Here is a 72,089-nt window from a genome sequence, read left to right on the forward strand (position 1 = left end):
CTAGAGAAAATGTTCGTGAACTCCTGAACCCCTCATTAGGTAATTACCATATGCAAGTTTGTATGGAGAGCACACATGAACTTTTGTATCCTAAGCTTTTCAAGAGAAGGTACAATGACTTTTGTTTAATAGGCCTGGGGTTAAGGAGTTAAGAGTATGTACCTGGATGAAATCCTGGCTCCACTGCTTATGAAGTAGATGACCTTGGACAAGGTGGCTAACTTCTTGGATTATCAGTTTTCTCCTCTGCAAAATGGGATTATTATAGTATGTATCCAGAAACTAGTACTGAGGATGAAATGAGTTAATATTTATAAAGCACAAGGAACAGTGACTCGCACATAGTGAGTGTCATATCAGTGTTTGCTAAAGAAAAATCCATGTGAGTAAAACAATAGAAGTTTGCTTAAGAAAAGTCTACTCAATTAATTCATGTCCTATTGCCTTTGAAAGCAGTAGTTGAAGCCTTAAGACTCTGGGTGTCTACGATTATTAGCTACTCTCTTGTCTACCTCTGCTTCTACCTGTAGAGTTGTTTGCTTATCAAGACTTGGTTGTACTTATTCCCAGATACATTTATGTCAGAATGTTTTGCTTTTTTAATTAAATAATTGAATCTTATGAGTACACCTATGAAATATACATTCAAAAAGAGAGGTTTTTCATGTGAGAATTCAGTTAAAGACTTTGGAGGAACTTGATGAATAGAGGCCATTTAAATAATGCTTTTGGTTTCAGTGTTTATGAAGCAACTGAACAGAATTAGGAAAAATTATAAAAATCTGGAAAGAGTTTATGCAGAAAACTGTTTTTCAAATGTCCTTAAATTCTGGCTCTACTTAATAGAAACTGAAACTGGAAATTGTAAACGATGCATTGTGGGTACGATTTGTGCAAGAAAGACAACACAGGATTCCAAGGCAATGATCCAGACTCAATAGCAAAGCTTGACCCTACAGCAAAAGTTTGGTGAATTCTTGTGGACTTATATGTTTTAAGCTAAGAGAAAACATATTTATTCATTATAGATCATTTTTTGGTGACTTCCCAAACAAAATTTTCAATGCCAGGTGAGAGAATTTCTAACACAATTAAAACTGTTGGGTTTTAGATCAAAAGAGGGAAACAGTTAAAAACAAAACCAAAACACCACAGTCTCAAAGTGATATTACTTGGGCCAGGCCAAGTCACTAAGCAAGGGCTTAATACCCAACCTAACTGCAGTTTCAACCTCCTCCAGAAATGTAAATCTTAACCTGCCAATCAGGAATTTTCTGATAAGCACCAAAGAGGTAATCTGTCACTTGGGCCTTTTCCATTTCCCAAAGTAATATGTGGTCATTTTCATAATAAGAACACCTGACTTTCAGCCTAAGGGAAAGTTCCCTTGCCTGGAGCAATCCTTTCTTTTCTTTTGCTGATAACTTTTTTCCCCACCCTCCTTCCTATAAAAACCTTATATTTTGTACAACTCCTTGGAGCACCTCTCTAGATGGTGTGCTGCCTGATTTATATATTGTTTAATAGAGACAATTAGATTAAAACAAACAAAAAAAGAACTATTGGGTTTTAGAATACCTAGCCTAGGTTTTAGTCCAGGCTCTACTACTTACTGGCAGTGGGACCTGGGGAAAATAATTTGCTTAACTTTTTTAGGAGTCAGTTTCCCCATCTCCAACACTGGAACATCAAAGTGTCCATGAGGTTTTCGGGAGGATTCAGTGCATGGAAAGTACTCAGTACCATGCACAGCGCGTGGTAGATGTTGAACACTATTATTATTATGCTTGCCTGCATTCCATTCATCACCTAACTTGCACATGCATAATTGTTACAGAATAAATGTTTAGGGGCGCCTGGGTGGCTCAGTTGGTTAAGTGTCTTAATTTTGGCTCAGGTCATGATCCCAGGGTCATGGGATTGAGCACCGCATCTGGCTTTTCTGCACATCAATCGACCTGCTTAAGATTCTCTCTCCCTCTTCTTCTGCCCCTCTCCCATGCACACATACTCTCTCTCTTTCTTAAAAAAAAAAAAGGAGGGGCGCCTGGGTGGCTCAGTCGGTTAAGCCTCCGACTTCAACTCAGGTCACGATCTCGCGGTCTGTGAGTTCGAGCCCGGCGTCGGGCTCTGGGCTGAAGGCTCAGAGCCTGGAGCTGCTTCTGATTCTGTGTCTCCCTCTCTCTGACCCTCCCCCGTTCATGCTCTGTCTCTCTCTGTCTCAAAAATAAATAAACGCTAAAAAATTAAAAAAAAAAAGGAATAAATGTTTATTACTTTTTGATGAGGATTACGCCTTTAAAAAAATAATTATTGAGCATCCAATTTGTCAAACACTAAAATGTGATTCTGAGAACACAGGCACAAATTAAGATATAGCTCTCTGCCCCCTTCAGAAGCTTTTCATCAGGCAGAAGTTAGGTTAGACATTGCAATGAACCTAACCGTTATTGATCTTGTTGTACAGACAAACACTAAGTAAAACCGTTTTTGATATTGATGATGATGGGTAAGACTCTAACTGTTAGTTTTGGGCAAATAGTCATTCAACAAACATTTATCAGGCTATCCCCTAGAGGAGGAAAATGGGGTCATGTTGAGTGATAAAAACATATAAAGTGATAACTATATAGAAATGAAATATGTTATGGGGGAATAAAAGAAGGGAGAGAATAATAGCAAATTCATGTAAAGATGCATCATGTTTCTAAACGCTTCTACCTACTTTAGTTATACATAAACCTAAAGTGTCTGCTCAGAAAATCAGACATGATGTCAAGTAGGATAAGCCCTTACAAGTTGATGAAACTATATATTGTGGATATGAGTGTGGATTTCAAGTAAGACCAAGATTGGAATCTTAACCTTGCTGCTTATTAGTTGTTTGACATGGGGAACATTACTAAACCTATTTAAGTTTCAATTTTCTCATCGGCAAAACAGAGGGAAGACAGCTACCCCCAAGGATAGTTGTGAAGATTCCATGAGAAAATACACCCAAGTTGTCCAGAGAAGTTCCTGGCACAGTAACATTTCAGAAGGCAGCCGGTATTGTGACAGGTAAGAATGAACACTATGCTCAGGCTGTGTGCCACAATGCCAACAAGCGTCCTTCAGACCACAGGCAGCAAAACGCTTCTTGAGAATCCTTGACATAGACTTACAAGGAGCCTGTGGCTTGGCTTGGTGCTATGCTCCTCTGTTGACCCACTGAGTCAACCTCCTGTAGGGCAACTGTTCTTATATCTGCTCTACTTTTTAGCCAAAGCACGTCTATACACTCAGTCAAACACCTCAACCCTGTATTTCTAAAGAAAGGCTTTTTATGCTTTTGTTTCTTTGTTTGCTTGATTCGTTCTATTTGGGGGATGCAGTGCGATTCCTGATACATGCATGAGTGCAAGTTGCTTTAGATTTCATGTCTATCCTTCCATGAGACATGCACACTCTTACACAGACCATTTCCTAACATAGTCAGTTCCTCTGAGCACCTCTTAAATAATTATCCACAATATTTGATGAATATTAAAAGTTTTTGAGTTTGAATTCTTTCTCTGTGGATTATAATATATTCCAGCACCAACTCTAGGTATCTTGTTCTACCAATGGAGATGTCTACTAAATGTTTGTTGATTGATTTATTTCGCTGAGTGATTGAACCCTAAGGTCTTATAGTGTCCTTATGCACAGCTGTGTAAACTCTATGGAATGAAACTGAAGCTTGTCACATTCCAGGAGTAATAAGGAATGAGTTAGCCAAGTACCTCCTCTCTGACATGTCATCCATCAAAAAGCCTCAACATCTTGCTGACATAAAAGCAGCTTTAGGAGAAAAAGAATATTCTGGGGAAAAAAATCAAAATCACTTCCTCAAAGGATTAAAAGAATAATAGTAAAAATACCAAAATGTATGTGTCTATTAATAAGGGGAAGTGAGATAGAGGAGATACTTTCAAGTTGCAAATGAAAGTTGAACACGATTTCGCGAAGCTCCCATTGTTTCAGCTTCACCAGTGTAAAATTCTAAATCAACATGCTATGAGGCTGATGCACTTAAATTAGATCCCTAGATATGCTCCTGAGTTTAACAAGCAACCTCATGCCTTCAGACAGATGCTCTGGGAGAAGGAGGACTTCCTCCACAGCAGCTAGTGCATGGCTTTAACTGCCTCGGCACAACAGACTCAGAACCAGAGACAAACTGAAAAACATATCTCGTCATAATTAATCTCTGTGCAAATGTGCCCCCCAAAAAATGGTTTTGAAAAGATTACCTTCCATGTAGGGTTCTCAGAAAATCAGTTGGTTTTCATTTCTGACTTGGAGATGATTAGTTAGATACATTGATTGAATGACTTTCCCTGCCCCTCCCCATCCTAAGCACTTTCCAATTTGGGTCCAAACTTGTTCCTTGAACTTCTGTATGACAGAAAGAAGCAGAAATGGCAATATATTTGCTCTCTTGCGTAAGTCCAATAAAAGCAAGATGAAGTAACAGAAGAAGGAACACACCCTAAACTCATTGTGGGGCTTGCTATTTCCTGCAAAGGTATTTCCATGGGTTTCCCAAAGGATTCCTGTCTTCTCTGTACAATTTTTTAGCTTTTGACGGCTTCCTTTAATTAGCGTCCAGCCAACTCCTTCACACTGCTTTGCCTCTTATCTAGAGGGAAAAATTAACTTGCAAAAGAAAGGAAAGGGAGACAAGATAGAAAGGCTATGCCCCAAATGCCACATTTTCACAGAAGCTGTTTGGAGCCAGGAAAAAAAAAAAAACAAAACAAAACAAAAAACCCTGTTAACATCAATGAAGAGAAAAACCCCATTCCTTATGATTGTCAAGGAGTTTGGCCTTGCTTTATAAAGATCACATCCTGGATGATTTTGACTTGGAATGTAACATCAAGGAAGAATATACTTTTCCGTTTAGAAAGCACTCCTTCTCTTACGCTCTGGAACTCAGCTCAGCGTAAAGGAAGAAGGTGACATTCTGGACTGCAATTCATACTCTGGAGCCTATATTCTCCACTCATCTTACAAGCATTTAATTCACAGTGAACTCGAAGCCTGTGACATTTAGAGAGGCACAGAGAGTTCTTTCCCAAGTTTATCCATTCCTACCTCTTTGTCCTGTAGTCCTTGAGGAAGCAGTGCTGAGCACCAGGCATTTTACCTCAGTAATTCAAAGACAAGTGGGAAAATATTCCAGCTCTAAAACTGAGGTTTAAAGATTTACACTTCTCTTCTGCAGATGCTGACTGAAGTAAGTGAGTACACAACTGGAATGAAGATTATTCTTCCTTCAAACACACACAAATGCACAAATGGAGTGGAACACCTGTTCCATATCCTCATTGCCCTCTGAATTTCTGGCTTTCTTATGTGCTCTCTTCCTATTTCCTATGGCTTCCTTCCATTGTCCTCCTTTTGTGCATTACTTTACAGACTCTTATTTGAGTGAGCTTGATGAATGAGGCATTCTACCACCATCTAGCTGACAGCTCCCACATGTTGTACCTAAAGAGACTATTGTCGTGAGAATAAAGTAGAAATATGCTCAAGCATCATTGTGTTTTGCATGGAAATTCCCATACATGTCTTTACTATTTTGAGGATAATTAACTATTACAAGATAATTTAAACAATAGAAAAATGACAGTTCTGGTTTCAGATATATGGTCTTATTATATCCCAAAGTATACGCACATACTTTACAACATATGTCTCGATTTGGGGTTCGGAAGTTGTTTGCCATGCTCGGAGCTCCTATTTTTCCTATGATGATGTTCAGACATACTGTTTACAAACTTAAACCCTCATACACTTAGCATGCGTTTTCATTTGAGCTGTGTGAACCAGGAAAGAACATGAATGATCTGATTAGTATCTAGTCCTCCCTCTGCATTTGACATCGCTCTACCTGCAGTTCCCATGCCTCTGCATCCCACGTTTCAAAGACTTCTCCTCCAGCCAATTCAAAAACTTCATAAATACTAATGCTAAATAAGGCACTATTTTTGAAATATGGCTTTAGGACACAGCTCTACTATTACAAGTTAGATGACACTGACTTGCTGTTTAACCTGCTGAGCCTTGGGCACATCTGCAAAATGAAGGTGTTGTGATACATGATCACACAGGAGCAGTCCAACCCTACCAGGTACTTCTCGTATAGGGTCTGCTGGTCACAGTGGTCTGTTCCCACGTCCTTTGCACAAGAGTTTGATATATTTTTTTAAAGTTTTAAAAGTTTTGAAAGTTTTAAAGTTTTAAAAAAGTTTTTTTTTAATTTATTTATTTACTTTGAGAAAGGGGGAGAAGGGCAGAGAGAGAGGGTGAGAGAGAATTCCAAGCAGGATCCATGCTCAGCAAGGAGCCCGATGCAGGGGTCGATCCCATGACCATGAGATCATGACCTGAGCCCAAATCAAGAGTCAGATACTTAACTGACTGAGCCACTCAGGCGTCCCAAGAATTTGATACTTTTCAAGGAAAACATTTATATAGGTCTGACTAAGCATAGCTGAGGAAGAGTTCTGTAAAACATAGTTATTAACTAAGTACATTATGTTTTCAAATGAGAGTTTTGCCTGGCAAATTAAAGCTTCCATTACAAACGGAACAAAACAAAAACAAACTATCACACTGATCTAAGAGAAAACTCAGTGTATTGAGTGTATTGATCCAGACACATATTGAACTTCAATTTAAAAGGACGGAGAAACACGCATGGCAAATGCACTATTACTTTACACAGCCCTTACATTTCCTCCTTTTTTTTCTGATTGTTTTTGCTAATACTAGCAAAGTAACAAAAATTATTTTCAGCATTCTTCCCATTTCTAACGCTGATAATCCTACGCATCTATACAGGGTAGTTTAAACTTCAAAATGAAAGTCACACTAAACTTACTCTCTTGCTAAATTATTTTGTCAAAATGAAAACCATCAAGGCATGCATCGGCATGCTTTTGGTACCTATGGCTATTTGAATGAAGGCTTTTGGCAATAGGGGAACAGCTCTTCTTAAGTGGTGAGTGGTGGTTACTTGTATGCAGATAATGCAAACACATCATCAATGCTTTATTACTGGTCTCAGAAGAAAGATTTTTCCTTTCCATCCTAAGTAAAACAATAGGATATATGGCACCATATTAAAACTTAAATAGAGAGGTAGTTGGTGGAGTATTACCGTAGAAGTATGTGTTGGGAAGTGAAAATTCTCGAAGCTCCATGGTCAGCCCCCAAGAGCAATGACTCCTGGGCTTAGTGTTCTTCTCAAAGGACAGCAGTAGATGTTCACTCTGCATTTCTAATTAGTTAACTCAGTCTCTCTTTTTCCCATGAGGGGAAGATTGTCAAGGAGCAGAGAAATAGCAAAGGCAACCAAGCATGCATGAAAACATCATTACACCCCTGAGCCGAGGTCAATTTCTCTCAGAGCTGGGTTATATAGCTATGTGTAGAGGGAGGCAAATGTTTTAAATGTGTTATTCTTTTACACATTTGTAAGAGCTCTGTACTTTAGAGCAACTTTGCTGGCACAATGCTGTCCAAAGGGAAGGTAGTAGTCTATAAAATCTGTCACATGATATGCTGAGAACTAGAAGACATGGTTGGTAATTTCCTGGAATGACTTTTCCAAAAACCTTCGCAACAAATAAAACTTTCCTACCCTGATCCTCTTCTTCCCTTGTCGGTGAGAGGATATTCAGTTAGGAAATGTCACCTTGCTCAACATGAGCAAGGTCTCAGGCCTGTCTTTATTATCTGAAATCTACAAGCAGGCAAAATCTTGTTTCTTAATTTCAGTCGCATGCAGTGGTGCTATTGTGTGATGATATGTAAGAGAATCCTCCTTTTCCTTTCCCTTAATGCTATTTTTTTAATGGAAAATCCTTTAAGGTTTTCTTTTTTTTCAATCCAGTATTTTGACCATAATCATATAAACTATGCTATTAAAAGATACTAATGACTGGGGCGCCTGGGTGGCTTAGTGGGTTAAGCGTCCAACTTCAACTCAGGTCATGATCTTGCAGTCTGTGAGTTTGTGCAGCTCTGTGCTGACAGCTCAGAGTCTGGAGCCTGTTTCAGATTCTGTGTCTCCCTGTCTCTCTGGCCCTCCCCCACTCACGCTCTGTCTCTCTCTATCTCTCAAAAATGAATAAACATTTTAAAAAATTTTATAAATTAAAAAAAATTAATGACTGAAAACTATTAGAATAACCAGCATACCTACCACCTGAATTGTCTGCATTGAAGAGTTCCACTGAATTCTCGACTATTTTAATCAAAGACCCATATCTTTTCAAAGTAAGAATATAAAGTGACTAGAGCTCATTTAATAAAGGAAATTTAAGTGTGAAGGGGACTTCCAGCTATTCATATACCATCTCAACTTGTTAGGATTTGTATCAAATATCAATAGATTTTCCCACATTAAAAGAGCAGAATTTGATATGGAAGTGAGTTTGTACTGTGATTTTGACCAAATAAATATACTCAAGTATATCCAAATATATCCAAATATAAATATACCCAAATATATCCATAAAGTGGGTATACAAATATTTAGTTCAGATTATTGTGAGTCGAAAATAGCCACCATTAAACAAAAGAGAGATTATCTGTTATCTTAATTTTCCTTTTGAGCTAATGCTTAAAGATTCATCACATCATCTCAAAGAAAGACAGAAAGTTAATGTTAGTGAATGTATCAGTCATACTCCAATCAGAAAAAGAGAAATGCTCTGAAAATTGCAATCAGAGGTGAATTTAATACAAGAAATTGGTTATAAAATTTTGATTGGGTGAAAGAGTAAAGGGGGGAAGGGCACCAGATAGAGTCCAGAAATACGCATTGCTGCTGAGGTTGCCACCAATGCCACTAGAGCCTGTGGTCATCTGTCATCTCCACTGCTGCCTCCTGCAGTTCCCAGACCCACTGACACTGTTGGAGGTCATAGTCACCCACAGTCACCTGTACTTTTTGGTCACAGCTCCTGCTGGAACCATAAGCAGAAAGATGTCTCCATTACTGCTGTTCTTGCAGTCCCACTGAAATACTTCCTACTGGCAAAACTTAATTGGAACCAGTCAGCAAGATAGTCTGTGGAATGCAGTCTCTGCCATCCAGACCCCTCGATACAGGCAAGGGCACAAAGGGGAGAGTGGGCTGAACACCAGCAGACAATATCCAGAAAATAAGTCATCATGTTAGTAACCATGCTAGCACCAGGAAGCCAACAATAGCTCTCGTTCAAAAGGATGGACTGTGTTTACTTCTTTTCTGAAATCCATGGAAATTTCATAAAGTATATAATGGAACTGAAAATGAGAAAGCGATCTGTGATGGTTAATTTTATGTGTGTCAACTTTGTTGGGCTAGGAGGTGCCCAGGTATGTTAAACATTATTCTGGGTGTGTCAGTGAGGGTGTTTGGGGGATGGCATTAACATTTGAATTGGTAGACTGAGTCAAGAAGATTGCCCTCTTGGAGCTCCTAGGTGGCTCAGTCTGTTAAGCAGTTAAGTGTCTGACTTCGGCTCAGGTCATGATTTCAAGGTTCATGGGTTTGAGCCCTGCATTGGGCTCTGAGCTGACAGCTCAGAGCCTGGAGCCTGCTTTGGGTTCTGTATCTCCCTCTCTCTCTGGCCCTCCCCCACTCACACTCTATCTCTGTCTCTTGAAAATAAATAAATAAATAAATGTTTAAAAAACAAGAAAAAAAATTTTTTGAATTTGTTTTAAAAAAGAAGATTGCATGGAATACTACGTGGCAATGAGAAAGGATGAAATATGGCCTTTTGTAGCAACGTGGATGGGACTGGAGAATATTATGCTAAGTGAAATAAGTCATACAGAGAAGGACAGATTCCATATGTTTTCACTCCTATGTGGATCCTGAGAAACTTAACAGAAGACCATGGGGGGGGGAAGGAAAAAAATGGTTAGAGAGGGAGGGAGCCAAAACGTAAGAGACTCTTAAAAACTGAGAACAAACTGAGGGGTTTATGGGGGGTGGGAGGGAGGGAGGGGTGGGTGGGTGATTGGTATTGAGGAGGGCACCTGTTGGGATGAACACTGGGTGTTGTATGGAAACCAATTTGACAATAAATTTCATATAAAAAAAAAAAAGATTGCCCTCTGTAACATGAGTGGCCCTCATTCAGTCTATTGAAGACCTGAATAGAACAAAAACCTGAGTAAATGAGAAGTCACTGTCTATCTCCAAGATGAGACTTTGGTCTTCTGTCTTTGGACTTGCACCAGAACTTAAAACATTGGCTTTCCTGGTTCTCAAGCCTTTGGACTTGAACTGAAACTTACATCATTGGTTCTGGTTTTCCAGCTTGCTGACTATAGATCTTGGGACTTCTCAGTCTTTGTAATCACATGAGCCAATTCTGAGAAGAAAGAAAGAAAGAAAGAAAGAAAGAAAGAAAGAAAGAAAGAGGAAGACTGAAGGAAAAACAGAAAAGAAAAGAAAAGAAAAGAAAAGAAAAGAAAAGAAAAGAGAAAAGAAAAGAAAGGAAGGAGGGAGAGAGGAAAGAAGGAAGGAAGGAGGAAAGAAAGACTAAGGGGGTGCCTAGGTGGTTCAGTGGGTTAAGCGTCTGACTTCGGCTCAGGTCATGATCTCAAGGCTCGTGAATTCCAGCCCCGCATTGGGCTCTGGGCTGACAGCTCAGAGCCTGGAGCCTGCTTCAGATTCTGTGTCTCCCTCTCCCTCTGCCCCTCCCCCACTCATGTTCTGTCTCTCTCTGTCTCTCAAAAATGAATAAGCGTTAAAAAAAAAAAAGACTAAGGAAGAGAAATAGGGATATAAATATATAGACATAGACAAATATACAGATATCCTATTGGCTTGCTTTCTTAGGAGAATCTAGACATTATAAGACCATCAATGGATTAGAAATTCTTTCTAAAAAGAAAGAATGTAAATGGGATGATACTGATGATCAGATCCCAACAGAGAAAACTGTATCCCGAAGATGCACAGACTTTGGTGACACTGGGAGAGGCAGCTACCTTCTCTTGGTGGTGCCCAGCAGATCCAGCTGATACCAAAGCCAGAAAGAAGAGATGGGCTGTAATCAGTGCAATTGTTAATGGAATGTCTAAGGAATACCTTAGGCAAATTGTTCTTACCCATCTCCTGTGTGAAAAACAAAAACAAAACAAAACAAACAAAAAAATCCCAAAAAGTTGTGCAAGAAAAGTAGGGCCCTATAAATATGAAGTTAAATAAGATTTGGCATGACTTTACACCAATTATGGCATATAGAGTAAGAAACTCTCCATTTGAAGAAATGCAACATGTAATATTATCATTCCATCAAAGAGCTTAATAACACGGGATTATGTTATTTCTCTATGAGCATAATCATACTATTTGGTTCTTGCAATACATGTAATTGTGAATCCTGCTTATTGGTGTTCAATCAATTTAAAGTAGAAAATTTCATTAGAGTTACAGGGAAAAATGCATGAAATAAATTTTGGCAATGAAAAATCAAAGGTAAAATCAACCAAGTTTTGGAGGAAGAGAAGTAGGAGACACTCATGCATTTATTTTCTCACCTAAAAGAGTGTGAAGTCAATAGTTCCACCAAAAGTTGATGGGTCAAGTGTGTATTATTTAACAGTTGTAAAGTTAACCCCCAGAAGAATGGGGTAAAAAAAATAACAGATGGAGAATGAAAAAAGAGATGGAAATTGGACTATATTTTTCATCTTCCATTATTTGAGAGTTAAATATATAAGGTCTAAGATTGACAAGTTAACAAACCAAGTTTCAAATATGTAACTTAGTGTCGAGAATAGAACCACAGAAAACAAGATTAGAAAGAGTGAAAGAGTAAGGCTATAGGTGGCGGAAGGGGGAGATATTTTTTAATTTTTCATTTTAAGACTTTTTTCCTATTTCTTATTTTGCATATATGTTATAATTTTATAAAAAATAAATATAGGGGACATATTTCTGTCAATGATGGAGGTCTAGGAAGGGGCATGCATAGAAGCAGCCCCCTTTTGCCTCAGCTCAGTGTTTAGTTATATGATTTTATGAATGTAAAGCATCTAGAGATGGAAAGTAGAAAGAGATAAATGCTACTACTCAATAAAATGAAACCAACAGTATGTATGTTACCAGGGCACCATACATGAGCAATCTTTTGAGAGTAAAACCTTTCTTAGAGTCAGCTGCAAAGCAGCAAAGAGTTTTCTCTCTGGTTTAGCCCTTTTCCCTTTCCTTCCCAACATTTAATTATAACATTTAAACTCAAAGAATTACTGGCAAGACAAACATAAAAATTTCTCAACAGGAAACACTCAGTTCTTTGTAGAAAAAAAGTCATCATCATCATCAGAAAAGTAAATAAATAAAACCTAGGATACTTGATAAGTTTATATGGTCAACAAGTCACTTTTTTTTTTTTTTAAGTTAAGGAACAATCAAGTTGGGAGCACTATTCTCACTTTTGGTAGAGCGTGCACAACTTGGGGGGAAGTTCCCTTATAGTTTGTATATGTCTCCACAAAAAAAGGTCTTTGAATCAAAGTCCCAGCTTCTCCTGCATTATAAGAAATCAGTTTTCATTGCATAATGAAGTTTCTGGCATTTGGACCATGCCTCTATCATTCCCTAGAAACATACAACAGTAGGTCATGTTCCTAAGGCAAAATAGTGACCATCTATGTTCACTTCTGAACTAATCCATAAGGAAAGTGTGAACAGTCTCCCTTCATTCAAAATTGCTGAGGCCCAAATGTTGGGGCCAAATGGGCTGAAATGACAAGTATATATATATTTTGATCATCTTTCCATTGCCATTGGCCTCACTTCCTGTAGTTAAATATTAGCTTAGTAAATTTTTTGCCAGTTTATATCTTATCTAGATTGCTCATAATCCTCATCTGCAAAAAATATTGTCAGTCTGTTCTTTAAAATAGAAGCCCATTACCTTTAAACAATCTCATCAAGTCACTAGACGCTGGATGCATAATGACCTAAGTGTTCAGCTTTCCAACTAAGGTTCAGAGCCCAGAGCTCCCATTTCAAGTGGGTCCTGCTTGCCTGAAGTTCTCACACACGTTTCCAATCCCATCAAGAAAACAACATGGTCAGAGAATCCTTGGAAATTCATATATTCTTTGGAAACATAAAGTTTCTCTGTTTAAAAATGAAACAGACCAAAACACAGCCTCTGCTGACACATAAGAAAAGTAATTTAAGTGTCTGTGTGTGGAGAATTTCCAACTTCTGAACGACTTGGTGTGCTCACGTGGTCAAGATTAATGTCATTCCATTCTGGCCGGCTCTTCCTGTCCCTACAGTGAAAGTGGGTTCTGAAACATGTTGGATGAAGAAATTTCCCAGTGTATCACAGTTACCAAGCCAGCTGTGCAACGTCATTTTTACATGGATACAGTTGAAATATTACCGATTTCTCACAGGCTTAATTATTGTACCTATTTTGTGAGCTCTGGGATGTGGGCCAGATTACAGAAAATATGAGAAGCTTGCTGGACAGTGGATAAAGATGCTCCTGTGTGTCATAAAGAACTTGGGTCTGGGATTTAGCAGTTCCAAATCCACGGCAGCACAAACACTGACCTTTGGCCTTTGTTGTTTATCAGAACACAGCATTAGCAATTAGCCACAATGTTTTGAGAATTAGGGGTTGGGGTTTCCATTTAATTTAATTTTCTGGTTGACTTGGGATTAAACAAACAAAAACACTTTTATTATTATTATTATTATTATTATTATTATTACTATTATTATTATTATTCAAGCTTTTGGAAAGGGGAAGGAAAGAAACTAACATTTATTGACTATTGTGGCAAATGTGTTAGATTTTAAAAGTATGTTATTTATCTTCACTGTAAAGCATTATGAAGTATGTATTATTTTAAAAAAATTTTATAGATGAGGTAACAGACTCAGGAAGGTTAAGTAGGTGTCTCAGATCACAAAGCTAGTGTTCAGAAAATGTAAAATTAAAACCTAACTCAGTCTGTTTCCAAAAGACCATGTCTGTCTTCTATTTTAACAACATGAAATTCTATCTTCTTGTATGTGTAGGTTTAAAATAATTAGCACATTTCAATTTTTATTAAATCAGTATTTGGGGGCATCTCTTAAATGCTAGTCACTGGGCTCCCTTTTAATAATAGAAAGGTGAATTCTAGGTGATAATACTTTCAGGAAACTTGCAGCAAAATAGGTGTTACTTAGTAATAAAAATTTAGAATACAGAGTGTTCCTGTGAAACAATCATTCTTATGGTGTAAAGGGGACAAGTAGCAGGAGCTGCTACTATGAGCTAGGGGTGGGAGGGTGACATCAAAAAAGCTTCAGAGGGAAGGCAATTTGAGTTTATTGATGAGAAAGGTACACTGAGTGGGGAACAGCCTATCCAATGGTAAAGAACCGTGAAAGTTCATGGTATATTTGAGGCTCTGCAAATGATTTAGCACAGTTAGAAAACAGGGACACACAGGACACCAATAGAAAGTGAGCCTAGAAAGATAAGGAACAATAGCACATACAATATCATGTAGTCTGTGCTATACTGCGTGGATGCTAGAAACTACGAAAGTGGGTGCAAAGACATTAGATTTACATTTAAAATGATCTCTTCAAAATGGAGGAGATCATTTAAAACTACTTAAGAGACTCCCAAAACTTGGCGAAGGATTACCAGTTGAAAAGAGAGAGAGGCTTCTAGTTCGAATGAGGACTCTACATTGTCAGGGTCATCTGCGGGAGCCTCTGCTACCTTTGGGAAATGCTACAGGTGTAGAAGACAGATGATACCGGATTGAATCTCACTGTCTCCCAGGCATACTCAAAAAGGTAAATTTTAAAAATCTGTTATTGAAGGGCATCTGGGTGGCCCAGTCAGTTAAGTGTCCGATTCTCGATTGCATCTCAGGTCATGATCTCGTGGTTTGTGAGTTTGAGCCCCGTGTCAGACTCTAGGTGGGCAGCACAGAGACTGCTTGGGATTCTCTCTCTCTCCCTCTCTGTCCCTCCCTGACTTGTGCTTGTATTCTCGCTCTCTCAAAATAAATAAATAAACTTTAAAAAATCTGTCATTGATTTAGGCACCTGATATTTGCTTTTTAAATTTTTATTTATTTTTGAGAGAGAGGGAGAGAGACAGAGAGACACAGAGAGACAGAGCTTGAGCAGGGGAGGGGCAGAGAGAAAAAGGAGACACAGAATCTGAAGCAGGCTCCAGGCTCTGAGCTGTCAGCACAGAGCCTGATGCAGGGCTTGAACTCACAAACTGCGAGATCATGACCTGAGCTGAAGTCAGAAGCTTAACCAACTAAGTCACCCAGGTGCCCCTTTGTTTTTCTAATAAATGAGGAATATGGAAAACTGAGTGTTTTCATTAATAGATGTTTTACTATACATTTCAAAAGATCAGTTACTCTTACTTCTGATGCTGTTGTCCAAATCTCCTATGAGAACGGGTCTGACTCTTTATCTGCAAAGTGTCCCTAAAGGAGGGGAACTGAGTGGCTACACCAGGATGTCTGAGGAGAAGTCTAAAAAAGCTTGCCACAAGCTTTATACTGCTTTGAAGTCATTTTTCTGTCAGTCATGTAAATCATATATCCTGTTCCATAATGTATGTGTTTTAAAAAAACATAAAATACTATTGTAAATTCCTTCACTTTTCTCCCCAATCCTTGAAAAAAAATTAAAATGCTAGGAAAATGTACCATGTTTACCAGATGAATTCCTGTTCCTTCTCTGGCATAACCCTACTTTACTTGGAGACTCCAGCACTATACTATTTTGTTAGCCACAGGCAGGCAACCCAGTAATTTAGGAAATTAACAAATAGATCCTCACTTCTTATGTCAATATGTTATACATACTCTTTCTCAAATCTTATTCACAAGAATCCTATTAGTAGTTAAAAAGAAAAATCAGGGGCGCCTGGGTGGCTCAGTCGGTTGAGCGTCCAACTTCGGCTCAGGTCACGATCTCGCGGTCCGTGAGTTCGAGCCCCGCGTCGGGGGGGCTGACAGCTCAGAGCCTGGAGCCTGCTTTGGATTCTGTGTCTCCCTCTCTCTCTGCCCCTAACCTACTCACATTCTGTCTCTGTCTCTCTCAAAAATAAATAAACATTAAAAAAATTAAAAAAAAAAAAGAAAAAGAAAAATCAGATTCCTGGGATTCATCCACAGAGGCTACTTTAATTTAACACGTCCATGGAAATGACATAAAAAAAAAAAAAGTGCACATGTGATTCTGTTGGCATTCTGCAATCCCTACACTGAGAAACTCGGTTTCAGTGAAACGCTAGACTATGGACCATACCCCATGGCCCACAGTCCCTATTATCTTCTACCGTGTTGTCTATCCCTCTAACCCTGCAGGTGCCTAGGCCCACATCTCTGTAACCTTTGATACAGCACAAATAGATGCCCAGGTAAAGCAGCCAGAATTTTTACATCCTCTGCACTATGGGTTTTAATGCACTCAGTAGAACCTCTAGACAGGGGAACTGTACTATATTCTGAAAGCAAATGATGTTATAAGAAAGAATAACTTTTAAAACATATAAAAGCATATTCTATTATAAAATAGTGCTGAAATAAAAAGGGGGAAAGACAATAAAAAGAGAAAGCAATCTAAAAAGAAATTGCTATGGGGTACCTTCCAAAATCTGTTCAGCCGAGCCTTCTGCGATCATTTCAATTTTGTAGAGTGTGAAGGGAACTAATAATTATTAAACACTCCCTGTCTATCAGATAGAACCAGTAATAAGGTATGAATATTTTCCTATATTTTCCAAAGAGAAGACAAAGGCTTATTGAGGTAAGTTCAATAGTAAAGTTAAACAAAAGATTACTGGAACTCTTCCAGAATTATTATTAGGCTTTCTCTGGAAGCACTGATACCTGCTTGTAATGCAGAACTTGGCAATCTCTACTTCCTTTGAGACTGTCTATTCACATCACTTTGCAACAGCTTGGAATCTAAACAAAGTTTCCTCACCCATGGAGGTCAAAGATAAGATGACAGATAACCTGAGGGAAGCCATTCATCACTGGAGATGCCAGCAAGACCCCAGCAAAGAGGAACATTGTGCCACTCTCCTAGTTCACTTGCATGACCTTTCCTAGCACAGGCACCCACTCTGTACCACCCTGTACCATCTCATCCCCACACCCAGCATCATCTCTCTGCTGTAAGAGCCAGAAGTGCAAACACATCACTCCAGCCCAAGGGTGCCACGTAAGTATCTCTGGTTCTAGGGGAAGATCACCAAGCAGTTATCAGGACCCCAGCCAGCTTTCAAAATGGAACAAAAGAATCAATTAGGCCTGTATGTCCATGCCAAATGCTCAATCCTATTTCCATACTAGCATGACTGAAACGAAACTAAAAGAAAAGACCTAAATGTTTTCTATGCTTCAACAGACAAACCTGGCCATGGAAGGTCTTTAAGACAGCACTCAATCCAGTACTTCCCTAGCTTTCTGGGCATTGCACTAGGTCCTGTGGAGAGAAAAATCCCAAGATCCGGCAGGCAGGGTCTGCGTCCTCTAGCGAATTTGTGATTTAGGTGGCTTTATTCTGAAAAAAAGTTCTCGGCCCCAAAGGGCTTTACTAAATGGCAAGTTGGGAAATGCCAAAGTGATGCCTAATTGGTCACACCCAAGTGCTGTCACTTTGTGCCTTGGGAGTAAAATCTTGCTGTTACATGACTCTCGAGTCTTGCAGTTCAGAGACATACCTGGGGCCCAAGTCATGTAAGTGATGCACCCTTTTAATAAAGCTGACAGGCGGAGCTGCATTGCTCAGCAGGTTTCTTTCCCAGTCCCCGTTGTTGCTGGCAGGGGAATCTTTGATGTTAAAGGCACAACCATTTTCTGGAGATAACCCAGAGAAAAGACGTGGTGGCTATTCTTTAAGTAGCTGTTCTCTATCCCCTCATTTTATAGTGCCAACTGTCCATCATTTGGGCAGGAAAAGTCTTCAGGGAAACGGGGAACTGGCTCTTTCGCACTAGCATTTTATGTACTTCAAAATCAATTATAAATTGAACCCCAAAGTATGGTGTTCTTAGTTTCTGATATGCTTTGCTAAGGTTCTGGTGAGCTAAGTGGAAACATTTTAGTCCTGGAATGTCAAAGGAATGAAGGAAAATGAAACTTACCATTTGCTCAGTCCAACAGGAGGGACTTTCAAGAACTACAATGAGGCTTCATGCAACTCTATTTTTTTTAATTTTTTAATTTTTTATTTTTTTATTTTTGAAATTTATTGTCAAATTGGTTTCCATACAACACCTAGTGCTCATCCCAAAAGGTGCCCTCCTCAATACCCATCACCCACCCTCCCCTCCCTCCCACCCCCCCATCAACCCTCAGTTTGTTCTCAGTTTTTAAGAGTCTCTTATGCTTTGGCTCTCTCTCACTCTAACCTCTTTTCTTTTCCTTTTTTTTCCCTTCCCCTCCCCCATGGGTTTCTGTTAAGTTTCTCAGGATCCACATAAGAATGAAAACATATGGTATCTGTCTTTCTCTGTATGGCTTATTTCACTTAGCATCACACTCTCCAGTTCCATCCATGTTGCTCCAAAGGGCCATATTTCATTCTTTCTCATTGCCACATAGTACTCCCATGTAACTCTAAACCCAGAGACCTTTAGAGCCTCAAACTCACTCCACGAGCAGTTTGATACATATGGAGAACAGGTGAAGCCAGGTTCTGGTGCTAGCAGTGCGAGCATGGACAAGCCAGTGCCTATCTTTATGAAATAAAGATGTGGATAAGTGATCTCAAAATTATTTTTCTTATTAAATTTCCAAGGATCTGGCGAAACACTGTATGTTGTAAAGAGAACAAGATCAAGGGCAAGGAGCAGAAAATAATAATACTTTTCATGCAAACACACTACTGCACTGAATCCTTGCAACAGCTGTGTAAGGCAGGTTTTACTACTCTCATTTTACAGATGAAGGAACAGAGACATAGAGATGTTGAAGAGGCAACCCAAGGTCACATTGAATAGGTAGCGGAGCAGAGATTTGAACCTATGTCTGCTTAATTTCTAAGTCCAGTGTACTTCATGGCCTCCCATCACAAAAAAAGTGCTGAAGCTGTGTGCACATTACTTTCCTTCCTTGGATCTTAAGCCTCCTTTACACTCTACCCTGAAGGGACTTAAAAGGTGTACCTTAAGCATTATCAAGTGCAGGGAGAAGTCCGTGAGGAAGCAAGGGACAAATGTGCAGTCCTCACCTACCCTGCTCCTCTATTCTACTACCAGAACTGTTAGATATTTATCTATTGGTTTTCTTTTTTTTAAATATTTATTTATTTTTGAGAGAGAGAGAGTATGAGCAGGGGAGGGGCAGAGAGATAGGGAGACACATAATCTAAAGCAGGCTCCCAACTTTGAGCTGTCAGCACAGAGCCCAACACAGAGCCTGCCTGGGATCCTCTGTCTCTCTCTGCCCCTTCCCTGCACGTGTGTGTGTGTGTGTGTGTGTGTGTATGTGTGTGTATGCACGCTCTCTCTCTCTCCCCCAAATAAATAAACATTTAAAAAATAAATTAATTTAAAAAAGAATTGGGTCAACTTTTAAAAATAAATGACAGGGGCGCCTGGGTGGCTCAGTCGGTTAAGCATCCGACTTCGGCTTGAGTCATGATCTTGCGGTTCGTGATTTCAAGCCCCGCGTTGGGCTCTGTGCTGACAGCTCAGAGCCTGGAGCCTGTTTCGGATTCTGTGTCTCCCTCTCTGTCTATGACCCTCCCCCATTCATACTCTGTCTCTCTCTGTCTCAAAAATAAATAAACGTTAAAAAAAAATTTTTAAAAAATAAATAACATAACATAACATAACATAACATAACATAACATAACAACACCAGTTCTTTACCTTTATCAAATACCTTTATCAAAATACCTTTATCAAAAAGGGGAGGAAGGAAGGGGGGAAGGAAGAAAGGAAGCAACAATGAAGGAAGAGGAAGGACTAAAATAAATCTAAAACTACCGAGTGGTTTATTGCTTCACCTCTTAGGATTTTTAGAGCTTTAGCACTCTTTTAAGTGGCAAATCAAGAAGAGAGATCACATTTATAGGCTACTTTGTAAACCAGGTTGTACCATCAACTTTTATGCTGTAATAAAATTCCCAAATCTCAATAGCTCATAGCAACTAGTGTTTATTTCTCACTCATACTACTTGTCCTACACAGAGTGACAATGGCTATGCTCATGATGTCTTCATTTCAGGACCCAAATTGAAGAAGAAGTTCCTATCCAGGACATCCAGAGAAAAAAGAGCAGTGGGAGATTCATGAGATACCATTTAAAGCTTCTGGGCAGCAGTGAATTCTGTTGCTCTCACTCTCATACATGGCCAAGCCTAGTAGCCAAAAGTGGGGAGAAATTATCTTTCTATATGGAATGGCAGCAAAAAACTAGAAACAATAATGCTTCTTAGATGACTTACTCATTCTACCATCTACTCACAAGTTTTTGTTTCTATCCTTAACCTGAGTAAAATACATTCTCCCATCTCTATGAAAGATACTCCTAAATCCACTCAAATCTAGTCATAGAAAAGGCTCAATGTCTAAAATCTTATAATATTATATGTGTCAGGGCCAGATGGGGGGGGGGGGGTCCTTCAACCCAGAGATTACGAGCTCTCTGCCTCCATTATCACACACACACAGTAGTTGAATAAAGGACAAAATAACTACAATAAATAGTCTCACCAAAGTAGGGGAAGACAAGAGGAACACAGCAGTCACTGGCCTATAGAAATTCTGAAATTGTGGTATTCAAACTTTGCAAGCACCATGTTCCTGGGCACAGAGAATGCTCCTTGATGAAGCCCTGGGTCTGCTCCCTGGGATCTTGGTCCACTTCCTGAAAGGGTCTTGTTTCTCATGATGATTCTTGGCCACATATGGAGACAGCATTGGAAATGTGGCTTTTGGAGGACCTGTGTAGCTTTCTCAGACTGCTTCCTGTAGAAGAATCTTCCTATAGAAGATTGGGATCACAAAATTGTTTTCAATCTCAGTCATAATCTCTAACAACAATCTCTTACAAAGATGTTGGTGCCTCTTTTGGGAATACAATTCTCTCTAAAATGTAATGCACTGTTTATCTATTTGATTTCAGATGGTACCATGTTCAAGTGCAAATAGCCACATTAAGTCTTTTGGAGACCCATCTCTTCTATAACCAAATAACTTAGGACAGTGATACAACGTACAGTGCAGAATAAGACAGGAAGGCCCGATAGGTCATACGGAAGATAGAGGTGCAGTTGTCTCTTTGCAAGCCTACATGAAGTTTAGGAAAATTCTGAAAGCCTGTATATGTACAGGATCAAAATTTAGATTCCTCAACGTTGGACTGGCTCTTCCTAGGGTGTATGGTGGCCCATGCTGCCTTTCTCTGATAACTAACATTGATCCACTGCCCTGCCTCTGGCCCCTTCTCAGAGTTTGCTTCAAATGCCCTTTATGAGAGGGCAGCTGGCTAAGTCAGACTATATCCCCTGCCCAAAGTTTATTGGGTCAGGGTTAGATCCCTTAACTGAAGGGCTAATCAAATTTCTTTATGAGAATTTGGTTTGGAACTGAGAGACTCTAGCTGGAAGTTTGAACAAAGAGGCTACCACTCAAGTTTTATTATTCTGGGTTTAAACAAACTGATAGTCTTAAAAGAGAAAAAGAAAAAAAAATGAAATATATACATTGTTGGAGAAATATGTCCACTCATGGGGTCTATGATATATTCCTATTCAGAAAGTTATTCTCTACTTGAGCTATTTTAAATGGGTACCTATTATTTGCAACCAAATCATCATTCACACAAATGTTTAAACTTAAATTCAATTTCCTTCGACAAATCCTTCTTGAATTTGTGGTTCATGATACCACAAAAGAATTCTCAAAGAATAAAGAGATGAACATGACACAATAACAAGCTTTAGGGGTATTTACAAGCTTTAATAGAGGCAGGTACACAAATTCCCATGATGAAGATAATGATAGAAGTATGTAAAATACTATGGCAATTCAAAGCAAATTGTAACCACAACTGATCTGATGTATCTGGAAGTTTTTATAGAAGAAAATGGCAATTCAGATATAGTTACAGGACAGACAAAATTGAAGAGGCAGAGATGACAGAAAGCCTCAGTTGGAGTAAGTGGCACATCTAAAGGCCTGGAATAAGGAAATGGGGTATGTATTACGGAACAGCATGGAGCATTATTTGGCTAGATCATGGGAAACCTATTGAAAAGAGGAGGAAAATACCTGGAAAGGTAGTTTGGGATATTGTTACAATGGGTAGTGCATACAAATATTCATCAGCTTAACTAGATAGATAATAGAAATCCACAAAAGGAAACCCTGTAATCATTTGGACATATGATCCAGTGGCAATGCATACAGCCATTTTCAATAGGCAAGAAAAGTACAGTGAGGAGAATGAATGGTCTATTGAAAGAAATCATGATGTCTCAAATCGGACAGTCTTATTGTTAATGGGAAGGAAATGTGTATAACCGGCAAGGCATACAGTTAGAAGCTGATGAGCCATATCTGATTGGATATGAATACACAGGAAAAGGAGAACTCAAAAAGGGAAAAAGCTTTCAATTCCATCAAAGGAAATCAGGTCAAGAATAAGATGTTGGAGAGACAAGGTGTTTGGACTTGTTGAATTAAATATGCCAGTGGGACATCCAGGCTAAGGGAGCTACCTGGTCAGCCCTTGGATACCATGAAACCCTAGAATTTTAATCTAGAGAATGCTTAGAAATCATCCTGTACAAATATTTTGTTTTATAGACAAGAAGACTGAGGTCTACAATGTTTAGTGCCTTGCCCCAAATGACAAAGCTTATAAAGATAATCCAGGAAATCTGTTGATAGAGATTTGAGTGGAAATTCAAGGTTGACTGGATCACGCAAACATCCAGACTGAGCATGAAGAGCAAGCAGAAAGAGACTATATGACAACTTCCCATTTTGCCATCAGTGTGGGAAGTGTGTAAATGCTGGTCATTGGCAAGATGGAGCACCTGCTGAGTGCTAAGTACCACACTAAACACTGTGCAATGCTTCAAAAGACATGAACAATGCAGACACCATGTGCCTTGGGAAGCGCGGGGCTCTAATTGGGAGGGCAGGCTAACTCTGCAAGAGCGGACTCGCTGAGGGGTTCCACCCCAGTGTGCAAACACAGATATTGGAAGCTCTTGGCATTAAGCAAGGACGAAGTATTCTAAATGCTTCTAATCCAAAACACAGACAAAAGGAGACAACTTATTGTGTCCTAATAACAAACCAAGATTTATAATTTTGTAAATTAAATTCTACCAAGGGTCTTATTGTAAACAGTTGGAAGGGACTTGCTTTCTTCATCTAGGGCAGTTAGATTATGCTTACTGAACTTACATTCAGGAAAGTTGGTAGGATTACACATGTTCTGGGGACACCTGCACATTTTCAAATTAACAAATTGAAATTAGTGGAATAAATATCCTATGTTATCTGTTCATCTTTAGGTTTTAAGGGTGGCTAAACTATTTTGATAAGAATTTGGTATTTTTAGGGCAAAGGCAAAAAAGAAGCATCTATTATGATTAAATTTTATTAATGTCTATGCATATGTTATTTAAAAATGAAATTTAAATATATTCCTTTGGGAGATTTGGCTTTGCTACATAGGTTGGTTTAAATATAAATTTATTATTAAAAAGTCTTAAATTAGAGGGGCACCGGGTGGCTCAGTCAGTTAAGTGTCTAACTTCAGCTCAGGTCATGATCTCAGGGTTTGTAAGTTTGAGACCCCGTCGGGTTCTGTGCTGACAGCTCAGAGCCTGGAGCCTGGTTCGGATTCTGTGTCTCCCTTTCTCTCTGTCCCACCCCCACTCGTGCTCTCTCTCTCTTTCTCTCTCAAAAATAAACATTAAGAAAAAACTTTTAAATAGTCTTAAATTACAAATGAAAACTATTTTGAGTTATGCAGTAATAGAAGCATCCTTGAAAGATTTCAGGCAGTTCCTAGAATAACATTCAGCTTTTCCACAGTCTCCTCTGACCCTCATCTTATTTGAAAGGAATAAGGAAGACAAGATAGATACACCTGAAAAAAAATTGTCATCAGTGGTCATGTAGGCAGTCTTCCTGCGTCTTGGTGATCGGTTTGACCTATTTATATGCAAAGGAAGAATGGCCCTGTCCACTTTAATTTGGACATCTTGCTTTGACAGCTGGGATTCTGCTTTCTTTATCATTCAGTACATCCTTATTCCCAGAGTTTCAGCAACATGATGAAATTTGCCTCCTCCGTAAAGCAGTCTCTCAAAGGTCCACATCAGTGGGCACAAGGGAAAACACCTCACACAACATCACTGCTGTTCGGCAGTGCGTGGGAAGCCATGTTTTCTCTCAGGGACAGAGCTTTTCAAGGCGCCCACATTTTAAGAGACACACAGATGGCGCCACTTAAGACCTGAATAAGGCATTCTTCACAGTTCCACAATGCTTTTCTTTCAGAAGCAGCTTTTCCAATCCTGCAGGTTATCAGAATGTCAAAAACGTTTGGGTCAGAAACACCTACACAAACTCTCACACAAAAAGAAAAACACAGCACAGTTTCTTGGTCAAACATATTCTAAGGCACTTTTCCTTTTTCTGATGCTAATGATTTATTTTCTGCATTGAGGAAAAAAAACCATCCTCACATAAGTTAGTGTCAAAATATCAAGGCAGCCCTGCCAAATAGAGAATTTCCACCATGAAACATCTTTATCTTATTGCCAAAGGATTTGTAGCTACAGAATAACACTCAACATACTCCATCCAAGGTCACCTGGAGGAAAAGCAAGGAGAATTTTTTTTTCCATAAGCGTAAAAGAAATCACAATGACATATGTCCACAAAGCGGTCAGTTCAGTGTACTCAGAGGTAACAAAGAGGTAACTGGCAATTGCATTTTGGCTGTAGAACACTGATAATGCTCTTCCTCCACTCAGCATATTGATGTACGACTCACAAATCCCACAATATTAATAAAATAAAGACATGTTTTTAAAATGACTTTGTAGTATAAAATAAAATAACTGGTTTTGAAGCCAATAAAAATGAATTTAAATTCTGGCTTAGACAGATACCTGTCTTACGTAGATGTAGAATGTTGGGTAATTTATCTCTGTGAACATCAGATCCCTCACTGATATCTATGGGGTTTGTCAAACAAACATGGCACACCAAATTTAGGAACCAAGGCCAAATTTGATTTGCTGGAAAGAAGGTAGCTCACAGAACCAGCTGAGAGTTTAGAGATCCATGCTTGGAAACAAAAGGAAAACAATGGAGACTGGGTGTATAAGGACACACATGTAGCCCAGGGGACTACCTGGTTAGAACCGTACCAGGGTCACTGCTACCTATGAATACTGGATGGTAAGTGCTGCTTCCATGACAAATTTCCACCCATCCCTGCTTCTTTGAGGATGCTTGGTATAAAAGCCACATTCCTGCCAGAAGCTCTTCAACCTTTCTCTTTTAAGATATTGACATTTTTGAGAACAGCAGATCTTCTCAATTAAGTTTATCAAACACTACTTAATTAGATTCAATCTGTGCATTTTGGGCAGAACATGATAAATGCTGGTGTTTTGTCCTCAACCCATCACTTCAGAAGGCACACAGGTGGGGTTTGTCTTATTATTGGTGATGTGAAGTTTTGAACACTTGGTTAAACTGGTGTCTGCCAGTGTTTTCCAAAATAAAATAACTTTTTTTTTTCTCAACAATGTGTACTCTGTAGGGAGATACTTTGAGATTACATTAATACCATTTCCCAGGAAACTTTCACTTAAGAGTTTTAGTATCCACTGATAAGTTTTGGCTGAATCCATTACTACTATAATGTGTGTGAAATGCTGATTTTTCTACCTCCATTGCTTATTTTACATTTATTAATTGACATCCCATTGTAAGGAAGAACTTTCTCTTCTTATTCATTTATGTACTTGTGTGTGTGTGTGTGTGTGTGTGTGTGTGTGTGTGTATACATACATACATACAGTAAAACCTTGGATTGCGAGTAACTCGTTTTGTGAGTGTTCTGCAAGATGAGCAAACATTTCTAATAAATTTTAACTTGATAAACAAGCAACGTCTTGCAATACAAGTAGTATGTAACACTGAATATCACATGATCACAACTGAGCCAATGGTTCTTGAAATCTGTTTTGACATATGAGTGCTTTGGATTACAAGCATTTTTCTGGAATGAATTATGCTTGCAAACCAAGGTTTTTGCTTATATATGTATATACATACACACACACACATAATCTCTGTGGGTTCATAGATTCTTATTTTACTCAATGGGTTATAATCCCTTACTATAATTATGGCAAAAGACTTTTTGTACATATCATACTATGTAGAAATATAATTGTTTATTGAATATAATAACTAGATTGTGGAGACACTCCCTGTTTTAAGTTAACTGACTAAAACAAGACAGATCTAGGATGTAATTAAGGGATAATAAATAATGAATAAGACCGAAGCAGGGGGTACTAGAAGCAACCATCTGCCTGGATCCCTTTCCCAGGGAGAAGGAGGCTCTGCATGTTGGGCTACCATATGCTGGCCATGAATACAACTCTGAGCAAGATTTCAATGTGGGTCACACCATACCTAATGGCTACAGGTGTGGTAAAGAGAAGCCCAAGAGCAGGAATGCAGAAACAGTACTTCATGTACACTGTTAACAAGAAAGTAGCATGCTCCTTCAGCCAAGAATCTTCAGCTGCTGGGTGGACTGTATTCAGCACCTGGTAGTGCCATTCATAAGGCAATTATGTAGAACACTTTTAATTGCCAGAGAAATGGCTGATAATGGAAAGGTGATAATCTAAAAATAGGAAAAGCCCAAATAAAACAAAGGACAAAAATGCATCTTGACAACAGTCAAGGATAAAAAAAAGAATAGACTTGAAGAAGAGAGACATTTTTTTAAAATTAACAAATGGAGAAGAGGAAAAAAAATAAAACACAAAGCAAGCAATCCTGAAACAGCTACTAATAGAAGCCAAGAAGTGAATTCAAAGTAATCCACTGGAGTGATCAGAGAGACTATAAGCCATTTCTTCCTTGAGGAGTCCTAATGAAATGTAGATGATGTGAATTATTTCTGTGACTGAGATATCAACATGGGTAGGACAGCAGAAGAGGAAGAGCTACATTTCCTGCCAGTGAATGCTGAGCAGGTCCAACTAAATGGTTATCCAGACCTATCTGAAGATTTTAAAAATTTTATTCAAATATAATAATATAGGAAAATTCCCATATGATAAATTCACTGCTCAATGGACTTACACAATTGAGTATACCTGTGTAGCCAGCAGCAAATCGAGAAACAGAATATTACCAGAACTCATGCACCTAGAAGCCCGTTCTTGTATGCCTTTCAGTCACTATCTCCTTTCCCACTAAGTGTAACCTCTTAGTGTGGGCGAACCTACCTTTATTTGTATTTCAGATGAATGCAGTCATAGAGTATGTACTGTTTTGTGCCTACCTCTTTTTATCCAACATTATGTTTGTGACATTCATGCAGACTGCCTGTGTTATAGTTTCTTTATCCTCAGTGCTGTGCAATATCTTATTGTGTGAATAGACCACAATTTATTTTTCCATTCTACTGATGATGAGCATTTAAGTAAATTTCCAGTTTACAGTATTATAAATAAAGCTGCCATGAACATTGTAGGACATGTGTTTTGGTGAATATATGTACATTTCTGCTTAATGTATACTGAAAAATGGAATTATCAGACCATAGATATGCTTTAGTTGATACTGACAAACAAGGAATACACATTTCCATTCTTACCAGGTGCTTACATTTTTAAAACACAAAGGTTAATCATAATAGTTATCAGTGAATTAAGCTGCTTTCCTGGAAGTAAAAAAAAAAGGCATTATGGAGTGGCATTAATTCACATGGATTACAATAAAAACACTAACAAGCAAACATAAGTATATGGTATAAGCAAAGGTGAAAAATTCTTACTTTATAAGAGGGGTTTCCTTGAATTTACAGATTTAAAAATTCTCATATTTGTATTTCCATAAAGACCGATAGAGAGAAGGGATTCAAGAAATGTTTGCAGCTCATAAAATGCTTTTAAAAAAAAAAACAAACTGTGATTTACGTTATATCATTTGCATTTCTTAATGAATGCACACATGTGCACGCGCACACATACACACACACACACACACACACACACACACACACACACACACAAAGATTTAAAGAGACTAAAGAGAAAGAGAGAAGCTGAGGTGTCACCAAGTGGGACAACTTGCCCATGATTAAAAGAAGTGAGAACTGGGAAGTCAGATCTGTTAGGGCTTGTCAGCAAAACTCTGTCGGTCAGTAATGACACAATACTTGGCACACTGTTTGCTGAAAGAATTAATTAGTGGATTATGACCAATGACTTTGTCCCATTTGCCTCACATGGTGCTAAAGTAGCAGTTAATTCTAAGAAATTAGCAAACTCTTACAAAAGGAACATCTAGGATTTCTCTCTTCCAACCACATGGTATGAAACACAGTGGCTACCATTCACTAATTATGTTCATTGACCATCTACTCTGTGCCCAAATCATACTGAATGCTCTGATCAGTAGAATGGGATCTCAAGGAACTTTTTAAACCCAGAAGAACAACACATAAGTTGACTTTTTTTTTACAACCTAGCTGTGAAAATAAACCATAATCACTAAAAAGCACAAATGAAGGTGCAGGAGTAGAAACTAAACAAGTAACCAACAGAATGAGAACTTAGAGACCCTTCATGTACATCAGACAGCAAATGAAGTTATGTTCCAAGATGGTGAGACCCCTGTGGGTAGCACATATGGGAAAGGACTTACAAAGGAAGTAGAACTGTAATCAGCATTTGGAGGGAGGATGGAAGTTGGGTAAGTATATTTGAAAGGACATTTCAGCTAGTGACAATGTGACCAAAAGTGGGGAGGAATAGATCCATGTGGCTGTTCAAAGGACCTTGAGTTAAGACTCCTTTGTCTGGAGAGCAGGGTTGAGGCCAGTCTTGAGCACCAATTGCATAACCCAAAGCCAAGGGAAGATGACAGGCCTTGGAATGTGTGGTATTTGCATTCCTGTAGGGGTTTATGGCCCAGGCAAGCCCAGGTTTCTATGAGCATGAGAACTGTGGCAGCGTCAGGGGCACACCCATGCCTTCCACCTTTGAAAACTGATCTCAAATGTGAAAGTTCATCCCCGCTGCTGAGAGCCTGCCATCAGGGCTGGATCTCCCAGATCTGTCACCTGATAGACACACAGTCAGCCTCCTGATCACATGCAGCTCCCGGAGCTTGGTGTGTTGGTGAGGGCAGATGTGGACACTAATAATATAGCATGAGCTATAGATGCAAACATGGAAAGACAGATTTAGCTGGGAAGCTTCTCCACCTGGGAGAGAAGGCCAAAAAACAGCCATAATAACCCTTGAATGGATCAAGAGGTATCATAAAGATTTCAAGGACAAGCCATTCCAAGTATGTGGGGGACTGAACTAGAGAGGGGAAGGAGTGATATATAAAACACCTAGTGGGAATAGAGATCCACTACCTGGGCAAAGCGTGATTATTTACTTTGGAAAGAAATTACCTTGAACATTTAACAGAAGATCCATTTCAGAGTTTAACCTTACGAAATGACTGCCATTTGCAGTTAAAAGGAAAATATATAGTACCATTTATTTGCATATAGTATTGAGTACATGTTCTGAATTGCTGGAGTTGGAGAACTTAATGTTCTAACTCTGGTTGAGCAAGACAATATTTCCCTATATTTTAATATATTTCCAGTGCTATAAGCCTCATGTACAGCCAGTGTTGCTCTTATAACAAAGTTTTTTTTGGGGGGGGTTGGGGGAAGGACTCAGAATGTGAGGAGAGGAACATTAACCACAGGATATTTTCTATACTGAACAAACACACGAGACCAGACAAAACATACTTCCCTGAGACTGATCTCATAAAGATATTTAAGTTTTAGTTTAGTGGGTTTTTTGGCGGTTGCTTAACAACAGTCTATGAATCATGACTTGCAGAAAGTTAAAGTTTCTATTTTACTTGGGAAAAGTGCTTTAAAATTTCTATGGGGAATTTAAATTTTAATATTGCCACATATAGCCAAAACTTTCCCAGACTTCTGTAGCCTATGGTCAAAATGGGGTCCCACTGATATTAATGTCCCACTGTTGCTGGCTCATTACCCCCAGGTTCCTAGCTGGGGTTTAGCTGAGAGCCCTACCTGCCAATCTCTTCATGCTCTATTCCCAATGTATCTCTCACAAGGTCACCAGGACAAATCCACATACACTGTAGATACTTGCTGCCTTAAGCTTACTTGAGTGGACACTTCAAACATGCCAACATCTCAATGAAAAACAGCTTTCCTGCCAGGACGCAATCTTGGGCTACTGAGGCTCATAAAATTATCAGGGAGGTAAGTTATACTGGTTTTCCTTGAACTTTCATAATGCTGAAGGTCAAATGAAAGAAAGTCATTCTCCCCCACTGTAAACCTTGAATTAACATTGTTTGGAGTCCAAGTTTGATAAATGTTTTTGTGAAAAATTTCCTCTTGGCCTCTGCCTGGAGAAAGCCCAAACATTAGTCTCTGTGATCCAAATAGGAGACAAACAAAAACCTCTCCGTTTCCTGTTTCTAACCCAGGGACCTGCACTCAAAACTTACTCTTTACAAAGTCCCAACAGCACTATCTCCCTACAGTGTACATCAACTCATGCTGGAGGTTACAGATCATTAGTTTTGCAGGCATAGCCAGACTTTCCTTTCCAGTCTAGGTATAGCCAAAATGCCCTGGGTACTTGAGAATGGATGCATCCTAGTACCTAAGCCTTAACTGTTTTTAAAGTATGCACATAATTTACAATAGAGTAGAAAGAAATGTGGCTTGCTGTCCATGATATTCCCCACCTTGGGATATGTGCCTGTCATCTATGCTGAGAACAGAAACCCACCAAGGGACTTGATAATAGAACCTTCATAAGGTCCAGGACAGCAGTTCCCAGAATTCTGTCTTTTGAACAGCCTTCTGCATGACTCAGGAAACCGGTCTCTCACACCCAGTCACTGATCATTTGGTATTTTGGGCAAGAGGCCTAGCTGACCTTTTTAGCGTAGTCAGATTAGGTTTTTTTGTTTGTTTTTGTTTTTTTTTTTAAATTTTTTTTCAACGTTTTTTATTTATTTTTGGGACAGAGAGAGACAGAGCATGAACGGGGGAGGGTCAGAGAGAGAGGGAGACACAGAATCGGAAACAGGCTCCAGGCTCCGAGCCATCAGCCCAGAGCCTGACGCGGGGCTCGAACTCACGGACCGCGAGATCGTGACCTGGCTGAAGTCGGACGCTTAACCGACTGCGCCACCCAGGCGCCCCAGATTAGGTTTTTTTAGATTGCTCCCAGTACTACAATTCTATTCTGCTGTTAGTCTAGAGGCTTTTTGTAAAGCTCCCCCTCACCCTTGCCCCCCTTTAACATTTTTCCTTTGATACTACAGGGGAATCAAAATGCTTGCACTGGAGGGGTGTCTGGGTGGCTCAGTCAGTTAAGTGTCCGACTTCTGCTCAGGTCATGATCTCATGGTCTATGAGTTCAAGTCCCACATTGGGCTCTGTGCTGACAGCTCAGAGCCTGGAGCCTGCTTGGGATTCTGTGTCTCTCTCTCTCTCTGCCCCTCCCCTGCTTGTGTTCTGTCTCTTTCTCTCTCTCAAAAGTAAATAAACATTTAAAAAAAAAATTAAAAAAATTTTAAAATGCTTTCACTGGAAAGGGTTAAAAACAGAGCTACACAAAGATAAAGCATCAATAAACAAAAACGTTGCCAGCATAAAGCTAGTGAAATGGCCTTGGTATCTAAGGGACAATCACTTCTTTAAACATGAACAACAAGGTCCTGCCAGAAATTCAGCATCCGCATTTTTGTGGTCTCCTTTCTCATAGATTATTATCTTTGGATGCTCCATGGGTGGGTGGTCCCTTGTGTATAATGGAGACTGTTAATTCTGCAGTAGGGCTTGACTTAAAATAACCACAGGTTTGGTCTTTTCTAGCACTTATGGCAGATTTCCTTTCCTAAACACCTCCCTGTTTTACTGAACCTCCAAAAGGAAGTTTGGAGTCCTGCTGGTAAATCTCCTCCCTTTTCACTAAGAAATTTCTAGTTAGCCATTTGAGGAGAATTAAAGCAAAGTATCAAGGCAGCAGGGCCTTCTACTTATCCTTGTTTCCTTAGTTAACAAGAGCAGACTGGTTCTGGACCACTTCTGAGGATACCAGTTCATCTTGATTGTGAGAACCATGGGAAGAACTTTAGACACTGACCTGAGTGAACTAAACTCTGGTCTTCTGAAAGTTAATGTAGACCAGACTTGGCTGTAGAACAAAATCACCACAAGCTTTTTTCTCTTATATGTACTCTCAAGGTACCATATAACTGAATTGTGAATGAGAGGTGGTTGCCTACTCTAAAACAAGGGTTTGCAAACTGCAGCCCCTGGCCCAGATTGAGGCTGCTGTCCATTTTTATAAATAAAGTTTTATTGCAATATAGCCATACCCATGTGTTTAGGTACTGTCTGTGGCTAATTTCACACTTGACCAGAGTCGAGTAGTTTTGACAGAGATCACATGCCACACAAAGTCTAAAATATTTACTTCATGTCCCTTTACAGAAAATGTGTAAAGGCTGTGGTTTTGAGAACTCTAACTTCTGAACAACATTTAGTTATGTTTATTGTGTTTAGGACAGAGTCGCCCAAGCTAATTTTCCTGGAATATTTGCTAGTTCCACAGAGTGTTACCAGATTTAACAAAGGAAAAAGAGAATGGTGGTCAAATAAATTTGGCAAATTCCAGAATAAGCCAAGTGAAACAAATGGATTTTTGGTAGCCCTTTTCAGGTCATTTAATGTGTTAATATAGATGACAAGTCTACAAAAGGGGGTTCGATTATACAGAACTTCTAAAGCCACTAGGCCTTAGCAAACCTTTTTCATGGGGCATCTCACAGAGTTAGTGTTCAAGAACATACTGCGGGAAAATGACTGTTTAGAATTGGGAAATCTGATAATACTATATTAGATCATACCACGTCTTCAAGAATGCTTAACTTTAAGAAGAGTCTGTTGGCCGATGAGATAGGTAGTTAACACAGGTTCCACAATTACTCAGGGTTTATGTAAAATTTAACTCTTTCAGTAGCAGTTAGCTCCAGAATGCATTAGGGACAATGTTATGTTGACAACATCACTATGATGACATAGCAGGAAAGAACTCCATGCACAAAACTCCCACTCAAGGCAGCAACATTCTCAGGGCCTTTCTTCACCCCCCGAATTTTAGAAAAGCTAACTGTCTATGGAACAAGTGTTCGAATCACATTCCCCAGTGAATGCAGTTTCCTTCTGAGCAGCCAGTGCTTACTATGAGAAGGTTATGTGGGCGTCAAGAGGTCTAGGAAAGCCTATTTGTCCTCTGGGGGACATTGCAAGGAACAATGGAAAAGTTCCTGAATATCGGGAAATGTTTTCTCAAGATCAAGAGATGTATTGGTATGTGGGAGAGATTCCAAAGCAGCTCTACTGCCTGAAACATTTCAAATTTGACTGCTAGCTGCCAGGGTCAGTTTTATCGAAGGTCAATTTCAGTACAGTGGCACACAGTGTCCTGGGATGTCTAAGTAAGGCAGCACCAGTGCAACTGTGATTATGTTTCCAAAGGCAAGTTTTTTTACCACCACACTTTTTTTTTTTTTTTTTTTTTTTTTTTAGTTCCTACTGACATTGCCACCTGTTTGCCTAACTAAGAATGTTATTGATGAGAAGCCAGGTATTTGTTCACTGGAGTCGAGCAGGACTTGGAAACCAAAACAACTACTCCACAGTCCAAAAAGGATTTGGCAGCGCTAGAGAATGACTTCCACCTCAGAGAGTGCTAGGAACCTGCCTGCTTGCTTGCAGGAAGACTGAGCTTTCACATGGCTCATGTTTCTGCAGCCATCTAAGTCTGAGAGGGAAAGTCATCTTGCTCAGAGCTGGGCGAGGAGCAGAGAGGTTGAAAGGCAGGAAGATCACTGTTGACCTGAAACTGTAAACTTCACCATCATCACACCTTGTAAACATTAGCAAACACAGGAGACAGGCCCTGCCCAGGGATCCTTCGCCTAAAGTCTTTATCATGGTGCTCATTATATAACAGTCCTTGGCCGAATGCTACAAGAAGCATTCCTGATGATTGGCACAACTCAGCCTTTCCAGAATCAATAAACTCTGTAACACAGGACCTCAAAAACCAACAAAAGGGATTGTTTGGGAAGAACCAAAATAGAAACGTCAACAAATGCTTCTTAGCCAGATCCATTATTAATATTAATTATACTAATGACCTCTAATTTTTGAATCCAAAGCAGACCAAATTGACAGTGCATTTGTTACCTCATTAATCCTAACAGTAACCTATGAAGTAAGGATGATTAAGCCTATTTTACATAAGAGGTAACAGGCTCAGAGATTGGTTGTTTTGCCTCAGGCCATGTATGATTCAAATCCAAGTGTGTCTATTTCAAGGCCTAAAATCTGTTGCCTGTGTTTTATGTGCTGAATTTTAATTAGGTCCAACTTCCTTTCCACTAAGAATACCCTACTGTCCAGAAGCTCACAATCGACTACTTGCTATTAGAACATTCACTTAGCAAATATTTACTGAGGGCCTGCTTTATGACAGGCAACGAACTTGGTGCTAAGGATGCGACATTGAAAACGATAGCCAAACATCCCTGCAACCTTCAGTCATGTGGGGAAAGACATATGCTTAAAAATACATTCATTTCAAATTACATTGTATTACATTATATTAGAACGTACTAAGTGCTGTGAGGAAATAAGCTAGGGATGAGGGACAGGGGATGCCAGAAGAATATGAAGTCGAATAAGGGAGTTAAAGAAGGCCTCTGCAGAAGTTACCATTTGAACAAAGACCTGCAGGAGGTGAGAAAATGAGCACTGAGAATATCTAGAACAGTGATTCAGGCAGTGGGAACAGCAAGGGCAAAGGCCCTGAGGTAGAAGCATAATTAACATACTTGATCTAGAACAGGGAAGGAAGAGTGGCTGGAGATGATAAGCAGAGGAAAGAGTTGAGGCTAAAGAGATGGGCAAGGTAATGAGTTTCCTTTTGTGCTGCAGTGCACCTGTCCTCCACTATATTCTCTTCATACTGCTCTCTTCTGTACAGGTGAGTAACTTCCATTCTGCTAAGCTATCCTGGTCTATCTTTTAGCAATACAGTTAATATTTCACCTTTTTACATGTATTTTTTCTTTTTTCTTTTCTTTTCTTTTCCTTTTCCCCTTTCTTTCTTTCTTTCTTTCTTTCTTTCTTTCTTTCTTTCTTTCTTTCTTTCCCTTTCCTTCTTATTTTTGCCCTGGTTCCACTATCCAGTGGACATCCTAACCAGTGTGTCTGCCATTATGACAGCATACATACAAAAAATTCCAAGAATGTTATTGATTTCTCCCACCTTCACCTCCACGCCCCACCCCACCAACTCTTAGGACTCAACTATCTGACTTGTATTTGTGAAGGCATTGGGTATATAAATTCTGTAGGAAGTCCATGGCTTTCTGAAGAAGAGACTTATTTTCCATGATTTTTGTTTGGTGGAGTCCCTCCCCTTCCTATCATTGCTTTCTTGTTGTTGTTCCCTTCCAGAAAGCAGTGAGATGTGATATGGATGGGGAGCTGCTCTACCAAACAAAAACCATAGAAAATTAGTCTGTCTTGGAAAAGTCACAGGATTTCCTCCAGAATTTAAATGCCCAATACCTCTCCCTACCTTCACCCATTTCAGAATGGTTTCTTTTTTATTTAACCTAAATTAGGTTTCTTTTTTATCTATTTATCTTATTTATCTATTCGGTTTCTTTTTTATTTAACCTAAATTTCAGTTGATTACTGCTTTCACAGTTATGATCTGGTAGTCAGACATAGGTCTCTGAAATTAGTACACGAAAAAGGAGAAATCTCCTTTGGTAGCAGAAGTTATCCTTGCCCTGCCCATAGCCTTTAGAACTCCCAGATAACTGCCAACTGCCAACATCTGCATCTCTGTGCCTAAGGGCACCATTTCCCAGAAGTGCAAAAGTCACTCTCAGGCCAGCACAGGGCAGGAAGTAGTTATTAGGGAATTCATTCCCCCAAGAGTAGCCCTCACCTATGACTCTCAGGAGTTGCTACATAAATATGCCAGCTCCACTGCTCCACCATGGAGTTAAACTGAACTGTGGGTTTTGCAGGTCTTCCCTGCAGGATTAAACTCCATTCACTCACCTTAATAGATGGTTTAATACCTCACCTTTTACTGGTCTCTTCCTTTCCTGGTATCAGTTCCTCACTCCCTTACAGCTATTTCTCATAACTTCCAAATTAATTACTTGCATTTGAATCCTTAGCTCAAGTTTTGATCTGGAAGAATCCAAACTAAGCCATCTCACCATTAATATTTAGATTATATGTCATAGGTTACTTAAATGACACTTTTCATTTGTTGAGGGGAGTTAACTACCATTATGTTTCATCATCTAAGCTATTTGTGCCCCAAATACTGAAACCTAACCATAAAAATAAAAATGAGTCAGTAAGAATAAACCAAAGATGCTTAGATCTAGGTATGCTGTATCTATGTAGGAGATGCTGGTCAGAATGTATGTAATTTAGAATTTGTGCTCTTAAAAATGCCAGAAAGTAGAGTATTTTTTTGAAAAACTGATCAGAGTAGAAAGATAAAGATATGCAGAGCAAAATATGGAAGAAAGAACAACTTGGAACAGATAAACCTGGGTGCCTTGCCTGGATCTACAGCTTTCCAGATGGGTCATCCTGTGCAATTTAGAGAAAAAACACTGCCTCATCTAATGATTAAATCAGATAATGTGTGTAAAGTGCTTATCACAGGCCATGGTGAATCTAGAGCTCCTGAAAAGTCAGGCAGGTACTGACTTAGGCAGACAAACATTCCTGAATAATTTCCCCATGCACACCACAATGACAACTTTCCTGATGTCACACAGTTAATGGTGCTTCCTGGTTCTAATCTGTGGTTGCTCTGGGATTGCTTCCTTCCTTCCTTCCTTCCTTCCTTCCTTCCTTCCTTCCTTCCTTCCTTTTCTTTCTTTTCTAATAGGGAACTGTTCATGATTTTTCTAACAATTCTCCAGCAGTTAACTCTAATCCTGCTATGTAGTCCTGCTTCATGGGTCAACCCATGTATGGCTTCTACTTTAATCTTTCTACCTGCTGCCTCATTTCTAAGTAATTTGTTCCCCTTAATTTAATTCTATAGACATTTAAGGTTAGAAGAAAAAAAAACATTTGGAAGAAAAAACAATTCAAAAGGGACTGATGTATTTAAAATCTACCAGGATTATGTGATGATTGAGGTCATTTAATACAATGAAAGTTTTCATCTGGTTTTAGCTTTGAACTTGAGAATGTCAGATACCAAAACTATAAGCTGCTTAGGAACAGGCTGGATGAAAGAAACATTCTACTTATTTCTGAGATGCTTTCTGTAAGTATTAAACCTCAGACATTGAAATTATGTAGAACCTTCATGTTGGAAATTATAATTAGAAAGTATCATGATAAGGGCCTTTGCTGAGTTATTTATACATTTGTGATTTTTGGAACTTACCATTATTGGCTCTGGCATTGTCTGTGGAGGTGGCTGGGTTTAGCTTTCTCTTTGCATGGCTCTCAGGGGCATGAGGGTGCATGCTGAGTACATAAGGCCTTCAAGCTAACGTGCCCCTGCTCGCATCCCTTCATCCCCAACCCTGTATAATAAATTCCTTCCTTCCTCCCTTAAGAGAACCCAGGGTAACAAGTTAGGCTTGATCACTTATCCTGCCTTGAAAATCCTTTTCTACAATACATTTTGTTCTTAGGCATTTACAAGTAAATAACCCCTATGACCCTCAAGTAGAATTCTTTGTAAGTATCCTAAACTCTGTGAATATATTAGTTGGCTAGTATGGCCATAATAAAATACCACAGACGGGGGGGGCTTACACAAGAAAAGTTTATTCTTCATAGTCCTGGAGGCTAGAAGACCAAACTCAAGCTGCGAGCAGCATTGCTTTCATTCTGTGGCCTCTCTCCTTGACTCACAAATGGTCGCCTTCTCATTGTGTCCTCACACAGTCGGTGTATGTGTGTGCACACAATACACACACACACACACACACACACACACACACACACACACACGTGCACACACACAACTGCCCCTGGTATCTCCTTGTACATCCTAATCTGCTCTTCTTATAAGGGCATTAGTCATATAGAATTAAGGCCCACCCTAAGGGTCTCATTTTAACTTAATTACCCCTTTAAAGTCTCTATAGAGTCACATTTTGAGGTACTGGGGGTAAGGGCTTGAACATAGGAATTTTCAGGGGACACAATTCAGTCTACACTAGTGACATTTTCTCTTTGTTCTTGTTGAGGTATAAGTGACATACAATATTAGTTTCAGGTATACAACATAATGATTGGATATTTGTATATATTGCAAAATGACCACCAAAATAAGTCTAGTGAACATTCTTCACTACACCTGGCTAACGAATTTTTTTCTTGTGGTGAGAACTTTCAAGATTTATTCTCTTAGTAACTTTCAAATATGCAATACAGTATTATTAACTGTATTTGCCATGCTGTACATTACATCCTCATAACTCATTTTATAACTGTATCTTTTGATTCCCTTCATCCTTTTGCTCACCCTTCAACTCTTATCTCATAACCACCAATCTTTTCTCTGTATCTATAAGCTTGGGTTTTTGTTTGGTTTTTTTTTTGGTTTTTGGATTCCACATATAAGTGAGATCATACAGCATTTGTCTTTGCCTGATTTATTTCACTTAGCATAATACCCTCAAAGTTCACCCATGTTGTCAGAAATGGAAAGACCATTCTTTTTTTATGACTGAACAATATTCCCTTGTGTATATTATACCACATTTTCTTTCTCCATCATCTGTTGATTTCCAAATCTTGGCTATTGTAAATAATGCTGCACTGAACAAGAGGATGCATATATCTTTTCAAGTTAGTGTTTTTCATTGGATAATTTTCATTGGATAATTACACAGAAGTGGAATTGCTGGATTATATGGTGGCTGTATTTTATTTTTTTGAGAAACCTCCATACTGTTTTCCATAGTGGCTGCACCAACGTACATTCCTATCAATAGCATACAAGGGTTTTCTTTTTCCATATCTCTACCAATACTTGCTATTTCTTGTCTTCTTGATAATCGCCATTCTAACAGGTGTGAGGTGATACCTCATTGTGGTTTTAATTTTCATTTCCCTGGTGATTAGTGATGTTGAGTATCTTTTCATGTACCTGTTGGCCAAAATATCAGATCCTCTGCCCTTTTTTAAAATTGGCTTTTTAAACTTTTTGCTATTGAGTTGTATGAGTTCTTTATATATATTTTGGATATTAACCCCTTATCAGAGATATGATTTGCAAATATTTTCTCCAATTTAGTATGTTTCATTTTGGTGATGGTTTCCTTCTTTATGTGGAAGATTTTTAGTTTGATGTAGCCCTAGTTGTTTATTTTTGCTTTTGTTGCCTTTGTTCTTGGTGTCAAATCCAAAAAACCATCGCCAAGATGAATGTCAAGGAGCTTACTGCCTATATTTTCCTTTAGAAGTTTTAGGTTTCAGATCTTACATTCAATTCTTTAATCCATTTCTAGTTATTTTTGTTTATGCTATAAGGCAGTGCTCCAGTTTCATTTTTTTGCATATAACTGTCCAGTTTTCTCAACACCATTTTTTGGAGAGACTGTTCTTTCACCACTGTACATTCATTCTTGGCTCCTTTATCATTAGGCAACTGACCACATATGCATGGGCTTACTTCAGGGCTCTCTATTTTATGCCAAAACCATACTGTTTTGATTACTATAGCTTTGTGATATAGTTTGAATTCAGTAAGTGTGATGCTTTGTTTTGTTCCAGCTTTGTTCTTCTTTTTCAAGATTGCTTTGACCATTCAGGATCTTTTGTGGTTCAATACAAATTTTAGGAGTGTTCTGTTTCTGTGAAAAATGCCATTAAAATTTGATGGGGATTGCCTTGAATCTATAGTTTGCTTTGGGTCCTATCGACATTTTAATAAGATTAATTCTTCCAATCCATGAGCACAGAATATTTTTCCATTTACTTGTGTCTTCCTCAATTTCTTTCACCAATGTCTTATAGTTTTCAGTGTATAGGTATTTTACCTACTTGGTTAAATTTATTCCCTAGGTATTTTATTTTATGTTTTGATACAATTGCAAATGGGATTGTTTGCTTATTTTCTCTTTCTGATAGTTTGTTAACAGTGACATTATCATATCATTAGCCTTACTAGTTGTTGCTACAGCTGGAAAAGCTATATTTTTCTGAATATTAGTAGCAAAAAGAGAAGAAAGAAAAATTAGTATTGTTGCTTATTTATATGAATACATTTACTTTTTACTTTTAAGATTCTGGCATTGCTTTCATTTACAAAGTTCTGCTTTTTACAGGTACTGTAGCACATAAAGTATGCAGTATTGAAATCAGTATGCAGATTCTAGCAGGAATAATTTGAATCCCCCTACCTGTGTCAACTACTTCCAGAAGTCAACAAGGGCTACTGGATGCAAATGGAAGGCTTTTCAGATGTTCACTTTATTTCAGTATTTACTAATAATTGAAATTCTGAGATTTTTAAATTTTTTTTTTCAACGTTTTTTATTTATTTTTGGGACAGAGAGAGACAGAGCATGAACGGGGGAGGGGCAGAGAGAGGGAGACACAGAAAAGGAAACAGGCTCCAGGCTCCGAGCCATCAGCCCAGAGCCTGACGCGGGGCTCGAACTCACAGACCGCGAGATCGTGACCTGGCTGAAGTCGGACGCTTAACCGACTACGCCACCCAGGCGCCCCAAAATTCTGAGATTTTTAAAAAAGAAACTCATTAATTTCCTCTGAACTTAAACTTTCATCTTTGGCTGGTTTCTCTTATAATTGGCCTGGATGGAAGAGTCTCATAGGAAACCAGAGCTCATCTTAAAAGTGGAAATCAGTGAATCCTTACACATTTAGCCTTCATTAAAAATACAAGAACACATCAGCTTGCCAAATAGATGACTGATTAATATGGTCTGAAGTTTGCTTAATGGATTGCATTTTTTTTATGTTTGCATAAAGAGATTTCCCAAATCTATTTTACTATAAAGTACTTTATACTGAATTCTTTGTAAGATATTGGTAGCTATTCTTGGAAGCTAGAGAAGTGTTGTAAGTTTTAAGGATATTGTTCACATATCATTTTAACATGAATTTTTTGAAAATTATAACTTGAATTTTGAGCACAATTCAACATAATTTTGTTAAATTGTAAAAATTGAATTATTTGGTTTGAAATCATCTCAGTCCATATTTTTCAAATCATAGGAAAAAGTTTCTTTTTACAAGTTACAGCTAATGTATAGCATTTCAATTTTTTTATTAAAGAGATTATTAAATTGAAACTCTACAGGAATGTATAAAGTAATAAATAATGGTCTCTTTTCCTTGCCACCCACCTCACCACAGTCCCAACTTAAATCTACATTTCTTGCTCCAGAGGAAATCACTAGTAATGGTTTCTTGTATGCATCTCTATGTATTAACATATCCATCTTTTTTTATGCAAATAAGACTCTACTCTGCATAGAGTGCTACAACTGGCTTTATAAGCATATTTATAAAAATATATGCTTGCAAGCTTATCAATTAGATAAATCCTTTATGTGCCAAATGGTAATCACATTTTGAATTTTGGGAACCAGTACCAAATCATCTTCTATATGCCTTTATACACCTATTGGAATGGCTAAAAACAACAGCAACAACAACAAAAGAACCTGGTGATACAAAATTGTTAATAAGGATGCAGAGCCACGGGAACTGTAATTCACTGCCTACAGGAGTGCAAAATGGTATAGCCACTTTGGAAGACAATTTGGCAGTTTTTTACAAAGCTAAACAAAGTTTTACCATGTGATACAACAATATTCTTCCTAGGCATTTACCCAAGTAATTTGAAAACATAAATTTATATTCACACAAAAACCTGCAGGTGAATGTTTATAGCATTATAGCACCTTCATTTGACTTTTAATTGACCCAAACTGAAATCAACTAAGATAGCTTTTAATATGTGAATGGATAAACAAACTGTGGTACATAAGATAAAAATACATGAGCTATCAAATCACAAGAAGACATGGTTGAATCTGAAACGCATTTATCTAAAGGAAAAGCCAATCTGAAAAGGCTTCATGCTGTATGATTCCAACTACTTGACATTTCTAAAAAGGCAAATTTCAAGAGAATACAAAAACACAAATAGAAAAGACTTACAAATAATGTATGTAAATTTTCTATCAAAAAGGGGAACATAACTCCCAATTCCTTAGGTGTGAGCTGTAACTAATGACTTCTTTCCAAAGAAGACAATATGAAAATGGGGAGGAAAAAGACTGATTTTACAGTAATGTGACATTAACATCAACAGTGACAAGTTGTGTTCTTAGTATGTGATCTTGATATGATATGTTGAAAATGGCACTTTACCCCTGTGGTCTCCCCCCTCATGCTCGTCTGATCATGACAGAAACACCAGACAAATTCCATTTGAGGGACATTCTGCAAAATACCTAACTAGTTCTTAAAGCTATCAAATATAAGTAAAATCTCTAAAACCACCACATCTAAGAGGAGCCTAAGGAGACATGACTAAATGTAATGTGGTGTCCTAGATGAGATCTGAGAACAACAACAACAAAAAAGGACATTAAGTAAAAACTAAGGAAATCTGAATGAGGTATGGACTTATACTAATAATAGGCCATTAATTGTAGCAAATGTACCAAACTGACATAAATTGTTAATAATAGGGGAAACTGGGTACAGGGTATATAAGAACTCTACACTATCATCACAAATTTTCTGTAAATCTGAACTGTTCTAGAATAAAAAGCTTATTTTAAAATACACATGAGTATGTATCTACCAATATTTAGGGAAGTTCCTATTTCCCAAGATCTTCTGCAACATTGACTATCACTATTTTTAGTTTCTATCTATCTGATAGGTTAAAAAAAATGTTATTTCATTGACTACCTTCTAAGCCTTTTCTTTTCTTTTCTTTCTTTTCAAAATTCCAGTGTAATTAGCCATACAGTGTTATCTTAGTTTTCAGATGTACAATATAGTGATTCAACAGGTCTATACATTACTCAATGCTCATCATGATGTGCACTCTTAATCTTTTTCACCTATGTCACCCATCCTCCAATCCATTTCCCCTCTGGTAACTATCAGTTTGTTCTCTACAGTTAAGAGTCTGCTTTTTTGTTTGTCTCATTTTTACTCTGTCCATTTGTTTTGTTTCTTAAATTCTACATATGAGTGAAATCATCATATGATATTTGTCTTTCTCTGACTGACTTATTTTACTTAGCATTATACAGTCTAGATCCATCCATGGTGTTGCAACGGCAACATTTCATCCTTTTTTATGCCTAAGCTTTAAGTATGAATAAAATGAAGCCATATCTTTTTGGGGCCATTTTTATGTTTATTTTTTTTTAAGTGGGAAAACTGCTTATTTCTTTTCTTTGCCCATTTCTTTTGCTAGTTCATATTTTTTTCTTTCTTATTGGTTTGTGGATACCCTGTGTATGTCAAGGAGATTATATTATGCATTTTATATAAATTGCAACTAATTTCCTAGTGTGACATTTATCTTTGGACATATTATGATTTATGAAGACCTGACTTATATCACCTTTCCTACTCTCTCCCATACAATCAACATTCTCAACTGAATTTTACCACTAATTTTAGTTCAAAATTGGTTGATCTTATAATAAAATAATATACTAGCTCCTTTATTTTTTGTCCTACAGTATGAAGAGTAGTTTGATTTTATTTTATAAGATAAACATTTTATCATCTATACTATTCCTTTCAGCTCACCTACTGTTTCAATTCCAAAATTACATCATATATATTCACACACTTATATTCTTTTCTATAATCATGACTAAATTTTCAATTTGTAAATGTGTTTAAGTTTTATAACTACATAAATCTTGTTCTCTGAAGATCTGTGAATCATTATGACTTCATTGCCTTTGTTGTATCTTCTCTTGAGTTTCTAAATGTCTTTATTTTACATTTTTCTTTTCTTCCTTTTTTGTGCTTGCTTTTTCTTTTGCACAATTTATAAAAATTTCTGAAAAAAAAAGGAATCAAGCAACTGTTCTATAATCACTTCCTTTTTGTGGGACACTGTTAATTTAAAGCAAAGAAAGCCAACGATTTGGCCTGAAGCCTGTCAACTGGACGTACATGTAAAAAGGCTAATGAGTTTTGTTAGGAGCAAAAGACTTAATCTGTAGAATGCCCTTTGTAAGACATCCCTGGCCAAAGTATTACCTATAAATAAATCCAGGATCTACAGATTTTGAAGCATGGCTCTCTGGAGAGTGCCATAAAAACAAATCAACTCTCTGGGATATAGAATGGAGATGTTTCATAACTTATTCTTTGCTATGTGAACAAGCCCACAAACCTCACTTAGAGACTACATCTATTATTCTAGGCCAGCTGTGCATATCCAGTCTCAAAAGGAAGGACCCAGGGACTCATATAAGTTGTTTTATTCTTTTCTTTACTTCACCTGGAGCTTATATGATCACCTGTATCCTCAAAATTATTAGTAAGGCTTGATGCTGGCTAAAATAGCTGATTTGTGTGAGTGACAATCCAATCCTGTGGTTTAGCTCAATTTCCATCCAATTAAACCTTTCAAATATTCTTGGTCTATAACTCCCCTCTCTGATACTCATTTCTTTTCCAGGTCTTTCCGTCATGCTATAAGACATAATGAATTCATTCCAGTCCTGCCATAAAGAAGCAGGCTAATTCACCAAAATATTAATCTGCAAAGTATCAATTTAGTAAATAACCAGTTTGCAAAATTTACCAAATTGACCTAATTCACTTTATTTTCAGAAACATTTAAAAATATCACATTTATTAACTGTACTGAAAAATATAATGCCCATTTATTGAATATTAAAGAATAGCTTATATAATTTAAAATTTTTATTATTAAAGTATAGTTGATACACAATATTACAGTAAAACCTTGGATTGCGAGTAAGTTGTTCTGTGAGTGTTCTGCAAGATAAGCAAACATTTCTAATAAATTTTAACTTGACAAATGAGCAATGTCTTGCAATACAAGTAGTATGTGATGCCAAATGTCACATGATCACAATTAAGCCAATGGTTCTTCTCTCTGTCTCTCTCTCTCTCTCTCCCCCCCTCTCCCTCTCTGCGGGATTGTGGGTAATTGTCTCCCATGCTCAGATGCTCAGTTCAGGCTGTGGCGTTTGGCAGAAATCGGTGATTTTCAGAACATTGGAAGGTGCCCACAACTGGCACTAGTGCATTTTTTGTCACTTCGAAGCACCTATGGACAGGCCTTTGCTTTTCCATACAGGAGTAAGCTTAGGAATGCTTTGCTTCATTCTAGGTCAGGCTGCCTGCAGATATACACCCTATTCTCTGTTGCCTTATTGCCAGTTACATTAAAAACAGTATATGACAAGAATGACAAGAGTTTATTAATACTGTATTGTATAGTACAGTACATGTGAGCATATACAATGGCCCCATGCAGAAAAAAAGTTGAAAAGAAAGGTGGTAGGAAGATGATTACAGTGGAAGTTAAGAAGGAAATCATCAAGTATGAACAAGGTATGCGAGTGGCTGAAATTGCAAGATTGTATAAGAAGTCTAAGTCTGCATCTCTTCTGCACAGGAGGAGAAGAAAAAGGTGGAGGAATCCCTCACTTCAAATGAGATTAGGGAGATGTGTAAAATGTGGGAAACAGTGAAAAATTTCGTGGAAAAGCACCACCTGAATAAAGCTGTAGCAGTGCGAGTGATGAATCTGTTTCACAACAATGCAATGTCACATTTCCATGAAATCTTCAAAAGGAGGCAAAAGCAAATGTCATTGGATAGGTTCCTTGTTAAAGTTGCACAAAAAGAAAAAGATTCCATTGAGCCAACAGATAGCAGTGATTCCGTTAGTGATAGTGAAAGTTGTTCTACACCATAACCCTCCTCTCTCTTGTCTCCCTCACACCAGCCATGAAGGTTTTCAAAGTTAAATGCAGGTTAATTTGTTTATTTTCCTTTATATTTTGTATTCTATTACAGTACTGTAATCATTTTTATATGAATATTTTGGAGTTGTGGAACGAATCATCTGAGTTTCCATTTTTTTTTTTATGGGGAAATTCGCTTTGATATACAAGTGCTTTGGATTACAAGCATGTTTCTGGAACAAATTATGCTCACAAATCAAGGTTTTACTGTATTTTCATTGTAGCTGCCCAACATAGTCATTTAACAATTCTATACTTTACACTTAATGCTCACCGCAGTAAGTGTAATTATGATCAGTCAACATAAAACATTATTATGTACTATATTCCAATCCCATACTTTTCATCTCTATGATTTATTTATTTTACATCTGGAAGCTTGTGTCTCTTAATTCCCTTCACCTATTTTACCCATCCTACCCTCCTCATTCCTCTGAGAACCACCAGTCTGTACTCTCTGTGAGTCTGTTTCAGGTTTTTTGTTTGTTTGCTCCTTTGTTTTGTTGTTTAGATTCCACATATGATTGAAATCGTATGGTATTTGTCCTTCTCTGACTGACTTATTTCACATAGTATAATACCCTCTAGGTCCATCCATGTTGTCTCAAATGGCAAGATCTCATTTTTTATAGTTGAATAATATTCCATTACACATATATAATAATAGATAACAATATATATAATACATCAACATATATAACATAATATATAATTAGTGTATATTATATATGCATCACATATACATATATCTTACAATGTATATGTTACATATATGTACACACCACATCTTCTTTATACATTCATCTATCAGTGGACACTTAGGTTGCTTCAATATCTTAGCTGTTGTAAATAATGCTGCAGTGAACACAGGCGTGCACGTATTGTTTCAAATTAGTGTTTTCATTTTGTTTGGGTAAGCACCCAGGTGTAGAAATACTGAATCATATTATATTTCTACTTTTAATTAAAAAATTTTTTAAAATGTTTATTTTTGAGAGAAAGAGAGAGAGAGAGAGAGAGAATGTGGGGAGGGTAAGAAAGAGAGGGAAGACACAGAATTCAAAGCAGACTCCATGCTCTGAGCTGTTAGCACAGAGCCCGACACAGGGTTTGAACTCATGAACTGTGAGATCATGACCTGAGCTGAAGTCAGATGCAGAGCCGACTGAGCCACCCAGATGCCCCTCTACTTTTAATTTTTTTGAGGAACTTCCATACTGGTTTCCACAGTGGTTGTACTAATTTATATTCCCACTAACAGTGCACAGGGGTTCTTTCTTCTCCACATTCTTGCCAGCACTTGTTATTTCTCATCTTTTTGATAATAGCTATTCTGACTGGTGTGATATCTCATTGTGGTTTAAAATAAATTTATTATGAAAATGAATATGGCAGAATTTGAGAGGATGAAAGCACTTACTGTTAATTCTTCAAAGAATAAAACATTCCTTAAAACAATGCAATAATGGGAGTTTTGGTTCAAGATGGTGATGTAGAAGACACTGACCTCACCTCCTCTGTGGAACATACCAAATTACACCTATTTATAGAAAAATTCTTCCTGAAGAACTGAGGGCTGACTGAACAGCTACTGAACAACCAAAGATACAGTGAATGGCAAGAAAACAGCAAGAGAGACAGAGACATGGTAACAAAGGGAACCCAAACCTCCTATGCTTTGAACAGCAGTGGGCAGGAATAGTGCTGAGGGATCAGTACAGATCCCTGTGTCCTTGGGCACAGAAAAAAACCCCACAATTTAAAAGAATAATTAGCATATTAAAGATATAGCACCAGAACTCTGCCAAGCAGTGGATGACCTGCAGGAAAGTTCTCCAGGTCACAGGGACTGGAGAACACATGGTTTACATTCCCACCACATTTAAAAGCCTAGGCTGGAGAAGCATCCAGACACTGTAACATGTGGGTCTGGTCATCTCAGTGAGCTTGTGACTTTGGTGAACCCAAGATCAACAAGCCCACGCTAGCTGCCCGTGGTGCTAGGGCACAGAAAACAAGCTGTGGCTTTGTGGGTTTCATTTGCTTTGCTTTTACTTCTTACCATTTGTCTCATTTTGTTTTTATTTTTTTTCTTTTGGTTTTGTTTTTTTCTTTTTTGTTCTCTTTTTTTCCCTTTCATCTTTTTTCTTTTCTGTTTTCTTTTTCTTTTTCTTTTTTCGTTTATTATATTCTTTTTTCTCTTATTATTCTTAGTTTCTTCTTTATTCATTCTGTAAAAATTCATGGTTAAAAAAAGTAACTAACATGTAGAGCCATAGCCCCAGCCAGCCAGCAAAAGTCACCAAGCACACACAATCTGTACAGGGGATACCATACACAAAACTACTCTTTCAACTTTAGGAGAAGTAGCCCTTTTGCCTAGTTCATAGAAACAAACACATAAAGTCAAGCAAAATGGGGAGACAGAGGAATATGCTCCAAAAGAAAGAATAAGAAAAAAACCTCAGAAAAAGAACTAAATGAAATAATGAGATAAGCTGGGGCACTTGGGTGGCTCAGTTAGTTGAGTGTCTGACTTCAGCTCGGGTCATGATCTCATGGTTCATGAGTTCAAGCCCCATGTCAGGCTCTGGGTTGACAGTTCAAAGCCTGGAGCCTGCTTCTCTCTCTCTCTCTGACCTTCCCCCACTTGCACTCTGTCTCTCTGTCTCTCTGAAAGATAAACATTAAAAAAAAAAACAAAAAAACAAAAAAACAGAGATAAGCAAAATACCTGAGAAAGAATTTAAAGTGATTATCATAAAAATAGTCACCAGGCTGGACAAAAGAATGGAAAAACTCAATGAGACATTCAATAAAGAGATGGAAAATATTAAAAAGAACCAATCAGGGGCACTTGGGTGGCTCAGTCAGTTGGGCTTCTGACTCTTGATTTCAGCTCAGGTCATGATGACACAGTTTGTGGGTTCAAGCCCCGTGTCAGGCTCTGTGCTGACAGTGCAGAGCCTGCTTGGGATTCTCTCTCTGTCTTCTCTCTACACCTCCCCTGTTTGCTCTCTATCTCTCTCTCAAAATAAGTGAGAATAAACTTTAAAAAATAAAATAACATAAAAAGTCCCAATCAGAGTTGAAGACTATAATAACTGAAATAAAAAACATACTAGAGAGAATCAACAGTAGATTAGAGGATACAGAAGAACATATCAGTGATCTAAAGATAGAGTAATAGAAAACACCCAAGCTGACCAGCACAAAGAGAAATGAATTTTAAATTTTTTTTAACATTTATTTATGTTTGAGACAGAGAGAGACAGAGCATGAATGGGGGAGGGTCAGAGAGAGGGAGACACAGAATCTGTGTCTCTGACAGCTCTGAGCTGAGCTGTCAGCACAGAGCCTGACGTGGGGCTTGAACTCACTGACCGCGAGATCATGACCTGAGCCAAAGTCGGCCGCTTAACTGACTGAGCCACCCAGGCACCCCGAGAAATAAATTTTAAAAAATGAGGATAAATTAAGAGATCTCTTGAATAACATCAAGTGAACAACATTCACATTATAGGGCTCCCAGAAGAAAAAGAAGAGAGAAAGAAAGGTGTAGAAAACTTAGTTGAAGAAATAATAACTGAAAATTTCCCTAACCTAGGGAAGGAAATAAATATCCAAACCCAAGAAGTACAGTGAGTTCCAAACAAGATGAACCCAAGGAGTTCCACACCATAGCACATAAGAATTAAAATGTTAAAGGTTAAAGATAAAGAATCTTAAAAGCAGCAAGAGAGAAACAAAAAGTTATTTACAAGGGAAACCTATAAAGCTACCAGCTCATGTTTCAGCAGAAACTTTGCAGGCCAGAAGGGAGCGGCATGATATATTTAAAGGAAAAAAACACTACAATCAAGAATACTCTACTCAGCGCGCACCTGCATGGCTCAGTTGGTTGAGTGTCTGACTCTTGATTTTGTCTCAGGTCATGATCCTAGGGTCATGGGATTGAGCCCTGTGTGGAGCTCAGCATGGAGCCTGCTTAAGATTCTCTCTCTCTCTCTCTCTCTCTCTCTCTGCTCCTCTCCCCAGCAAAGTTATCATTCAGATTTGAAAGACAGATAAAGAGTTACTGAGACAAAAACATATAAAGTTTATCACCACTAAACTAGCCGTATAAGAAATGTTAAAGGGGTTTCTTTAAGTGGGAAAGAAATAGCCATAATTAGACATAAGAAAAATATGAGTAAAAAGATGTAAAATATGACAATATATACATAAAATGTGAAGGAAGGACTAAAAAGGGAAGAGAAGGGGGAAAGGAAGGGGAAAAAGATCTGTTTTCTTTTTCTTCCTTTGTTTGTTTCTTTCTTTCTTTGTTTCTTTGTTTCTTTCTTTCTTTCTTTCTCAGAATGTGTTTGAACTTAAATGACCATCAAATTAATATGGACTGCTATTTACTTAGGATGTTATATATGAACTCCATGGTAACCATAAACCCATTACCGATGAGACATACACAAAAAATAAAGAGAAAGAAAGCCAAACAAAACACTATAGGTACTCATTTATCACAAAGAAAGAGAAGAGAAAAAGAAAGAAAGAATGAAGGACTATGCAAACAACCAGAAAGCAAACTTTAAAAAGGCAACAAGTACACACTTATCAATAAGTACTTTAAATGTAAATGGCCTAAATGTTCCTATCAAAAGACATAGAATGGCAGAATAGATAAAAAAAAAACCCAAAAACCAAAAACGAAAACAAAAAATAAGACCCATCTATATGCTGCCTACAAGACTAACCTCAGACCTAAAGATACATACAGACTGAAAGTGAAGGGATAGAAAAACATTCACCATGCAAAGGGAAGTGAAAAAAACAAAAACAAAAACCCCTGAGGTAGTAATACTTATATCAGACAAAATAGACTTTAAAACATAAAACAAATATTAATGAACATAAAGAGAGAACCTGATAGTAATACAACAATAGTAGGGGACTTTAACACTTCACTAAACATCAATGGAAACATCATCCAGAAATAAAATCAATAAGGAAACAATATCTTTGAATAACACATTGGGCCAGATGAACATAACAGATATATATATAGAACATTCCATCCAAAAGAAATAGAATACACATTCTTTTCAAGTGCACATGAAACATTCCCAAGAATAGATCATATATTAATCCATTAAACAAGCCTCAATAAATTTAAGAAGATTGAGATCATCCCCTGTATCTTTTCTGATCACAACAGAGTGAAATTTGAAATAAATCACAAAAACAGGAAAAAACAGACACATGAAGACTAAAGAACACAATACTAAATAACCAATGGGTCAGTGAAGCAAGTAAAGAAGCCATCGAAAAATACATGGGGACAAATGAAAATGAAAACACCATGGTCTAAAATCTCTGGGACATAGCAAAAATAGTTCTAAGAGGAAAGTATATACCAATAAAGGTCTACTTCAAAAAACAAGAAAAAACTGCAATAAATAATCTAACCTTATGCCTAAAAGAACTAGAAAAAGAAGAACAAACAAAGCACAAGGTGAGCATAAGAAAGGAAATAATAAAGATCAGAGCAGTAATAAATGGCATAGAGACAAAAAAAAAATTAAATTAAAAAAATTAATGAAACCAAGAGCCGGTTCTTTGAAAATATAAAATTGACAAATCCTGGGGCGCCTGGGTGGCTTGGTCGGTTAAGCGTCCGACTTCGGCTCAGGTCATGATCTCACGGTCAGTGAGTTTGAGCCCCGCGTCGGGCTCTGTGCTGACAGCTCAGAGCCTGGAGCCTGTTTCAGATTCTGTGTCTCCCTCTCTCTCTGCTCCTCCCCTGTTCATGCTCTGTCTCTCTCTGTCTCAAAAATAAAAAAATAAACGTTAAAAAAAAATTAAAAAATAAAATAAAATTGACAAATCCTGATCTAGACTCATCAAAAGAAAAACAGAAAAGACACATAAAAATAAAATTAGAAATGACAGAAGAGAAATAACTGATACCACAAAAATACAAAGGATTATAGTAGAATACTTTGAAAAATTATATGCCAACAAACTGGACAACCTAGAAGAAATGGATAAGTTCCTAAAAACATACAATCTTCCAAAATGAACCAGGAAGAAATAGAAAATCTAAACAGAATGATTACAAGTAATGAAATTGAATTGGTAATCAAAAACTACCAAAATAGGGGCATCTGGGTGGCTCAGTCGGTTAAGCATCCGACTTTGACACAGGTCAAGATCTCACGGTTCATCAGTTTGAGCCCTGCGTCAGCCTCTGTGCTAGCCTGCTTTGGATTCTGTCTCCCTCTCTCTCTGCCCCTCCTGTGTTCACACTCTGCCTCTCTCTCTCAAAAATAAATAAACATTAATTAAAAAAATAAAAATAAACTACCAAACTAAAAGTCCAGGACTAGATGAATTCATGACTTAATTCTACCAGACTTTTAAGGAAGAGTTAATACCTATTCTTCTCAAACTATTTAAAAAATAGAAGAGGAAGGAAAGCTTCCAAATCCATTCTATGAGGCCAGCATTACCTTGATATCAAAACCAGATAGACACCACAAAAAAAAGAAAACTGCAGGCCAATACCCCTGATGAATATAGATGCAAAGTCCTCAAGAAAATATTAGCAAACCACATGCAACAATACACTAAAAAGATTATCTTATCAGATTATAAGCATGCAACAACAGCATTTATAAATGTTATTAAATAAATCCTTATATTAGGTATACATGAATTAATTAAATTAATTAAATTTCTGAAACTCATTAAATTAATTCAATAAATTAAATTCATTTAATTAAATAAATTAATGTAATAAATTAAATTTATTAAATGAATGCAACAACAGCATTTACAAATGTTATTAAATAAATCCATATATTAGGCACATATGAATAGGTACTAGACAAGTGGATTGTAACAAAGAAGATGCACTACAGTTTGAACAAGTATTTTGCTTGACTTCTCTGCACTCATCAGTGATACTTGGTGTACAATCAAGAACAAATGTGACATTGATGGAGAGGCAGTGTATTAATGTATGTGTACATGTCCTTCTTTACTAGCACTTAGCTTCTTCGTCTCTTCTTGAAGAAAACCCTGTTGTGTTTTCTTCTTTTTTCAGATCATGAATCATTTAGAACAAAATCTATATTCCAAATTTTACCTTCAGTTACAAGAATGTGAGCAAAAATCTTCTCTCTCAGTTGGAAAATTATATTTTTGGTTAATTTTTTAAAAAATTAGTAGGATAGGGAGCTATTCTGTCAAGCCCATTAAAAATTGAAGCTTGTGGCTATTTTTGTCACGGAAGAGTAATGACCAGTATAAATTTATCCCACTTGAGAAATGAATAATTTTTTATTTCATTTTATTTCCAGTGGAATTTCTGATCCATCAATACATACCTACATATTTCTTGGTTCATATAATTTCTATAATTGAGACAAAATGTCTAAATAGTTTATTTGCAGAATTATCTCTTACTATGGTGGGTTTTGGTACTGTAATATTCTACACCAATAATGCTTTTCAACAGATTGGTCTGTGAAATAAATCATAAATTACATAAAATGGCTCCAAACAAAATAATGCAGTAAACTCATGACAGCTGGCCCTCTGAGTGTTATCAAAACACCAGACTAATGCTATGAGATGTCCAAGGGCAATATAAATCCCATGAGATAGAAAAATTATAAATTACTACAAATAAATATTATCTGTAATGCTTCTTTATTTTGAAAATATATTCGAATATTTCTGCATTCTGATTTTTTTTAGGACTACCTACAAACATGACAAGAATAATTGTTTTTTATTCTGAACACTTTAAAAAGGAGACTAGTAGAACAACATTTATCTGCCTTTCTGTCCAGAGAAAGATAATTTATAACTTATAAATAATTCATGCCATCTTATGGGCAGTTTGTAGAGATTCTTATAAAGAATTGTATACGAGATCTAATTCTTAACTTCAAGGAACGTACAGTGAGGTGGGAAAATGGCCATGTACACATAAAACACATTATAATATGACAAATAATTAAACTAATAGATAGAATATATCCTTCTGAAGTGTTTTCTTTAAAAACCTGAAATATAGAAAATAAACTCAGACTTGAGTTGAAATATTCAAAATTCACATCATTGTAGATTTCCCACACTTGTGTTTGTTTCAAAACCACCAGATGGCAAAATAGAAAGATTAATCAAAGTGAGCTCCCCAAACAGCAAATTATTTGTTTCCACACATAATTCTTCCCTCCTTTTGTCAGGATTATTCCTGGTCAAAGCATAGGTTTTAGAAAACTGGAGAGAGATACCTTTAGGGAGGCAGAAGATCTCAGATTTCACACACAGACATAGGAATCTGCTGGAAGTCCATGCTCGTCCATAGTTAAACTGTTCTGATGATTTTTGAAGTGGGTGAAAAATAAGCTCACTCTTCTTTGAACATCTTCAATCTAAAGGAATCATGTAGTGTGGTGGAGTAAGAATTGGATTAAGAGGCAAAAGACAAACTTCTTATTCCTTGAATCTCTACTCATGACTGGTGCTATGACACATTTATCTTAGTGGTTTGTCAATTAAACTCGAATTAAAATATCTACTGAGGATAGTGGTTATGAATGTTAAGGAAAGATCTGTGAACACAAATGCCTCATATAATGCCTAAAACAAAATGTATATTCAATAACTATTAAACAATGTATACTGATCATATGTGGCAAATCATTAATAAATATTTATTCCCTTTGATTCAGAAAGTCTACTTCTGGAATGTTTTCAAAGAATGTAATTCTAAAAGCAGAAACAAGTTTATTTATAAAGATGTTAATTGAAGTCCTATATCTATTAACTGAAAAAATTGGAAACAATTACAAGGCTCCCAAAGAGAGAAATTGTAATAAAAACTCTAGTACATTCACTTGATATATTATACAATCTTTAAAAATGATATTTATAGAGTACTTATTATAACATTAAGATTATTAAGCATATATGATAAAGCATATTAAGAAAGAGCAGTATCAAAAGCTGGATATATACAATATGACCATAAATATATAAACCAAATAAAAAATATGCATTGAAAAAGGAAAAGAAAGAAAAATACTGGGTATGAGTGTCCCAAAGCATAGCAAGAATTGTTTCTGTGTGATAAGGCAGGCTATGAATGATTTTTGCTTTTCTTCCATATGTCTGTATTTTCCAAACGCTCTATTCCAATTATTAATTACTTTTATGATGAAAAAAGAAATGTTGTCATTTTACATATGTGTTTTATCTCCCCAACAAACAGACAAATTTCTTGAGGGCAAGAATTTTATCATTTACTCCTTTGAATTATAATACTTTTATGCCTAAACCAAGTGCCCACTAAAACTTTTCCAAGGGGACAATGACTGATGGATAGCGTTTACTCTCTTAATTCAAGTCTTTCTAGAACATCAAAAGGGGAAAGGTGACTCAATCTGTTTTGCTTCTAAATCACATCCAAAAGATTCCATACAAGCACCAAATTATGAGGCTAAAAACTAGGCTGTTGTAAACTGTTTTGAAAGGGAAATATTAAAAAAAAAAAAAAGAGTCATTTTGCTAAAGCTGTGTGAATAATATAGCATGTGTAAGATTTGGCACCAACTCATACTCTGATAGCACCAGACTCCTAGGAGAAAACCATTTCTTGTCTTTTCTTCCCTTAAAAGAAGGAATAGAAATAGCATCTCCTTTCACTGAGGAACTAGAAGATAGGTGAAAAAAATGTTGGTTGAGTATATCTACTGAAAACTCTGTCCAGTACCATGGCTGGTAGTAATACATGATCTCTGAGCCTCCCATACTTGGTCCCATCTGTTAAAATGGCACCACGCCTGACTGCCAGATGGTACACTGGCTTCATAGGGACAGAGGTGCCAAAACGATGGCTTTAGAAGACATTGTTAATACTACCCCCTTGGGCCTCCCACCACAGTAACAATTCACCCCTGTTGGCGCCCCATCACATCTCGCACTGCTTTCCTCATTTCTAGAAATAAGTGGTTCCAAACACTTACTAAGTCATTTCCTTGAGCTGCCTACTGGTTTCTGATCTTACACAAGTTGAAAAAGAATACCAAAGTGGGGGAATGAAAGACTGAAAGTATCCAAACACTTGAAGTTGCCAACACCTACAGCTTGCGCCTGAGGGCCATTAGGATCATATGATGCGTCAAACTCTATTATGTAAGGGTGGAATGTGTGGGCACTGCTTGCAAAGTTTAACCAGTCTCAGTGAAAAGAAAGCAGCTCTGTTATATGGAAGAACCAGTTTATAAAGTTCACTTATTGTAAAGAAAAAAAATGGCTCTAGTGGATTTAAAAAACCAAAACAAACATTTTCTCATGTAGTCAATGGAAGTAAAGAGAATTCCAAAATGGCTGTATTGACAGCTTAAGTATTTCTCAAAACTGTCAGGCTACATAAACATGAATGAGCATAGATTCTGTCAATGGATGATTTTCAAAAAATTAAAGACATGTCTTTTATACAAAAGATGTACAACTGATTGCTAACTCATGTATTATATGGCTAGTAGGATAGTAAAGCTGGTTCAGAGAACATTTGAGGAACCAGTTATATAGATATTTAAAAATATGAACATTAGTTGTTTAGGTAAGATTCAAAGCTTGTTCAGATCCAAAAGGACAATGAGACCATGACCTTTGGGGTGATCTTTTCTGTAGGGAAAAAAATCTCCAAGTAACATGTAGCTTCACAGTTACACACTCCAAAAGAATCAAATAATCCAAGGGAAGATCTGTTAACAAAATGTGTGAGTATGTCATTGAAAAAGTATGCTGTACTCTCTTTTGTCTTATTTCCAGGTTCAGAGTAAACGTCCTAACTCCTATGGCTTCATTAGGATAGAAACTTTTTTGGGAGAAAGGAAATTCTGGAGAATCACAGGAATTTTACTCAGCTACCAGAGAGATGGGGTGGGTTCTCACTTCGCTGGGTTGTAATCAGTTTATCATTATAGGCAGTTAATCTCTTTTGTCTATGGAACTCTGTCCTATGATATCCACAATCACCCAAGAGATCACTTCTATGTCATTCTGAATTCTTTACTAACCGAACTTTAGTGACTTATTCTTACCTCAAATGTTTAGCTATCTTCATCATGCATATTATACAAACCTAGTATAAGCATTTTCTTATGTAATTTGTATAGAAACAAAATAATTCAACATAAAATAAAATAAATATTGGCTGATTGCATTCAGAGCATACATTCCCCTTTTTCTGCCATCTGTTCCACTAACTACTCCATTCTAAGATTAAATGCGTTTAGAAGGGATCTTAAGCCCTGTGGCTGTTACATGGGATTCAGTCCTATCTAAATCTGCCCTCTACATCCTCATATGTGTGTGTGTGAACATGCACACACATATATATATACATACATATATATGTATACACATACATACACAAATATATACACACATATATATGTAAATGTATATAAATATGTATGTAGTCATGTACTTATAGACAAAGCAATTGTAAGATTTTAGCTTTTCATGTTTATATGAGTTCAATCATTACATCATTCCATCAGACACTATTTTCTCAGTTAAGTAATATTCTTTCCGTACTAGACATTGGGCTCGGTGCTAGAGATATAACTTTGAAAATAAAAGTAGACATTGAGACTCACTCATAGAGCCAAAGTCTTGTGGGAAAGACACTGAAAAATGAATTCTCTCTCCCTCTCTCTCTCTCTCTCTCTTTCTCTCTCCCTCTCTGCCTCTCTCTCTCCCTATCTAAATATGAAAAGGCAATACACGTTGCTATGAGAATGCAAATCAGGGAGACCAGAAAAGTTTTCCCTGAGGCAATGATGAGAAAGCTAAGAAAGGAAGAATAAGTAAGATTTATTCAGGATCTTATGGACCATGTTTGAAATAACACTGGAAATTATTAGATAAGGTTTTTATTTCAGAAAGCCAGAGGCTTTGCCTTCCATTGTATTCAAGAGGACAGCGATGCCTGTTATCTTTGCTTTCTGTTGTGAGTAATGGAAAACCCAACTCAAACTTGTTTTAAAAAAAGGAAAATTTATTGCCTCATGCTATGGAACAGTAGTTTCAGATATGGTTTATTCCAGGATTCAAATCATCTCTTTTAATTTTCAGGCATTACCTGTTCAGTATTGGCTCCATTATTTAACCTCCATATGGTTGCAAAACAGTAGCAAGGGGAATATTCTTCCATCTTTGAATCCAACAAAAATGACCTATCACTATCATAAGATCTGAGATTCAAATTAGACCATCTCAGTGCACTTATCAACTCCTGAAATAGTGTCACAAAACACCAGGAAAAAACCCTACAATATTTATGCCCAACCACACCTCTATAATCTTACTATTAATCTTACTTTTTAAAAAATTTTTTTTAACGTTTATTTATTTTTGAGACAGAGAGAGACAGAGCATGAACGGGGGAGGGTCAGAGAGAGAGGGAGACACAGAATCTGAAACAGGCTCCAGGCTCTGAGCTGTCAGCACACAGCCCGACGCGGGGCTCGAACTCATTGACCGTGAGATCATGACCTGAGCCGAAGTCGGATGCCTAACCGACTGAGCCACCCAGGCGCCCCTAATCTTACTTTTTATGGCAGCATATTTTTGGATTGCTTCTTCACAAGATAATTCTGTAAACTTTTCTACAAACAAAATAGAAAGCTATTTCAGTGTTTTGTTCTAGCATAGTGGATACATTTTTATTATTGATAGACTAGAAATGTATATCATTGTTATATAATTTATTAGTAATATTGTGAGTTTTTTAAAAGAATTATCATCAAATATGTGAAAAACTCCTAAGAGGTTAGGCCCATATCTCTTACAGTCAGCAATTGGTCCTTATTGCCAGTTCCAAAATCCCATCCTGATAGCTTTCTGGGACTGCTTTTGGTATCTCTGTTTTAATCTGGGTTTCTTCAAATACACAGCCTGAGCCAGAGTTTTGAATGTGGATACTTTAGTTGGAAAGTGGCCTCAGAGGGGAAGAATAAGGAAAAGGGCAAGTGAAAAGGAAAGGACAATATGCCAATTTTACTCGACACCACTGCAAGGAGCCAATCAGACCCTTTGCGAAGCATTATTTAGTAAGTCTCTGAACTGTCCTTTGAGAGAATGAAGGCAAACACATTTACCCTTTGGATTCTATCTTCTACCCATCAAGGGTGACCATTGGACATTAACATCCTGTTGTATATGCCTGAGTGCCAGATGAATTCCTCCAGGTATCCCATATCACTTTATTGGAGAAGCCCTGGGGCAGGTGATAGGTAGATGCATTGTGTAGGTCCAAGAAAGATTTTGCCATGTTACACCTGTGCAAAGCTGGTCAAAGCAGGTGTAGAACTAGTTGGGGCAGCAATGGCTGGAGCCAAAGTAGGGTTGAGAGGATTTGAAGGGAAACACACAAATCCCATTTCCTTTTGTGGGAAAAACAACAACAACAAAAAACCAAAAAACGAGACAAACAAACCAAAAAAAAAAAACCCCTCTTAGCCTAGAGTTCATAAAATTACCAATTTTTGGAATTTTAAAAGACAATTTACATATGTTTATATTTAAATATATGTCATATTCCAAGAATACTTTTCATCCATAAAAAGCAATCTTATAAAAATAAAACTTTCTTTCCCATATCTATGATGCATTTCTGTACTATTGCTTCTTGTCTCATGTGTGGAAAGTAAAGGCTCTATCTAATACCACATGATACCATCTTAAATCATTAAATAATAAAGCCTTTCAAGAGAAAAAAACCCCACAAATTCCAAATAGAATTTATCTGGCTATTTCCATGTCTTCCTATAGCAGCATTCCTCTAAAAACCCCAGCTGTCTAAACTGGAAATGTTCATACAATACTCTCAACACTTGTCTTTTGCGTGTCTCTTCTAAATCTTCTAACCATAAAATAAAAGAAAATGTAACCATCCCCACCGGGCTAAGATTTTTCTTAGACCTAAATGGACAATAAATTCTTAGTTGAAGAAGGTGATTTCCTGTCCTTGACTTATTTCTCAGCTGTTATAATCATTTGTAAAACAGATTAAGAAACACCTTTGACATTCTCCCTCGGCTGTGAGATTGCTATGTAGCTATACATCCTTCACACAGAAATGGGATGAATGAATTACTAGCATTTGACAAAAAAAAGAAATCCTCACGTGAAAAAAAGCTAGACATAGTTGAAGAGAGAAGCAAACTGTAATGTAGTTGGTAAATAATAATGCAAACCACAGTGCAATAGAAATGAAAAGGAGAACAAATAGGCTGGCCTGATGAGATTTCATAGAATTTCTTGGTACTGAACAGCTGGGAAAATTTCCTTGCTCATTCATATCAACTAAAACATTTCCTATTAAGAAAAGCATAAAGAAAATGGAAACTTTCTGCAGAGAGTTCTAATACTTTTATTTGCTATGCAATTTTTTGCTTCACCCGTGTAAAAGCATTAATGATTTACAACACCAGGGAACCAGGTTAACTTACCTAATTTACCTTTGCAAGTTTTTATGTACAAAGTAGGTAGGAAACCGAGCACTTCTTAAAAACCATAGATATTTTTCTTAACCTCTCCAGGAATATAAATTGATACTTTTTTTTTCAAAAAATATTTTAATTGCACAAGTAATTCATGCTAATTTGTAAAATTAGGAAAGGCAAATGAGAAAAAAATACTATTTGTGTATAACCTTAACACCCAGAGAGAATCATTCAACATTTTGATAGTCTGACAAAAAGCTTTAATGCCTCTATATGCACATAAAACACACACACACATGAAAATCTCCAAATAGATCATATTGTCACTGCTGTTCTATATTTTACTTACATACTCCAAAAATCCTTCTGTAAACAACCTATACATTTATTATGTTTCTGTTATCCATATCTATGTATATCTATATCTACAGACATATATGTCCCAACATATGTGTGTACACTCTTTTCAAATTTATAAGTTAAAAACTAGAAATCTACACTAACATTTCCTCAAAAATGGTGACCTCACATTCTGAAGTAGAAATGATACATTCTCATTTTTTAAAATTTATTCCAAATAAAACTGAAAAGGACTAATATAAAAAAATTAAATTCCATGAACTGAAAACAAGCATTGTTAACTTTGAAGATCAAACCAAACATTTTCCTTAGGAGTATATTCAGAAGAAAGAGAAATGGATAAGCATATATAAAGAAATAATTTTTTTTTTCAACGTTTTTTATTTATTTTTGGGACAGAGAGAGACAGAGCATGAACGGGGGAGGGGCAGAGAGAGAGGGAGACACAGAATTGGAAACAGGCTCCAGGCTCCGAGCCATCAGCCCAGAGCCTGACGCGGGGCTCGAACTCACGGACCGCGAGATCGTGACCTGGCTGAAGTCGGACGCTTAACCGACTGCGCCACCCAGGCGCCCCAAGAAATAATTTTTAAATGAGGTAAGATACAGCAGTGTGGAGGTTCCTCAGAAAATTAAAAATAGACCTACCCTATGACCCAGCAATAGCACTGCTAGGAATTGACCCAAGGGATACAGGAGTACTGATGCATAGGGGCACTTGTACCCCAATGTTTATAGCAGCACTCTCAACAATAGCCAAATTATGGAAAGAGCCTAAATGTCCATCAACTGATGAAGGATAAAGAAATTGTGGTTTATATACACAATGGAATACTACGTGGCAATGAGAAAGAATGAAATATGGCCTTTTGTAGCAAGTGGATGGAACTGGAGAGTGTGATGCTAAGTGAAATAAGCCATACGGAGAAAGACAGATACCATATGGTTTCACTCTTATGTGGATCCTGAGAAACTTAACAGAAACCCATGGGGGAGGGGAAGGAAAAAAAAAAAAAGAGGTTAGAGTGGGAGAGATCCAAAGCATAAGAGACTCTTAAAAACTGAGAACAAACTGAGGGTTGATGGGGGGTGGGAGGGAGGGCAGGGTGGGGGATGGGTATTGAAGAGGGCACCTTTTGGGATGAGCACTGGGTGTTGCATGGAAACCAATTTGACAATAAATTTCATATATTGGAAAAAAAAATAAATGAGGTAAGATAAACATTATTTTAAATAAATGCATTATCCTTAATTTTCCTAGAATTTAAAAGCAAAACTGGAGCAAGTGGCATTGAAGGAAATGTTCACATTCTGATAAATGTTTTTTCATTGCTAAGGATATTGGTTCCTAAAATATTTCTAAAGTTAAAAAAGTATGTATATGACAACATTAAATAATTGGAATTATTCATAGTTTTATATATTCCAACCTTAAACATTATTTTATCCTGTTATCCCCTATCTCTCCACTTTTGTTTGTTATTTCTACAAGATTTGTATTCTGGTCTCTTGCCATAATTCCTAGTTATTGATTCTTAAATGTATTTTTAAGTAAATTCTGTGCTCGCCAACTATAGAAGAAACTATAATGGCATCAAATATTTCATTGCTGTGCCTCCATTTCCCAGCCTCCTTGCAAGGGGCTGTTGACTATTTCTGTCCAAGAACTATGAGCAAAGTGACACATGTCAATCCTGGGCTGAGGCAATGCAAGACTATGTTCAATTCCTGTCTCTTGTCTCACACCTTAACAAGTGCTTAGGATGCATGTTCCAGATGGTACAGCTCAGAGCTGATGCAGCTTCTGTCACTCCAGCTCCCTATCTACAGATGAAGCTCATGCTGACCTTCAAAGACATATTACATGGGAAAAATAAGCCTTGTTTGGTTAAGCCCCTGACAGGTATATTGTTTATTACTACAGCAAACCTAATACAGGAATACATTAATTATTCAACATTAGTACAATACCAGTCTTTAAACCACATCTTTTCAAATTCTTAATTTTAATGTATCTCTTGATAAGTTGAATTTTATCATCTTCTCATTTTTTTCAAGAGATCTTCACAGTTGCCTTAATTCCTGATTGCAGCCATGCTTGAGAATGTCTTCCTGTTGCCTTTATAAAATTAGTTGAGGTATGAATTTACTGTGTCATGCTTTCTCCCATAATTTTTAGACACCGGTACCTATCTTGTGGCTGAGAATGTGGCTGTGTAAGAAGTCTGAGGATGACCTCAATTTCTTCCTTGTGAATTATTTCCCTTTTCTGCTTGGATTCCTATACAGCTTTTTTTAAAAAAAATCATTAAGTTCAGGAATTCACAATGAATACTTTTTGGATGGCAGGCTTAGCCTTTAATATTTACAGATTCCTCTCTGTTATTATTTCAGTAGAGTTTTCTTATACTATAACTTGGATTATTTTTTTTCTCTCCCATTACTTTTGTCTTCATCTTCAGGATCTCATCTGTTACTATGTCCATGGTGTTTTCAGTCATGTTGATTCTATTTTTGTTACTTTAAGTGTGACTTTAACATCAGAACTGTTTTTATCTTGTATGCTTCAATTGTATCTCATTCCATTCCATTGTATTTCATTTCTTTGCTAAGTCCTACCAGTTAATTTTTCATATTTTTCTGTTGTTGTATAATCTCTTGCCAGAAACTTTTAACCTGCTGTTAAAGTTCCCTTCTAAAAAGTAATGAGAAAAAGTGATATGATACATTAGTATCTATATAGATATATGTACATGGTGGGATACCATTCAGTCATTTAAAAAAGAAGGAAATCCTGGGACACCTGGGTGGCTCAGTTGATTAAGCGTCAGACTTTGGCTCAGGTCATGATTTCACAGTCTGCAAGTTCAAGACTCGCATCAGGCTCTGTGCTAACAGCTCAGAGCCTGAAGCCTACTTCGGATTCTGTGTCTCCCTGTCTCTCTGCCCCTTCTTTGCTTATGCTCTCTCTCTCTCTCAAAAAAAAAAAAAAACAACATTAAAAAATTAAAAAATAAAAAAGAAGGAAATCCTATCATTTGTAGCAAAATGAATAGACTTGAGGATATTATAGTAAGTGAAATATGTCAGAGAAAGACAAATACTGTATGATCTCTTGCATACATGTGAAATATTTTTAAAAACTCATAGAAAAAAATCAGATTTATGGTTACCACAGGTGGGGGCAGGGAGGGTATTTGGATGAAAGTGGTGAAAAGGTATAAATTTCATTATAAGATAAATAAGTACTAGGGATGTCATGTACAACATGATGACTATTTAGCTAACATGCCGTATAATATATTTCAAAGTTGCCAAGAGAGTAATCCTGAGTTCTCATCACCAGGAAAAACTAAAAAAAAAAAAAAATCTGTATGAGATGACAGATTTGAACTAACTTGTGTCAATCATTTCACAGCATATGTACATCAAGTCATTATGCTATACACGTTAAGCTTATACAGTGCTCTGGGTCAAATATATCTCAATAAAAGTGAAAGAGGAAAAGGAGTTAGTTTTGATAAAGTGATGAATTGAGAATATTAACAATGTATCAGTTTTACTCACTTTTTAAATGTGAAGGCATCAATGAAAATGTATTATCCTGTTGAGATTAGTGTTTAATAAACACATATTTTAAGGCAAATGTCCCACAGAGATTGTTACCATGTTCCCCCAAACATAATCATTAATCACTAAAAACAAAGAAAAAAAGCAATTATGTTGCCTATAATTTGTTTGAGAAAAGTGAGACTCCTCTATTTGAACCCTTCTTTTTCTTTGAGAAACTCCTCTATTCTTGTCATATGTGTTTGCATTACCATTTATTTATGATTACTTTACTTTCAAAAAAATATTTGCTTCATTTCCTGTGGTTTCCTTAAGGGAAGCAGGGTTAGCAATAAAAATTGTTTATTAATGAATATCTACTGCAGCTGCTCGTCTCTTGCTATCAGGCAGAATGAACTGGGTTTCTACAGGGACATTTTCTTCAATGCCTGTTCTTGACCCTAAATTTTGTCATTCAATTCTATGCTTTTGGTTGTTGTGACTACTTCTTTCAGGAAAGCATGAGGCCCAATCTAAGACCTTAAAAGTATGGATCAATTCTTAGCATTCTTGCCAGTTTTGGTCTCTGTAGTGTCACTGATCAGATATGATATAAAATTTATGATTTATGATTTGGTCATTTTCTTGTTTCATTGAAGACTGAACTACTGTTTTTATTTCTAGGGTTTTTTTTTCTTTGTTTCTTTGTTCTGTTCTAGTTGTTCTTCGATGAGGGAAAAAAGTTGTGGACAGACAGCGGGATATTCACCAGTCCATTTCTTCTCCTTACTAAGAGGAGACCTAGATGAAAATTTGCACATTTCCTTGCATTTAAGAGTGGTCATGTGAGAGAGTTCTAGAAAGTAAGATGTAAAAGAAAAGAGGGTCACCACTTTCCCGGACTAGCCTAGAAAACCTCCCATATCTTCCTCCTCCTCTTCTGTAGCAATGTGGAAACTGTTTTGAAAACATTAGAGCCCAAAGATGGAAGGAAATGGTCCCTGTATCACTCCTTGTAGGGAAGACACCCACCCATCAGAAATATCCATTTTGTTTATGTGACTGAGGCACATTTCTATTTTGTTAAGCCACTGAGGCATAGGGATTTATGCAGCAGCTAGCATTGCCTTTAAACATAGGACTACAGTAAACTGAGGAAGAAAAAAAACCCTTAAAGTTATTCTTAAGAACTGGACTTATGAAGAAGATGGCAGGGAGATCCAAAGTTCATCTCATCCCATGGATACAGGCATATAACACCTCATCAGTGTAAACACACACACACACACACACACACACACACACACACACACACACCAGAAAAGGATCCAAAGATTGGCAGAATAGACTCACCACAGCTAAATGTAGAGAGGAGGCCACATGGAAAAAGATATGAGTCTGGAACTAAACAGACCCATGGGACTATCTGCAGGAGACAGGGATGCCATGGGCACAGAGAAGGTAGAGAAAAAGACCCTTGCACAAAGCAGCCCATGCACAAAGAACCTGTACAAGGAACATGAATACCCATAACATTTGGCTTTGAAAACCAGAGGGGCCAAAGTTCACAAGTTCTTACCATCAGCATAGTTTATAACCTGGAATTTTAAAAATTAGCCTACTTGGCTCTGGAATAGCCAGGAGGTTGAGAGGAAACTGAGTCCCCACTCATAAAGAGACAACACAACAAACAGCCCCACGGAGATACAGAAATAACATTTTGAAAAAAGTCTGGGGTATACTAGAGGGAGACTTGTTTACTCATCTCAGAGCATATGCTGGAGGGGCAGGGGCCTTAGCAGGCTTCTCTATAAGCAAAGGAGCTGGAAGATGGCATTGCCTTCCCTATCCCCCAGCCTAGGCACACAGATACCTGTGAGAACCAGTGCAGTGTCAGCACTCACCACCTAGCTTGGTAGAGTGCACCCTGCCTCTTCTCACCATTCTCCTATGGTCCTGCCCCCTCCAAATGCCCTTGGCCAGAGCCCATCCAAAGTGGTGCTACAAGTGTGGCAGTGTGCAAGCTGACAGTAGCCAGTACCACTACAAAATGACAAAAGTCACTTTGTAGTGGGGGAAGATAACCACACAAACTATTCTGACTCTGTCCCCAGCAATGGGCTGGGGGAAGATATTGGGTCTGACTGCAGGCTCTGTCCACCAATGAAAGCTTCAAGGGACAAAACAGGGAAAGCACCCTGAAGTTTGGTGCTACTGCATCACTGGCAAATATCTGCTCTGACCCAACTCAAGCCAAGTCAGCCCCAGACTGGCCCACTAATAACAAAGGGACTAAACCCTGCCCACAACAGGCAAAGAGAGCCATTGCAGATTACTGGACTGAAGGGAAATGTGGCTTAGCCACAACAGTAGGGTTCATACAACACATATGGGAGACACCCCCTAGTGCCAGGTTCAGGTGAACAGGGGACAGGGAACTATAGGACCTCTTCTTCATAAGGACACTACTTTCAGGAGCAAGAGACATAGCTGACTTTCTTATCACATAGAAACAGATACAGAGAGGTAAACAAAATAAGGAGACAGAGGAATATATCCCAAGTGAAAGAACAGGACAAAATCAAGCAAGATAGCTAAATGAAATGCAGATAAGTAATATGTCTAATTGAGAATTTAAAGTAATGGTCATAAAGATACTCATGACTTGAGAAAAGAGTGGAGTTGAGGCCCTCAGTGAGACCCTCAATAAGGAGATAGAAAACAAAAAAGAACCAGATATGTAGGACTCAATAGTTGAAATTAATAATATACTAGATGACATAAAGAATAGACTAGAGAAAACAGAAGAATGAATCAGCATTCTGGAGGGCAGAGTAATGGAAAACAATAAAGCCGAACAGGAGAGAGAAAAAAATAAGGATGAATAAAGATAGACTTAGGGAACGTAATGATTCCATTAAGAGTAGTAACATTTGCACTATAGGGATCCCAGAAGGAGAAGAAAGAGAAAAGAGGGAAGAAAATTTACTTGAAGAAATAATAGCTGAAAACTTCCTGAAGCTGGGGAAGGAAATCCAGAAGGCACAGAGAGTCCCCAATAAAATCAACCCAAGGAGGTCCATACCAAGACAAACAGTAATTAAAATGGCAAAAAGTAGTGATAAAGAGAGAATTTTAAAAGCAGTAACAGAAAAGTCACATACAAAGGAAACCCCATAAGGCTATCAGCTGACTTTTCAACAGAAACATTGCAGGCCAGAATACAGTGGCATGATATACTCAAAGTGCTAAAAGCAAAACACCCTGCAACCAAGAATACTCTATCCAGCAAAGCTGTCATTCAGAAAAGAAGGAGAGATAAAGAGTTTCCCAGACAAACAAAAGTTAAAGGAATTAATTACCACTAAACAAGCCCTACAAAAAATGTTAATGGGGATTTTTTTGAGTATAAAGAAGAGATCTCAAGTAGGAGTAAGAAGGTAGGAAGCACAATAAAGTATATATATGGGGAGTCTGGGTGGCTCAGTTGGTTAAGCATCAGACTTTGGCTCAGGTCATGATCTCACAGTTCCTGAGTTTGAGCCCCCTATCAGGCTCTGTGTGGACAGCTCAGAGCCTGGAACCTGCTTTGGATTCTATGTCTCCCTCTCTCTCTGCCTACCCCCCACTCATACTATGTCTTTCTCTCTCTCTCTCTCTCTCTCAAAAATAAACATTAAAAAAAAGTATATATATAAAAGCAAGTCAAGGGATTCACAAAATAAAAGGATATAAATTATGACACCATATACCTAAAATGTGTGGGTGTGGGGAGAGGAGTAAAGAATGGGTTCAAACTTAAGTGACCATCAACTTAATATAGACTGCTATATGCATAAGATGTCATATATAAATCTAATGGTAACCACAAACCAAAAATTGGTAATAGACATGCAAAGAATAAAGAGAAAAGAATCCAAGTTTATCACTAAAGTGAGCCAGCAAACCATGAGAGAAGAAACCAAGAGAAAAAATGAACAGAGAACTACAAAAACAAACAGAAAACAAGTAACAAAATGGCAATAAGTACATACCTATTAATTACTTGAATGTAAATGTACTAAACACTTCAATCAGAAGACATATGATGATAAAATGGATAAACAAACTAGACCCATTTATATGCTGCCCACAAGAGACTCATTTCAGACCTAAAGAGAAATGCAGTTTGAAAGTGAAGGGATAGAAAAGCATTTATCATATAAATGGAAGTGAAAAGAAAGCCAGGGTAGCAATATTTATAATGAACAAGACAGACTTTAAAACAAAGACTGTAATAAGAAACAAAGAAGTACACAATATAATCATAAAGGAGACAATCCAACAATAAGATGTAACAATTTAAAATATTTGTGCACTCAACATGGAGACACCCGAATACATAAAGCAGCTAATAACAAACATAGAAGAAGTAATCAATAGTAATACAATATTAGTAGAGTATTTTAACAACCCACTTACACCAATGGATAAATCATCCAAACAGAAAGTCATCAAGGACACAGTGGCTTTAAATGACACATTGGACCAGATTGACCTAAGAGATATATTCAGAACGTTCCATCCTCAGAGAACAAAATGCACATTCTTTTAAAGTGCACGTGGAACATTCTCCAGAATAGATCATATAGTGTGCCACAAAACAAGTCTCAGCAAATTCAAAAGATTGAAATTATCCTATGTAATTTTTCTGATCACAAAGCTATGAAACTAGAAATCAACCACAAGGAAATATCTGGAAAGAACACAAATACATGAAGGTTAAATAACTTGTTACTAAACAATGAATGAATCAACCAAGAAATCAAAGAAGAAATTAAAAAATACATGGAGACAAATGAAAATGAAAACCCAATGTTCCAAAATCTTTGGAATGCAACAAAGTTATTCTAAGAAGGAAGTTTATAGCCATGTAAGCTTACTTCAAGAAGCAAGAAAAATCTCAAATAAACAACCCAACCTTACACCTAAAGGAGGAAAAAACAAAACAAACAAAACCCTAAACCAGCACAAATAAGGAAATAATAAAGATTAGAGCAGATATAAATGAAATAGAAACTCAAAAAGCAATAGAACAGATCAATTAAACCAGGAGCTAGTTCTTTGAAAAGATCAACACAATTGAAAAAACTTTAGCCAGACCCATGAAAAAAATAAATAAATAAAAATAATAAAAAAATAAAACAAAATAATAGAGAGACAGAGGATTCAAATAGACAATATCAGAAATGAAAGAGAAGAAATAAAACCAACACCACAGAAATACAAAGGACTAAGAGAATATGGTGAAAAATTATATGCCAACAAACTGTACAACTTAGAAAAAATGGATCAATTTCTAGAAACATAACCTGCCAAAACTGAATCCAGAAGAAATAGAAAATTTGAACAGACTGATTATGAGCAATGAAACTTAATCATCAATCAAAAAACGCTCAACAAACAAAAGTCCAGGACCAGACGCTTTCCCAGGCGAATTCTACCAAACATCTCAAGAAGAGTTAATACCTATTCTTCTCAAACTATTCAAAAACCAGATGAGGAAGTGAAGCTTCCAAATTCATTTCATGAGGCCAGCATTATCCTGATACCCAAACCAGCTAAAGACACAACAACAATAACAAAACAAAAACAAAAACAAAACAAAACAACAGCAACAACAAAAAAATAAAAATAAGAGAAAACTACAGGCCAGTATGTCTGATGAACATAGATGCAAGAATCCTCAACAAAATATTAGCAAACCAAATCCAACAATACATTTTAAAAAATCATTCAGTATCATCTAGTGGGATTTATTACTGGTATTCAAGCATGGTTCAATATTCATAAATCTGTCAACATGATACATTACATCAACAAGAGAAAGAAGAAAAACCATTATCATTTCAATATAATGCAGAAAAAGCATTTGACAAAGCCTAAGATCCTTTCATGATAAAAACTCTCAACAAAGTAGGTTTTGAAGGAACATACCTCAACATAATATAGACCATATATGAAAAACGCACAGCTAACATATACTCAATGGTGAAAAACTAAGCACCTTTCCCCTAAGATCAAGAACATGACAAGAAAGTCCACTCTCACCACTTTTTATTCAACATTGCACTGGAAGTCCTACCCACAGAAATCAGACAACAGAAAGGAACAAAAGACATAAAAATTGGTAAGGAAGAAGTAAAAGTTTCACTATTTGCAGTTAACATGATACTGTATATAGAAAACCCTAAGACTCCACAAAAAAAACTACTAGAACTGATGAATTCAGTAAGGTCACAGGATGTAGAATCAATATATAGAAACTCCTTGTATTTCCATAAGCTAATAATGAAAGAAAAATTAAGAAAAATATCTCATTTATAATTGCACCCAAAATAATAAAATACCTAGGAATAAACTTCACCAAGGAGATAAAAGACCTGCACTCTGAGAACTATAAAACACTGATGAAAGAAATTGAAGACAGCACAAACAAATGAAAAGATATTCCATACTCATGGATTGGAAGAACAAATACTTTCAAAATGTCTATACTACCCAAAATGATCTACAGATTCAATGCAATTACTATCAAAATACCAACAGCATTCTTCAAGAAACAAGAATAATTCTAAAATTTGTATGGAACCATGGAAGACCCTGAATACCCAAAGCAATCTTGAAAAAGAACAAAACTGGAAGTATCACAATCTCAGATTTCAAGATATACTACAATGCTGTAGCAATCAAAACACTATGGTACTGGCACAAATACAGACACAGAGATCTACAGAACAGAATAGAAGCCCAGAAATAAATCCACAATTATATTGTCATTTAATCTTTGACAAAGGAGGCAAGAATATGTAATAGGAAAAAAAAAAAAACAGTGTCTTCAACAAATGCTGTTGGGAAAACTGGACAGCTACATGCAAAAGAAGGAAACTGGACCACTTTCTTACACCATACACAAAAATAAACTCAAAATGGATTAAGGACAAACATGAGACTGAAATCATAAAACTCCTACAAAAGAGCACAGGCAGTAATGTATCTGATAGTGGCCATAGCAACACTTTAACATTGTTCTAGATATGTCCAAAATAAACTGTTGGGACTACATCTAAATAAAAGGCTTCTACACGGCAAAGGAAACAATCAACAAACGAAAAGACAACCTACTGACTAGGAGAAGATATTCATAAATGGCATAACTGATAAA

General features: G+C 37.2%; 1 long non-coding RNA gene across 2 annotated transcripts; it reads right to left on the reverse strand.

The window, feature by feature from the left end:
• Window positions 1-20,191: 20,191 nt before the first annotated feature.
• On the reverse strand, window positions 20,192-35,555 carry LOC132673698 (uncharacterized). 2 transcript variants are annotated; one of them, XR_013557060.2, is made up of 3 exons: window positions 35,467-35,555; window positions 20,766-21,036; window positions 20,192-20,410 (listed from the first exon to the last, which is right to left on the reverse strand). It is a non-coding gene; the product is annotated as an uncharacterized LOC132673698 (long non-coding RNA). The 2 variants fall into 2 exon arrangements; XR_009608166.3 differs by lacking the exon at window positions 35,467-35,555 and adding an exon at window positions 33,258-33,893.
• Window positions 35,556-72,089: the final 36,534 nt, after the last annotated feature.

This window comes from Panthera onca, chromosome C1 (genome assembly GCF_046562875.1).
Source record: "Panthera onca isolate mPanOnc1 chromosome C1, mPanOnc1 haplotype 2, whole genome shotgun sequence".
NCBI classification, from domain to species: domain Eukaryota; kingdom Metazoa; phylum Chordata; class Mammalia; order Carnivora; family Felidae; genus Panthera; species Panthera onca.